Raw genomic sequence first — 72,089 nt, forward strand, 5'->3', positions numbered from 1 at the left:
GCCCTTTCTCGAATGTATTAGTTCAACTTCAGTGAATCGACCAGTACTTTTTCCCTTTTGAATATCACTCAAAAGATTAAACGACAATAAATAAAGACAAAAATATATTAGTGAAATACTTTTCAAATGGAGATTGAGAAGTACACAACGAATCGAGGGAAAGAAGGTATAGTTGTTCATGGATTTAAGTATAGGCTTGACAAATCATATAGTGCCATACATCTTTGGAGATGTATAAAAGCCAAATGCCCGATGCAAGACAGATTTAACGGATTTTATGATATTGGATGGACGTAATGAGCATAACCATGAAAAGGAGAAGAAAGAAAGATACAGAGACACAACATCAGACAAGCTTGCAAGAGAAAAGCTGAAGACAGCATAACAGAACGGCCACACAAGCTAATAGTACATGAAGTTGGGAAAACAGAGAACGCTAGTTTAGTCCCAGAAAATGTTGGCCTGATAAGACAAGCTGTTTATAGAGTAAGGTATGTTCAATAAAAGTATTATAATATGATCATGATTACTAAAAATGAAGAAAACAACAAAAGTGTTGTTCCATTGCTTATCTTATTATTAAACATATATAATGATTTTGTGTCATGTAAATTTATTCCATATCCTATGAGTTCCTAATATTATTTATTTGTTTATATTTTCAGGAGAAAGACAACGCCAAAGCTTGGACTTGCTCAGGAATACAAATGTTCAGAGTCCGTTATAGGGAGATGGTTGAAAGTATTTTTCGGTCTCAGTTTTCTTTCACATGTTGAAATTGAGGAGTGCATGGCCTTTGATATTTGCTCAAATACACCTGAAGACCCACGTGCTACAAAATTTGCAGATTATATTGTGCATAACTATACAGAGGCAACCTCACGTTATCCTCCGATGATTTGGTCAGAACCAAGACTTGATGTTAAACGGACAACAAACGGATGCGAGTCTTTTCACAAGCAGTTTAGTGAAATGTTTTATAGCCATCATCCGAACATTTATGATTTTTTGGAGAAGGTCAAACTTATCCAGACATACAGCAGTCTTAAGATAAGAGCTTCTATGCGACCAATGCTTTTGACTATTAACGAAAAGTCAAATGTGCAGCAGATGCGTGAATTCCAGGAACAGTACAGAGCAGGTGATATCTCAAGACTTGAGTTCGTTAAACTTAGGCATACAAGTCTCAGCCGGTCATCAATTTATAACGATTGTGTACATAGAAGTTTTTAATAGGACATTATTTTTAACAATTGTAAAGTATTTTATATAAACTATGTGGTTTCAGTGAACAATAAACAAACACTATATCCTGCTCAAAATCCTACTTCCACCTCCCCGTGGTGAGCAGGGGACACTGACTAACTGAAGAGGTAATAAGTATTTTTCTCAGGTAAATGTCGCTGAATTTAAAAAATAAAAAGTCGCTCAATTTATATGTGTTTTGTCGCTGAAAAGATCATGTCGCTCAATTCATCATCTCCCAAGATTTTAAGTACAATTCTTCAGGTAAAATACAGGTGCAATTAAGGTGACCAATAAAGAACAGACTATAATGATTAAAACAACAATTTCATCTTTGTTTATTTAAACCTGTAATTAAATGTTTGCAAACCAGGATTAAACCAAAACGATTAAACACCCGACCACCCGTCTAATTACTCCACAGCAAGTAGCGAAAATATATTAAAGAGTTTTAATGCCAAAGAATGGTATTTTGTTTTATAAAATAAAGTCTGAAATAGTCTATATTTCTTCGATCAGATGCCCATTTTTATTTAATGAAACGCCTGACTAGCTCTAATTGAAAGAATAGAGTGTGATAATTCTAATACTATTATCCAGCTGAAATTCCCTGGAAAACAAAAATAACATTTTAACTCAAGTCCAAAGAAAGATAACTCTATCATCTTTAAACGCCAATTCATTGCACCAAATATCTAAAAAAAAACTTAATGTGTACGAACTTTGTCATTATCCTATTTACACTCATCAATTTATGGTATAAAAATGTATGCTTGAGAAAACAAACCTCAAGTGTGAAATATTAGATTGTTTGCACATCTAAGCGATAAATAACACTTTTGCAACTCTACACAAAACTACACAAAATATAACAGCTTGAGCAGAACAAGGCATGAAATAAGTAATTGATAAAAAATAGTAAAATTTATAATATCATAACATCAATATTTACACAAAAAACCATACTTCGCATGAGATGCAAAGGACTCATCAAATATCAAAAGTACACGTAGCTAATTCACATCTCTGACAAATGTATGTCTACATGTACAATAAAACAACAATCATAAGTCATTTTCTCCCATGACTGTAACATATTTACCTCAAATGTTTATATCAATTAACAATGTGATATGGCAAAGTAAAATTGTCAAATATCTATTTTCACACTTTAATTATTATATGAGTTTATAAAATCACACATTCATCTAGTTCAAGTTATTAATATCAATTTTAACTTCTATTTGAATATGGAAATAATTTTATATGATTTTAGCTACTTTATCAAGTTTACTATAATTTTACACATTCACACTAGAAGTCTCAATCTTCCGAAATTAAGGTATATAATGTTAGTAAATAAATGTTAATAAATAAATGTTAACATAAGAATAACTGACCTCTGAAAACTTCAAATCAACACAACCTACAAAATTTGAGATAAGATATATGCATACCGACTAAAAAGAACTCACTAACACAATAGAAGTTTCCTTCCAAAACTCCACTACATAAGGTCAGTGTCATGATTGACCTAGGGTCACTCTAATTAGCATACTATAAATAAGTAAAACACATGCACTGTAAAATCAAAACATACAGGTATTTCTAAAGGGAAATCAAAGTACTGAAATACTAAGTACTGGTCTATGATCATCTGAAGTAAAACAAGTCAATAAATATCATATAGCGCATCAATTATATATACAATAATCATGTACACATATATTAATATAAAAAAACCCAATGTACCACATAGACCCCCAGCTGTAAAATGCCGTCCCGGCATCCATCAGGAATGTGAATCTGAACTCATATTAAATATGGTTTTACCTGCATGTGACTACATATCCTGCGGTAAAGGAGTGTCAAGCGAAGAAATAATACAATTTACCTTTCTCTCCCACTCATTGTTAAATACCTTGCAAACCGACATTGGCATGTCATAGTCGCCAGACCTGAACGAAGATGGTGGTCTACGTTCCCTGGTGATCTACGCACTAATTACCCGAACGGGCGTTTCAGTCTGTTCTTCATCGTCAGAAACTTCAACTTCATCTCTTACATGTATTGCAGGATCGTCTATGTCACTCAGTAAAGTGCCATCTGACATATGGGCGTCCCCATCCGCTGCTTCATTTTTTGAGTCCTTAGTCTCAGCTTCAGCTTCAGGATCAAGTATTTCATCAAAAGGGTGTGTTGTTTACTTTTTCCTTTTGATGTACTACTAGGACTTCAGCTTCTGAGTTATCTGAACTTGAGCTCATACTTAATTCCATTTCATTTGTCTTGTTGTGTAGAACTTGGCAAGGAATTGCAAGCAGTTGTCGTCTTATAGTCTTTTTAGGAATACAAACTGGTTGGTCTACGATATACCCCAATGGGAGTAGAAGGTTTCGGTGCATAGTTTTGATCTTTCCTTGTCCATCTTCTCTTCTGACTTTATAAACTGGAATGGTAGGATTAGGCTGCCTCAGTACTACATATGGTTCATGTTCCCATTTATCAGCTAGTTTATGGGTTCCTTCAACAGCTAATATCTTGACCAAACATCGGTCCGCTAGTTTTAACACTGCGCCTCCAATTCAGGTGTCGTAGCCTTCTTTTTGCTTCACCCTAGCTTTCAATCTCTGTTTGAGGTCGGCAATACATTTGGGATTTGGTTGTTGTTCATCTGTCCTTAAACCAAGAATAACATCGATGGCTAATCTAGGGCTCCTTCCGAACATAAGCAGAAATGGTGTCTGTCACGTAGATTCATGGCGTGTACAATAGGGCCAATGAATGTTTTCCAATTGCTCATTTGGTGGTTTTCCAATGATCCAAGCATAGTTAGTAATGCCCCGTTAAATCTTTCTGCCATACCGTTTCCTTGTGGGTGGTAACAAGTAGTTCTTGATTTTTGCATTCCCATGAGTTCTTTAATAATCTTTCCCTCAAACTGTGCGCCTTGGTCTGAATGTAACCGATGAGGAATTCCATAGTGGACAATAAAGTTATTAAAGAAAGCTTCGGCAGTGGTTCTACCTATTTCATTTCGAGTTCGTATTGCCTGTGCATTATCTAGAGTAATGGTATGTAACTGATAAGTACCGGTCTATGATCATCTGAAGTAAAGCAAGTCAATAGATATCATATAGCGCATCAAATATACATACAATAATCATGTACACATAATATGAAAAACCAAATGTACAACAATGATATATAGTCACTGCTGTGAACATGCATGCATGTACATCGTTCGTGAATGCACTAATTTTGAACCGCGTCACTGTCTCATCACTTGAATCCATTGTTGGTTTTAGTATCCTTAGAAATCTCCTTAGTTTTCTACTTTGTAATTTATTTTTGCGTTAACTGTAGTACAAAAATGAGAGGCTTCAAATAAGCTCGTATAAGCATTAGTGATTTTTATATTTTATTTTTTAACATAACAGATTGAACACGCATACAACTTAGTTTATTTCTTTCACAAATAAAGATTCATTTTATTTTTAGATTTCCTTAAAAACAAAGATGAAAACATTTGTTTTAATATTAAAAATTGAAACATTTTAAGTTTACTAAAGGGAGATAATTTCATTTCTTCTAGTAGGCGCTACAGACCCTCATTTACCCTCATCCTTTAAGTTAAGTCCTTAGCAATTTGTTTTTTTTTACCTAGAAAACTCCTTCATTTTTTTATATCAATAATTGAATTACACACATGTTGATAAATATCCATTAATGTTACTAAATATCAACTGATATCAATAAATGGGTATAAATTCCACAATGGCTTGTCATAACCATAAGACTAGTTATATATATATATATAGGATAGCTTGGTAAACATTTGTTGCTCTAATTCTGGACTCCAACATTGTCCATCTGTCAGTTACATTAATGGCAATAATTTTAAGATGGTTAAGGCCATAAACTCCATAGTAATTAGGAGCCTTCCTCTAGTAGTTTATATGCACGACGATGACGCGGATGCCGCCGACAATAACGCGGCTGTCAGCACCATACCAATATAAATGTACGATTGCAATTGTTTGCGGTGACACTATTATATATATATATGTCTGTAAAATTCCCAACGATGTTAGTACTGTCAAATTTTTGCGATGCATATTTTTGGTCGTTCCCTCCGCGGGACTCGAACTCGTACCGCTGTGACATCTATGGCAACACTGCCAGCACAAAGTCCAGCGCCCTAGACCACTCGGCTAGCTAGGCTATATGAAAATATAGCTTTCGCTGGCCGGGTCATTCCTCCTCGTATGATTAATCTAGGGCTGTAACTTAGTACACGATGTGTGGTAGTACGGGACAGTTCATTTTAGATGTTATTATGTAGGAGAGAGGATCAAATAAATGATACATGTCACAACAAATCAATATTATACAAACTTCTCACAATGACGACTTTATTCGCTACACTGCTCCATCGGATCAAATTGATACAGGGAAGATATATAAACGTATAGAAAGGTCTGAAAAATTCCCAACGGTGTTAGAACTGTCAAATTTGCGGTGCAAATTTTTGGTCGTTTCCTCCGCGGGACTCGAACTCGTACCGCTGTGACATCTATGGCAACACCGAGCTGGTCGAGTGGTCTAGGGCGCTGGACTTTGTGCAGGCGGTGTTGCCATAGATGTCACAGCGGTACGAGTTCGAGGGAACGACCAAAAATTTGCATCGCAAATTTGACAGTTCTAACATCTTGAGTAGTGTGTGATTTTTTTTTATAATTTACATCTATAAGGTCTTTGTTTTACATTAATCCTAGTTAAACAGTTCTCTAGCAAAAGAGAATAAAACTGCATAATGGAAAAATTTCTCTTACAGTCATGTACTCAATAGAAAACATTCGAAATTCTTATGCAACAACATTACAATACCGGTATATCAAGGATTTTAAGGCTACATCCATCGATACTGGCTCACAGTTAACACTTCAAAATCAATATTTCAACTAAATCATGTATCAAACAATTTTATCAACTTCGAAATAATTATATACATTTGTAGCCTGAAAAAGGTTTCCTTGGACAAAAACTGTATACTACAGTACCTTTTTTGCAGCTGTATAAAATATATCCAGAGGCACTGCCAGTATTATTTGGTTTCAGAACCAACGTAACGTGTATGTACATTCAGCACTTCAAAACACTGTAATTAACTTTTTCTTTAGAATCTCTATTTCATTAAATCCTGTAAATCTGTAATTTAACAAAACTTAATTATTTTTACGTGCGTAGTATTAATGTCTAGATACTTAATAAAACCTTCATCCTCTGCTTTTCTAGAAACACCCGCCGAGTTGCTCATAAAAAGTCAAGTCCGGGGTACACAAACGAGGAAAGGAAAACTATGACCCGTTGAATAAATCAGTTTTCATGGTGCAGATGGATACATCATAATGACCCATGAGTTCATGATGACGACCATAGAACTTCTGTAGTGATGACTTCAATCTTGTAGCAACTTAACCCTGTTCCATAAGCATATTTGTTAGAGTTCTAGCGCGATACTAAAAGTGTGCGTAGTTTCGGCAAGCTCTGGCATAACGTATGAGTTGTGATATGAACACTCCATACGCAGGTGTTGAAGGGATGTTGCCACAGATGAAAGGAAAGTTGACAATTCTGAATGAAACAACGATATCCTAGCTTTATAACGCATGAAATGAAAGGTGTAACGGATACACGGAAAGTGCTATTTTTTTCAACTTATAAGTTATATTGTTATTTAATTATTTACGGGTGTCTAAGTGTCGCAGTTGAAAATAGATTTCTGAACAGGATATTGATAAACCGTTTATACATGTATGCAATGTATACCGAATTATTTGAAACAAGGTAATGTGTATGATTGTATAAAAAATACATTGTATGTTTTCTCGGCAACCAGATCATGCACAGAGTTTCGTTCGGAATTACGACGACGTTTAATATTTGTAACCTTGCACTTATAAAAAATATAGTACTTAAACTTTATATAGAAGAAGATGTGTTTTTATGGAAAGTATTATTTTACATGCACATCACTTATCTTTAACTAAAACGAAGCCTCGTTATCTATCATTAATCTATAATTTTAAATAAACTCATTATGTATAATATACAATTACTTTAACACCGACAAAATGAGAAATATGAAAAAAATACTAAAACTGAAAAAAAAACAGGCGCAAAATCGATTGTTTACTTATCATCTGTCGTGACATATAATATTTATTTCAATAAGACACTGAATGTAAAGTCTATTTTTATCCTACAGGTATTTAATGATCGATAAATTTCAGGTAGAAAAATTTCTTATTGGTCAAAGGATTTTAAACACAAAAGATCATAAGCCGTGAAACAGGACGTATAATTGGGAAATATTTCAAAATGGCAGTTGAGAAACTTTATTATGTCGTTTTGACACTTTTCATTTCAGGTAAGTCGGTAAACTTCAGGACGCGACGTCCTTTTGGGTAAAACTTTTAAAATCTCTCTGCAGTGGCATGTCCCCGTCCATTTTTAAGTTCAAACGGTAGTTTGTTTACATGACGTAGTTTAGGGAATACTCTGTATATATACGTGTAGATTTATAAAGATTGAATTGGGTTTTGCTACATGTAAATTGCTTTGACAATAAAGAATAGTTTGTCTGTTATATCAAATGCTTCGAAAATCTAATAGACCACACCTCGAAACCTACCGGAATTCGGACTGTCGAGGTCAAAGTTCAATTATAACTTATCGAACAAAAGAACCATCCATATTTACTCTATACGTGTGTGAATGATGATAATGGAATAGATAGGGACTAGTCATTTACTCTCATTAAGGGGTGGGAGGAAATTTCCATTTTTTTTTGTTTTTGTCTTTTTTTTTTTTTTTTTTGTTCATTTTTACCACCCCTCCGTGTAAATCAAGACCCCTGTCGGAGTTGAATAAAATTTCACCCTCACCTTTTTGATCTTTTAATGGGTTCATTAACAGTATTATAAAATACTCGAACAAATGTTAGCCCCCTATCATACATCTAAAGTTTTTCAACCTAAAAATGTCTAGACCCCCTATAAAGGACCAGTCCATTATTTATTTACAACAATATAACCCATTTTTACTTCGTTTGCCTTTTATTAAACTAGATTTTTAATGGGGTGGAAGTTCAGCATTCTGGCAGATTTTTCTGTAATGGTTTCTTTCATTTCACAAAAAAAAAATGCTTTTCAAAATCTATTAGTATAAAATAGTAAGAGTAAAGCTTAATATACTAATATGATCTATTCATTCTTCATCTTCCTTGTTTAAGTGTCACCCATACCAAACAGGGAGATTATGAGTGTCGAACAAAAAGTGTATGTTTGATTATTAATTGATTGGTGTTTAACGCCCAAACAGCAGTATTAAAGTTATATCCAGACGATGAACTTGGTAAAATGAGTCTGAAATGATGATGAAATGAAAAATGGGACGGGACACGAGGATGGGCAATTTAGCCTCCAGTAACGAAGCCAAGTCTCCTTCTCTTGTCGAATACCACTGCAATGTTCTTTAACGTGCTAGGGATGTGGCATTTTCCCCAACACATTGTACCAAATATGGTTTTCAGTCGGGTTTTCCGTAATACGACCTGATAACTCAGCCTATAGCATGCTACGGATACTCCATTCCATCACCTGGGGCACACAACACAGTTGCTCTGTGGGCAGAACGCCCTATCCCACAGCCAGGGTTAAGTGCTAAAAGAGATATTTTAATTTCAACAAGCTTAGCGCTGCGGTAGGCTTATTCTTTTGATATCTGGGTCTGCAAGGGACAAAAAAGTTTGAATATGCGTATTTTTTTGGTTTGTATATGATATTTTATACTTCAGTGTTCATGTAACAACTTTAAGTGTTCATTATTGCCGTATATGCAAGTATATATCACGTGAAGTCAATTATATCTTGAAAGGAAATTTTCTTGTACACTGGCAATCTAATTTAAATTCCAAAGACTTGTTTATTTACTCCGTCTGAGATTATGCGGCATTAAATTTCTAAACACGTGTAGTTCTTTCAAATCAAATGCAATTCCATATCTTTTGTTTATCGAATTGATGACCAATTAGGTTAATATCTAGTAACTTATCCACCCGTCCCGATTAACATGCAATAATAATGATATACACTTTGTCCTGGCGGACATTTTCTATTGACAATGAGCAGTATGGGAAGTTATATTGCATAACACACAGAACAAGACAAAATAAGTATTTATTGCTCTGCAGCTCAGTTAAAAGACTGGTTATAGGTGATGCATGTACAACACAGTAAAAACATGTATTTCATATGCTGTTTTAATATTTAAAAAATAGAAAAAATACATTTTTAAGCTACTAAGGAAAGTAAATAGAATGCTTAATTTTAGTGACTTGTCACGGAAACATTTGTCTATTTGACCGGCAATTTCAGTGTAAACAATTTTATCTCAATCATTTAATATCAGAAATAACACGGTTGCTGATTGGATAAAAAATTTCAGTTATCATCTCATATACCAAATTTTGTAATTACTATGACGTCATCTGACTTTCTTAAATGATTTTCTCGTTGAATTTTGGTATACGAATTAAATTATAAGGAATGACTGTTATATTTTTTTTTCGGTCTATTTGAAATAACCTCAATGCCCGTGGTGCACACTTTCAAATAACCTGCTACGCAGGTTATTTAGAGGGGACCACGTGACTTAGGTTATTTCTCCAGAGACCAAAAAAAATAAAACAGTCATTATATAAACCTAATTCTAATTTTTCTATATTTCGTTATGTTGTTGACTAGTCTTTTGGCACGTGCAGCTTGAAATTGAAGAAGTTTTATTGCTAGACTGGTTCCCGATCGCAATATTCAGTATGTTACACTCGTGAGAGTGTCTTGCTAGTACCTGGAACGTAGTCCCGGGAACCAGGATATTTCATTGCAAACCCTTTTTCAGAATATGTGTTATAAAGTATTAAATTGAATGTACGCCCTGTAATTGGTGAATTAAAAGTGTGTGTGTGTGTGTGTGTGTGTGTGTGTGTGGTAATGAACACTCATTTATCTATTAAGAAACAGTCCATTAAGAGACTAGGTAGTTCCTATGATATGGATGACACATGGTACATTTTATCCACCAGAATTTGTTGTTCCAATGTAATGTTTACATCATTTATATATAAATGTCCAACAGAAAAAATGTTTTTTTTGAAGTCGAAAATGGATGGCCCAGAAAATGATTTTACACTTCTCTATGAAAGCAACAAAATTTTGCACAAAAAGAAAGATTTTTCGCCATTTTTCAATACATTTCAATGCTTTCTATGCAGTTAATTTCTCTTTAACCGTTGCAGTTAATCAAAAACCTACATTCAACTTAGAGAAAGGATACATTTGCGATACGGAAAAGGTTGATTTTTTTTAAAAACCAAATTTGTCATGTCCTACCCACTGCCTGGGTTTTTGCGTGGACGTCCTCTTAATAATAAATGCTTACTTAACCACCGAAAAATGTTGCTTTGACATCACTGCTGATCTGGTTTATAAGTGTATTAAACACCCGATTTAAACGAGTACAGGCATGAGTTTTGATAGTCACAGTGGACGAAATACCCGTCTAAATCGAGCATGAGTTTTTAAGATTCTATCTAGACTCAAGCTTTATTGTATTGATAATGTTATAAAATGCTCTGTAATAACAAAGAATAAGATATATCCATATCGAACGCAAGTTATTTCTTAGGCTGATTAAGGGTGGAGTGTTTTCTGTGCTAGACAATTTATATTCCTGCCGTACTGTATACGGAAAATCGATAAACTCCTGTGTATGAATAAAAGCAAAACTCAGAGAACTAAAAATCATTGCTACATTTGTATAGTTAAAGGTAGTTAATAGCTCAGCAGAGAATGAAAAGTTTCAAATAAATTGCAGACTTAATAGATTTAAAAAAATGATACCTCAACATCATAGGCCTTGAATAGTCCATGTTCAGATCGTTTCGAATCAACTGCACTTGTTGCATGTACATGTAATAAACGAATGAGTGCCTACTTTGCTTCGTAAAATGTTTCCAACTACATCAATTTAATAGAGTTAGTCGCCTATTTACTATTTTCATCAATGTTATCATGATGCATTGTTTGCGTTTACCCATAATTACCTGCTCCCGTTTCTATTTGACAGATTTGAACTTTCATATTTAAAACAGAAATATCTGGATAATTATTTTCAATTCAAAGCGCGACAACTCAAATGCATTGAGGATACATTTTAACCAGGATGCATTTTTTTAAATATAATACCGCTGACATGACTAAGCAAAAAATAGGCCTTTCTGTAAGCTGGAATAAATACTTTTGTTATGTGAATGTTAGGCAGGGTTATATTTTCAAGAGGTTTTCCACGTTTAAACCATGCAGTGAGATCCTATGAAATTGGCGGAACAGGGTAAATGTAGTGTTACTCATGAACAGTGCTTCTCTGTATCTAAAATGTGGTGACTCAGTACGCTTTAAGTTCCCTAACGAATCATTTAAACTATAAACAGATCGGAGTTATTTCCCTTTATTTTAAATTTTGTAGTACTTCCTATTCAATTTATTTCCTTATCATTTCAGTCCTGACTTTGTAACCTCAAATGGATGAAAATGTTTAAAAACAAAATATGTCACGTGTCACCCACTACCTGGCTGTTCCATGGACACTCCCTTAATTTTTTGCTATATTTTTTACACATTAAAGCAATTCTGATATCTTACATGAATGGAACTTGTACATTATACACCTTCTATCATCTGGAAATAAACATAATTTATATCTAAAACGACAAAATAAACAAAACAAATAAATGATAACGAAAACGCCACAACACTATCAATGAAAATATAGTTATAAAAAAACAAAATTTAGAAAAAAAATTCTTATTTTCTTTTTGTTCCACAGTGAAAGATTGTTTATGTTCATGCTACTACCGGTATGGTTATCATACTTGTTATTACGACTACTACTACTACTACTATTACAACAGCACTTACTGGTAAGATGAATTTCAAAGATTTGTTCTATTTTAACTAGAGTTGTTTTGATTGTTTTATTTTTGTTTTTGTTTTTTGTTTTTTTGTTATTTGTTGTTGTTGTTTCTTTTTTTGGTTGTTGTTGTTTTTTATGTTGTTGTTTTTGTTGTTTGCTGCTTCTATATATTCATCTCTCAATCGCTTCATAAGCATGTTCTTACTTCTGGATCATTGGACGAGTTAATTGCATTTCACTTGTATTGTGTATAGATTCTTTGGTGTAAATATTGAAAATAGTTAAAACGTTGTTTTAATGAATTGAAACCAGCATCGTAATAATATGGTGCCATTATTTTATGTTTTTTTTTTAATTTTCAGGAGTACCGCACGTATAGTTGGATCGGCAGTTGGTGGAGGTATTAGTTTGATTGTCGGTATTATTGTATTGATAGTAATTTGTAGAATTTGTAGAGCTCGCCGACCGTCCGGTGGAACTGTGATGGGAGGACAATCTGTTACTACAGTCAGCAGTAAGTTTCAAATAAGTAAAAAAAACCATTTTAAATGTATTTCTGTCTTTCTGTCTGTCGATGGTAAAGGAAAACTATTGACCAAACTTTACGACAAACGTGATGACTTTTCATACAGAATTGTCAACTTTCCTTTCATCTGTGGCAACATCCCTTCAGCACCTGCGTATGGAGTGTTCATATCACAACTCGTACGTTATGCCAGAGCTTGCCGAAACTACGCAGAATTTTTGTATCGAACTAGAACTCTAACAAATAGGCTTCTGGAACAGGGTTATGTTGCAACAAGATTGAAGTCATCACTACAGAAGTTTTATGGTCGTCATCATGAACTCGTGGATCGTTATAGTGTATCCATCTGCACCATGAAAACTGATTTATTCAACGGGTCAAAGTTTCCCTTTCCTCGTTTGTGTACCCCGGACTTGACTTTTTATGAGCAACTCGGTTGGTGTTTGTAGAAAAGCAGAGGATGCTTACCCTACCGGTGCACCTGGTCCATGCTCCCAGTTTTTAGTGGAGTCCGAGTTGCTCATTTGCTTTTGTTACTTTGTATGTATGATTTTAGTTACTTTATGTTCTTTGTTGTGTATGTCTGTTTTCCATATCTGGTCTTTGTCCCAGATTACATTCTTTTGATTACAACTATAACCTTGGTTCCCTCGATTACTCTTTCTATAGATCCCTGCATACTTCAAATCAAACAAGAAAAGTTTAAAACGTATCATTGAACTAAAACATTTACAGCGAATAACATATTTAACTTCAGGGAATAGAGTTGGTCGTCCCATGACTGTAAATGATGAAATGTCCTACGAGTTACCTGGCTGGACAATTAGCAGGGATATTTAAACTTATTATCATTTTATAAGTTATACTTTGAAGTAATATAACGAGAATAGGTATGGTGAATATGTCAAAGAGACAACAACCCCACCGGGATGAAAATGTCAGCCCAGGGCTACCCATTGGTCTTCGATGAGTGGCGAGGAAAACCGCACACCCCAGGGCAGACTGCAGCTGGCTCAAAAACACCATTATACACGGGTACAACGAAAGAGTTGCCCTGTATATTCAGTAACGTAAAATAAACTAAAGATGAAAACGAAAAAAGACATACAGAGGCCAGAAATTCCTGACTTGAGACAGGCGCAAAAATGCGTCGTGGTTAAAGTACTTTGGCGTGATCACAACCCTCCTCCTTTAAAATCTAGCCACTGTGGGAAAAAGATCACACAATTAGACGCATCTAAAACCATTTCAAAAAGGTCTGAGTCCCTTGTTACAATAAAGATAAAGAAACTGAATATGAATTACATAAAATGTACAAACTAAGGGCTACTAGCAGTTAACTGACATACCAGTTCCAGACCGGTTTAAATCTACAAAGTGAGGTCTCCATCGTATGTAAAATCAATCCCAATTCTTCCCATGCGGGGTTTAGTATCACTATCACGGTACTTCATAAGTTACACCATAAGAACACAACCAATGTCATGCCCAAAACTGCTTTTAAATTTGGTATAATAATTTCATGGTGTGTCGGATAGAATTTTTAAGTCTTTAAGTCAATTTTCTTCTTATTTCAATTTCATAAAGGTAACTATGCCATTCACTGTATTTGATAATAAATGATCCTTGTTTTTTTATCGTTAGATCAACAACAACAACAAGCAGCAGGATACAATGTGGCTTATTATCCTCAGCAGCCAGGATATCAACCACAATACCAGCCTCAGTACACATATGGACAGCCCGGCCAACCACCAGTAGCCGGACAACCACCACTATCCGGACAACCGATGTCCGGGTTTACGAACTACGGCTTCAATCCACCATCATATGACCAAGTTGCTTCTCCAACAAAGAGTGCGGTTCCTCCTTCGGCGCCACAATGAAGTTTCGTGTATCAAATGCTCAGCAAAGTATCAAATGCCATCTATAACTATAAAATTAAACATATCCTTCATCAATGCAAATGAAATCAGCTTATTCTTACAACGATCCAGATGTCTCAGGCGGAAATGTTTTAAGTTACTACAGTCATTTTATGTCTTTTATTTCCCATTACGGTTAAGGTTATAACCATTTGGTTTTCTATGGAGGTCCTATCATAGGCGGATCCTAGGGTTGACCCAGGACCCTTCAAAAAGTCGGAAAGTTTGGTTGTTTATGAAGTAAAAACTGGATATTACTAAAGTAGCCCCCTCTGGAGTTTATGGATCCGCCGCCACCTTATCATTTAAGCAGGTCCGAATCAAAATATATAGTTAAATATCCAGCAGAGTCCTGACAGACAAAAAAAAACGATGGAATTAAGGATAAATTTAATGGAGTACTCCACATCAACACGTACTAAGTAAGCGATCGGAACTGCTCAGTCTTTTTTGTTAGTGTTGCGGAAACGGCCGAGTATAGTTCCGATTTAAAAATATGTCTTTAAAATGGTTGCACAACTAATGCCAAAAATATTCCAAATCTCCAATCATTATGGATTTTATTGTAGAGCATCATCATATCATTATTTATATATAGCATATATTTTATATAACGATGACCCGAAATTCTTCTGTTATTTTGTACCGTAACAGTTTCCTACTTAATTGATAAAAACAAAAGTAGTTTTGGCCCAAGACCACTCTTTCTTTATTTATAAGTTATAGCTTATTAGTTTTTAGTCAGCATTATACAGACTGAGTGCATAATTATTCACAATTCGTCTAATAATTGACATTTTTTTTATATTTTCTTCTTTCTTTATTGTATGTTTTACAAGTTTTTAAAGTATTAAAAGGGTAATGCGCTATACAAGTATAGTTGTTAAAAAAGGAAATTTTACCTCTTTAGGTAGATACCATTTTTAGTTTATGTGCATGTATTTTTGCAGTTTGCCTTACAAAATATTTTGATTTTATAAATCGTCATTTGAAATTAATTTATTATCGATTGGTAATACATGACACTGTATCTGTTATCATTTAGTTCAACAATGTGTGCATTACATTTTTATGTGTAGTATGTTTACTAACACCGATGTTTTCTTTTTATTTCTTATTTATATCCTGGCGGAGCAAAGACACTGAACATATTAACAAAACATACAGCATTACTATTTTATAATTAACAATTACACACCTGAAGAAAGTAATGCAAATAACTTTATTTGGTTGAAGTAGTTTTTTTCTTACTAAACCTTGTCATATGGTCAACATTTGTAGAGATAAAAGACAGTGTATAAAAATATCATGTACATGTATTTCCAGTTACGGGGAAAATGGTAGGGTGCTGAAGTACTTGTATGACTACTAAGGGTGTTTACATCCACTTCATTCTATTCATTCATATTGTATACTAATTTGAGTTCTTGTGTTCTGTTAATAATTATTACATTTTTGTTTACATGATTCTGTAGGTCGAGTGTTTTTTTCTCTAATTTTATTGTTATTGTTGCTATGCATATACTAAATAAAGAGTCTTTCATTATAACTTAAGCCATTGTTACTTAACAAGTGAGGAAAAAAAATTAATGAAACATTACATATTCAGTAGCAGTCTGTAAGAATCACGCAAAATCTGGAAATGTGATACATCCAAAAAAGGCTACATATTTTTATTTTGTTTTTTTTTTTGTAATTTCGAAAGTTGTTGTATGGGTCAACACTCTGAAATGCGCAATTATTCATTCAAATATGCCTGCTCTTATGAGATAATCATTGAAAATCAACTGTTCTGTGTATTTGAGTGTCATTTACAGAGTCATCTCCTTTAATTTTGAAATCTACAGTGCATTCTATATAATATTTATCTCCTAAGAACACGGATTATATGAAAAAAAGTGAATTTTAATTTCTGTTGACTATGGCCATTAAAATAAAATATAAAAAATAAAAATATGTAAGCTTTTTACTCATGAATCACATTTTGAATGATTCTTAGCAGAAGTGCTACTTAGCATATTAGCACTTATATATTTTGACAGGCTATAGATTTCGCTAAGCATTTGTACCTTAAAATGTTTGGAAAGGAGATGGGACATTACACTGGCTTAAATACAACTGAAAATGAGGGATCAAGACGTGTTGAAATAGTAATCAAGAGAACCAAGGTTCTAGCGATAATCAAAAGAATATAATCCAGGGACAAAGACCAGATATAGAAAAAAGAGATACACAACAACGAACATAAAGTAATTAAATCATACATACAAAGTAACAAAAGCAAATGAGCAACTCGGACTCCACTAAAACTGGAAGCATAGACCAGGTGCACCAATAGGGTAAGCCTCCTCTGCTTTTCTAGAAACACCCACCGAGTTGCTCATGAAACGTCAAGTCCGTGGTAGACGAAAGAAGAAAGGAAAACTGACACGTTCAACAAATCAGTTTTCATGGCACAGATGGATACACCGTAACGATCCACGAGTTAAATGAAGGAGTTAAATGCTAATTTGGAGACTCGAGTCTATATCAAAGTAACTTCACATATTATGTCAATTTTGTACTTTTTTGTCGTTTTCCAGTCGTATTTCTGGCAAGGAAATGGTTCCCATACACACGAAACAACTTATTTTACTGAATACATTCGTTTATCATATGTGAAAATATAGTGATGTTTCCTGGGAGTGAACATAGTTTTCTGCTTGTAATTATAATTGTCCGAAAAAGCACATACAAAGTTTGCAATTCTCAGCCACAAAATATTTATTTTCCTAATATTTATATATTTTACCATCATGTTTTGACTATTTTTTATCCTATTACAAATAAGTCGATATTTTTGGGCAACATTTATAGCTTAATAACACTACATTTTTTAACAAAATCGTTGACAGAAATGGTTTTTGCCAACAATAAAAATAGCGTTTTACACGAAAATATGACTACTTCCTGTCATAACTGGAACAATATGTCCAATCCACGTTAATCTTTGAGTAAATATAAGCATATTTGATATACCCTTCACAACTAAAATTCTGCAGAAGCATCTTTTGATAATTCCATGTAAACCAAAGCTAACTATGGTCGCCCTTGGACATATATGTTACTTCTCAATGCTAAAAGAAGTGCAAAAAGCTGGAGATTTGAAACATACATGTATATAAAAGAAGACATCATGACAAATTAAAGCTGCTATACTTTAATAAACATTAGTTATTGGACTAGCTACTCGTCCCGACATATCCCGACAAATCCAAACCTGTCAACTCTAGGCTGCTTTTATGAAACAAAATATAAACAATATTGTGTTACTGTGTTAACAGTAAAATTGGATTTGCTACAACTATGCAAACCCTAAAATAATTACCATCATTTTATAATTTTAGAACATATTTAAAAGACAATTCACAGGAAGTACAACTATACATACGAATGTGAAATCTTTGGACACCCAAGAAACAATCCTTTGAACCCATGTTAACGAAACAAATACATTGTATGACTAATTTTTGTACAGGATTTAAAATTTATCGATGTATAAAATCATTCACCATTCACTCACAGAACAAAGGACTTTAATGTTAGGTTTGTTAACGAATGGTCCCACAAATTTTGAAAAAGCGGTAATTAATCCTTATGATTCCAAGCCCAAACTATCTGTAATATTCATCGATTTTTTAATCTTCTTGTAGACTCTCATTCAGTGAAATTGACATATAAAATTGGCATTGCAAATTGCGGCCTTGAACCGACAACGTGATATGGTTGTCGATTTCAAAATTCGAAGTCAATAGGGCTACTGATAACTATAGTCTTTCAAAATTGTTTTGAATTATAGGATGCGATGCCGATAATGAATGGAATTATGCAGATAATACAATTGACGCCTTTTACCGGCAGAATAACCATTTTGAACCATTATCATGATAATTCACGAAAAGGCATATTACAGTATTCAATTTAGAATTATTATTGATTTTTTACGTGTTTTTTTTTTCTAAAATAATTAAAGAAAACTTTATCATAAATCAAGTATATAGCTGCTCAAGACCGAGTGATTTAATGCATATTTCAAATTATCCCCATCGGCCGCCATTTAAAAACAAGTTATCATTTAGATACATGTAGTAGTGTTTTACAGAATGTGTTCCTCGTGTAAGAATACTATAAAAAAATTCTGTAATTTCACTCTCAGGTTTTCTCCCGCCAAAACATCACAAAGCGGCACAACACAAATATCAATCCGCCGTACACGAAGTTTATGCTAAAAATAGCAACGAATAATGGATGAAATTTTAATAATATATTAATAGGATAATCAACTGGTTGTCGTGAATAACTAAAACATGATCACTTTTGAAAAGAACGCATTAAGATTTATCGAGTGTGCGGAAATTGTAGGCTATCTCATATTTTGGTTATTCACTCTTTCCAATTAATAAAATTGGACAGAATTGAAAATCGATATTTAGGCTTAAAACCATTAGCCAAATTATATATTTTGGATTCCCAGACAGTGGACATTTGGGGAACGCAAGAGGACTAAATTAAATTTGATCGCTTGCGACCACAACTTTAAATTTGTTTGAAAATCATTTTTATTTCATTTTCTGATATTTCTTTGATATCAATACGGATGAATCAATACCTGAACGCCTTGTGTTCAGTTTGGGTACATATGCTACATGTATAAACGTTGTATGGACGCAAAAGTAAATGATAATATACATTGTATGATTATACTTACTGTAATAAATTATCAATACATATTAATATCGATACGAACAAACAAGCTATGTTAACGTGAAAAACAGTAACACACAACATTTCACGTATTTCGTAAATGACTATTTCAGCTTATTACAACATTATACTAATTAAAAACATGAAACAATTTATAACATAACTTAATATCATAAACACGCGTTTTCTTCATCTTATGTAAAAAAATATATCAACAAGACCATTCTGTAATACATAAGGGCAAGTTGCGATTGAAATAAGAAAATCATTCAACTTACCAACAGATAACCTATAAACAGGTAAATAATTGATGTATACCTAATGTTACGTTACCCAGAAACAATTGCTTCAGTCAATAAATCACTGAAGCGAACTTATCAACATACTTACTAATTAATTATTAATAAATTACTGCTCTCTTTATTCTATACATTTAACATTTAGAGGTAGGTGATGCATTTTTTTTCTTTTGTTTGTTTTATTCTTTATTTTGTGAATGTGTTTATCATTGTAGATATTTGTCTATCAAGGAACAATAATATATTTTTAGACTCTAAAACAGTAAAAACATCTGGTAAAAACGAAATTAGGCCATATGTAACATATTTTAACTTCACGAGATATACAGATGAATAAAAACACCCAGTAAATAACAGATTGAAATATTCAATGTACAACATTTTCAACACTCAATATATTGACTAAAGTGATCAATCTGGTCCATGCTCCCAGTTTTAGTAGAGCCGAGTTGCTCAGTTACTTTTGTTACTTTGTATGTGATATTTTAGTTACTTTATTTTTTGTGTTGTGTTTGTCTGTTTTCCATGCCTGGTCTTTGTCCCTGGATTACATTCTTTTGATTTCCGCTAGAATATTGGTTCCCTTGATTACTCATCCACGTTATTGCTTGTTCAAGTGGCTTGAATTGTAGATAGTTTGATAGTTTTGTCTCAAAAAACCAAAAAAAAAAACGTACCGTGGTTCACATTGATTTAACCTTGGTTATGTTTTTTGTTTTATCTTTTGGTTTGTTTGTCTTAAGTTTTGTTCGTTTTTTGTTTGTTTGTTTTTGTATACTGCGTTGTTAACAGTTGCTACGTATAATTTATTGTTAATATATTTTTGTCTGTTACTGGTTTTATTTGCAGCAGTATTCAAATCAAATCTATTTGCTTCATAGAAATATGCAATGTATATCATACATTTTGTTAATTTGCTTCAACTTAAAGTATAAAGTACATCGATAGTAGTAATCAGGTGTTTATTTATTTTTTTTATCGTTTTCCGACTTTGTTTCCGAGTTAAAACCCAAAGGAACTTCATTGTAAGTGGGAATAACTGAAATGCACTTAAGATCTAAGACTTAATATATACACCGACTTCTGCCATTTAGTGACTTTTAAAAGTTGTCTTTTAAGTACGACTGCGCTGAAAAAATACGTAGGTTCCGAACAATAAAAACTGTAAAAATATACAGCTGTTTACCGGAAAACTCAAGACGTTTACTTATTAATATATAAATTAGAGGGCCAATTTCTTCTGCTATATCCATCTTTATTTTTCGATTTTTTCCGTGCGGCTGAATTATATTTTTTTATTTAGTTCATCCTTGATAAAAAAGTTGCAATCTCACATACGTCCAGCAGAGATATTAAAGACTTGATTAAGTGGTACATCTCGAATCATAGAACTTTTAAAGATAATATAAAAAAGCTTCTTAATATTATTTTTGCAGAACATGACAGCTGTAAACGTAAAGTTAACTAACAACCACACATCAAAGAATTGGAGCAGAAACGACATTCTGTTCTGGATCAATAGCACTCTTAATTCAAACTATCATAAGATTGAGGAATTGTGTAGCGGTAGGTTGCCATAGAACAAGGAAAGGAATAGGTTAAAGAATTATGAAGGTTGAATTTATTAGCATAGCGCATGCTGTATAATGAACATGTTTGTTAGCACAGTTTTTGTCTCAGTTAATATTAGAATCAGTGTGAATTATAGTTTAATGCGGATTTTGCTCTTACTAACTTTTAAAAATTTTGGAAGATATTTCTGACATTGGTATGGTAATTCAATATGCAGAACAAGCAACTTGAAAACCGTCATGAAATGATTAAGTTTACATTGTTAAATACATTTTTTCAGCCGTTTGTTGACACTTTTAATCATATTTGTATCATTGCATTTCTATAGGTGCTGCTTACTGTCAAGCAACGGACCTTCTTTTTCCTGGTAAGACGGTTTTTAGTTAAACCTCGCCTTAAAAATAAGTGTATCGGGTTCCGTCTAGTAGCAGCTGGCTCTAAATATAAGAGGTTATTGTTTCTAGTCAAGTCATATGTAAATACTTTAGATTAAGTAGTTGTCATATGTGATATAGCATAAGATTGGATTGTTCAAAGTAGTATATGTAAAATTAGTCTAAGTGAAGTCGAACATAGCCATACGGCCTCATATTTCTAAAATCAATTTATCAAAAATCCGACTCGACCTGTTGATCTACTACAAAGCACGCCTGTTTTATTTATCAAATATTCTCAGAAATGCAATCATTAAAAAAACAAAACCAAAACAAAAACCAAGATAAATCAAAACGAACGGAAAATAAACAATAAGCCTGCATTATACAAACACAGAAATCAGGTTAATTTAAAAATCTCTGTCGTCATCTTTTTCATCAATCTTTTCATTTAAATCATTTACTCTCTCGTTGAAGGTATAAACGGTGTATGAAATTAAAGAACCTCTAGATGAGGGGTCTGATATTCTTCACATTTAATTTACTACATACTGTTTTGAGTGAATTTTCCATATAAATTTGAATCGTAGAATTGTATATTACAGGAGCAATTCCATTACACAGAGTTAAATTCCAAACCAAGCTTGAACACGAATACATTGACAACTTTAAGATACTGCAAAATGCATTCAAGAAGACAGGAACGGATAAGGTTTGAAATGTTTAACACAACTAGTTTAAAACTCACTGTGATACAAGTATAGCTCATTTTTATGTACCATATTGTAGATATTTTTGTACTGGAAATCTGAATGTAGTTTTGAACATTTTTAAAATATTGCCTTACTTTACGCAGTATCATTACTTTGCTTTACGCCGTTTCGTTTCCGCCTGTATCACATTTCAGTTACAGGACATATAACAAATCGTAGTATTCGGTGTTAACACTTTTGAGATACAGAAACATAATTGTATAGGCTGTACATGGCATAAGTATTTTGCAAGAGTTATCTTTCTTGATTTTATTGATATAAGTTGGAGATGAATACATGGTATACTCAAAAATACAAATATGTATACAGAAAGAATTATTAGTTACATTATAATATTTTGGGTTGATTTTTTACGTAATGAATCACCTGTACCACTGACAGTGCTTGAATTTTATGTGGATTAGTAATAATTGTTGCAATTTTCATGAATTGTTTTGTAAATTTTGACATACATGTACTTCTTTAACGTCATATTATTGTAGATAATACCAGTTGAGAGACTCGTAAAGGGGAAATTTCAAGACAATTTTGAGTTTGTTCAATGGTTCAAATTGTACTTTGACGCAAATTCTGGGGGATCAAAAGCTCGACAGAGACCTCAATCCGTCATTGGGAAACGAACTAGACGGCCACGTAAGCCTTTTACAGTCTTTATCAACATTCCATGGACACTTATTGTGCCTTTCTCCTCTCTAATCTGTTTCTTTACTTACATGAATCGAAGTATTCTCAAAATCGTTTGTAAGCGTAATTAAGGGAACCAAGATTAAAAAAAATGTAATCCAGGGAAAACACCAGACATGAAAACACACACAGACACACACAACAAATAACATAAAATAACCAAAATAATACGTAGATAGCAACAAAAATAAAATAATTAACTCTATAAACTGGGAGCATGGACCTGGTGAAACGATAGGGTAATCGTCCCTTGCTTTTCTACAAACATCGCCGAGCTGCTCATAAAAAAGTCAAGTCCGGGGTAGACGACAAGAGGAAAGGAAAACTATGACACGTTGATCAAATCGGTTCTCATGGTGCAGAAGGATACACTGTAACGATCCACGATTTCATGATGACGACCATAAAACTTTTGAAGTGATGACCACTCTTGTTGCAACATAACCTTGTTCCAGAAGCCTAATTGTAAGAACTTTAAGGCAGAACAAACGTCTGCGTGCGTAGTTACGGCAAGTTCTGGCATAACGTATGAGTTATGCAATGAAAAACTCCATACGCAGGTACTGAATGGATGTTGCCACAGATGAAAGGAAAGTTGACAATAAGGAATGAAAAGTCACCGCGTTTGTCGCAGAGTTTGGTCAAAGGTTTCCTTTACCTTCGATCTCTAAGTGTAGGTCAAGATATGAGGTTGCTTCACAGCGTCTGTAGTATCCTTTATCTTAAGTTCTTTGGGGTAGATTCAATGAATAAACTCCCCAAAAGTAGAACTGTTTAACGGTAATACGTCATCTGTATAGCGGAAACTATGTTCCTTTATTTGGATTAGATCAGCTATAAAGTCAGCCTCATAAGAGTGAAGGAATAGGTCAGCGAGTAGAGAAGCATCGTTTGTTCCTATCGGAATGTCGACCGTTGTTAAAACGCGTCCACCACACTGGACACATATGTTCTCGATCGAAAATTCTAGCATTTTAAAAATATCATCTTTGGTATATGTGGGAGATGATTTGGAATCCTTTTTTTCCACAAAGTATGAAGAATCTCTTCCAAGCACAATAGCTCTGTATCTAAGTGTACTTCCTTTATTTTAGTAACAACGATGTATAATGTTTTTGAGTCGGGATTTTAACTGAGTATAGGGAAAAGAGGAATATAGAATAGAAAATTAATGGTTAGACAAAAAGTTAATTTTAAAAAGAAGATAGATTCATTATTCGACATATAGATATATTTACGATGTTTTTTTTAATTACCAATCTTATTATATGATTATTATACATTATACATCATTATATTATATTAAATTTTATTTTTCCTAGAACTGAAAATTAAAGGGACTATCGACACAATTAGTTCTATGTCACTGAGAGCGATTTGTGTTCTAATCGCCCAATACGAAAATATTCATTTGTGCCGAAATCGATGTTAGATACTTCACTTATAAAGCATCTAAAGCAAAATTAACCATTTGTCTTTACAGTCAAAAACTCATTAAAAAGCACTAAGTCTTCCAAAACATATCGAGTTGATTCTGCAATAAACGATATGACACATTTGAAAGAAGAAATCGAGGATTTACGACAGCAAGTAAGATTTGTCACGTTTTAATAATGAAGATGTCATGAGTTATATTTTAAGAATACTTGAAGTAACCATTAAAGAAATATTAATTATAACCTGTATAGTTTGACAAAAATCCTTAACTTAATGTAGAAAGAAGCAAAGTCCATTACTAAAATGATCAATTCATTAATCGTCTTTCTCTTTCTTTCTATGAAGTTTTTTTTACATCATTCACATGCAATACATAACTACATATTAACTGAAACTCGCATATATATCAAAAAACAGAAAGCAATAATGACTGAAGTAGTATCATCATGTACATGGTAAATATGTCTATGGTGCTATTACACCTGTGTGCCATAATGCAGTAATGCGTGTATTTAATGGAAAGAGTACTCAATAGTCACATTTAGTAATTATCTGTTTATAGATCATGGACGTTAAAATGGATAAAGAATCTCTTGAAAAGGAACGCGATTTTTACTTTGGGAAATTGAGGCAGATAGAAGTATTGTGCCAAACAGAAGAATATGAACAAGAACCAATGTCACAACACATAATGGATGTACTTTGTGCGCTTGAGGTATTAATGATAATATTTTCCTTTTTTATTTGAATGTTTGAACCCCGTTTAACCATTTTTTGTATATATATTATAACACGCACGTAGCTGTCCATCAAATAATCATGTAAAACTGAATTAAATTGAATCATTTAGTCCATGGGCTGGGAGGGTCTACCGTGCACTCCCCACTCATCAACTTTATGGTGATTTTTAGGTACCATTATACCTCCCATTACCGAATTAATTTGTCGCCAAAGAATATTCTCGGATTCTTTCTCAGTATAAGCCTATATTTGTACCCCACTGGATAAAAATGTCAAGATTTTTGTGACTCAATTGTGTGAACGTCTAAGCTTTCCTGGGATAGCAAGTGTGAACAAACTAAACAAATTTAGGTACCATTGTGTAGCCCAATGTATCAACTTTACAATGGTACTAAGCTTCAGTTTATTTTATTTTTTTTTTTTGGCGTACCAGAAAATAATATTTTGGTTGATGAGTTTGGGGATGCACCGGGTTATCTCAGCCCAGGTACTAATTTGAAAAAGGTCCAAAATTCTAACTTTTGGTAAAAAGTAGGTTCAGGCATATTATGTATCTATGGACAATTATTTGTCAAAAGAAGTAGTGAAACATTGAAACAATGATATAACTTATCTCCATTCAATTTTTCCTGCTAAAAATGATTAGAAGTGACTTTTGGAGAATTTAAACATTTATTTTTGTAACAAAATAATAGAATTACAAGGAGGTGATATCTTGTCCCATACCACCATTTTTCATGATTATTAAAAAGCAGACCACCTAAGAATCCTGTAGTTGGTGATTTATCGATGTCAGACATTTGAACCAAATTGACCTGCAATATGTAGGATTTAATGGAAAAACTAGAATTCATATAAAAAATGAAACATATTTTCACCGTAACCATAGCAACGACCAATGTTGGGCCTAAAAATACAAAACATCACAATTTGAATGTATTTTTTTTAATATCTAATGGTGGAAATTTATCAAAGAGTAATCAAGGGAACCAAGGTTATAGCGGTAATCAAAAGAATGTAATCAAGGGACAAAGACCAGACATGGAAAACAGACATACACAACAAAGAGCACAAAGTAACTAAAATCATACATCCAAAGTAACAAAAGCAAATGAGCAACTCGGACTCCACTAAAACTGGGAGCACGGACTAGGTGCACCAGTAGGATAAACGTCCTCTGCTGTTCTAGAAACACCCGCCGAGTTGGTCATAAAAAGTCAAATCCGGGGTAGACCAACGAGGAAAGGAAAACTATGACACGTTGAATAAATCAGTTTTCATGGTGCAGATGGATACACCATAACGATCCACGAGTTCATGATGACGACAATAAAACTTCTGTAGTGATTACTTCAATCTTGTAGCAACATAACCCTGTTCCAGAAACCTATTTGTTAAAGTTCTAGCGCGATACAAAAAGTGTGCGTAGTTTTGGCAAGCTTTGGCATAACGTATGAGTTGTGAAATGAACACTCCATACGCAGGTGCCGAAGGGATGTTGCCACAGATGAAAGGATGAAAGGAAAGTTGACAATTCTAAATGAAAATTCATCACGTTTGTCGTAAAGTTTGGTCAATAGTTTTCCCATACCATCGATTTCTAAATGTAGGTCAAGATATGGGACTGACTTCACAGTGTCTGTAGTATCCTTTATCTCAAGTTCGTTTGCTCAAGTTCATTTCAAACTACATAATTATATCAATGAAGTATGTCTTAGGAAAAACAATTCACAATAAAGTACAAAGCAATCTGATTGGTTTAGATCTGGTTACCATAGCAACCAAAATTCTTAATTTTTGACAATTTGAAATGTACGAAAATAGGCCATGTTCAGACCCGTTTTGCTAACAAGAGCAAGAAGATATTAATTAAATATATGCATGGATATGTAGTAGGTGCTCTCCAATGAAAAATAGCAAAAATAAAAATATGTAGCATATCTTTCTTTTTTGCTCATCTGGACCCAAAATCATCCCCTGAAAGGACTTTTCTTCTTCTTAACATTTTTCATACAAACTTTGTCCAGACCATAACTTTTTTGTTTTTAGACCTAGACTTCTAATATTTAGTATGTTGGTATATCCTCTCAGGGTAGAATGTTGCATATCAGAGTGGGAGACTTTTGACCTTTAGCTTTAACCTCAAGGTCAAATAACATACAAAATTTGGCAAAATACGATACATAATTTTGTCTGTGCCATTATGTTTTGGTCTTTTTACTTAGATATATGATCGTTGGGATTTAAGTATATCACACCAAGGCAGGGAGTAATGTTTAGATAGGTGGCCTTTGACCTTGACCTTTGGCCCCGGGGACGAATAACATAAAAGTTATGGCAAAATACCATAAAAAAACTTTGTCTTCGCCATATTGTTTTTTTGTCTTTACCAAGATATCTGATTTTTGGTATGTAAGTAAATCACATTAAGGTAGAGTGTAATGTTCAAGATAAGATACCTTTTGACCTTGACCTTTGACCTTTGACTCCAAGGTCAAATGACATACACAATTTTGGCCAAATACCATACAAAATTTTGTCTGGGCTAAAACTTTCAACTTAGACGTCTGATATTTGGTATTGGATTATAAAACCTGAAGGCCAGGCATCACATACTAGGGTGGTTGACATTTGAAGTTGACTTTAGACCTCATGATCAAATAACATACCAAAGTTTGACGCCATTCATACAAAATTTATCCATACCATAATGCTTTTTGTCTTTTAACCTAGACTTCTAATATTTAGTATGTTGGTATATCCGCTCAAGGTGGAGTGTTGTGTACCAGAATAGATGAAATTTTACCTGAATTTAACCTGTCATCCTCATGGTCAAATCAGATACACATTTTGGCAAAATACCACCCAAAGTTTTGTCTGTGCCATAACTTTTTCGCCTTTTTACTAAGATATCTGACATTTGGTATGTGGGTATATCACGCCAAGGTTGAGTGTCATGTACCAAGGTGTGTGACTTTTGAACATGACCTTTGATCTAATGGTCAAATGACATACACAATTTTGGCTTAAGTTGATAACTGATTTCATGCAATATTTCACCTCACAGTATGTCGTAAATGTAAAGAATCACTTGCCCTTTATCACCTAATTGTGTGTAACTCCAGTAGCAGTACTCATCTTTAACATCTGTTATGGAATATGCGTTCTCTTAATTTCAAAGGAGAAGAACTCTGAACTTAAATAATTATACCCCACGCAATACAGTTGCGCAGGGTATAATGTGTTTGACCCGTTCGTCTTACCGTTAGTCCATCAAGTTTTCCGGATTTTTTTTAAACACTTGCCGGTATTGAAATATTTTTTTGGTTAATAAGTTCACCATGATAAGTTAAAGGTCAAGTTTACTTTTCGACAATTTTTACCGAAATTACAGGCTTTACAATTATCAAAACTCACACTGAATATTTGCAGATATTGACATGATTTTATTATAAATTAACCGTGATAAGTTACAATACAAGTTTGTGTTTGGTTTCACTCCTATGATTTTACCGAAATTACGGGCCTTGAACTTTGCAACATTTACAGAAATAATCATTTTAAGGACTTTTTTTCTAAACGCTTGCAAATAATGACATGATAAGTTCACAATGATATGTTACAGGTCAAGTTTACATTTTGTTCCTATAGATGATATTTAATTTAAATTAATTAAAACTTTAATTACTCAAAGTCTGACTTTTAAACTAACATTCTGAGTAACAGAATTTAGTTAGAAGAGGTTGGTTTTCTCATCGTATATTCAAGCTCATCTGGGACGAAGGTCTGTGTGAGCTATTGCCATCACTTTGTGTTCGTTGTAGTTGTCTGTTGTCATAGTTGACTTTTTCAAAAATCTTTTTTTAAATTTTATTTTGTTTCAATTTTTTCTAATGCCTATAAAATCATTTTCAAAAATCTTTTTTTAAATTTCATTTTTGTTGCAATCTTTTCTATACCTGATTTAACAATCTAATTCCTTTTTTATCTAGGTCCTTCTAAATGTATTTCTCTTATAAATCTACCTACATGTTTATGTCTGTGTTCCAGCATAGTTGAATATAGGGAAAATATATAAAGGAATATGCCAAAGAAGACAAAAAAACTTTTTTTTTGTAAAAACATCATGATTTAGTACGTTTGGTATCATACCTCATTAAATATAAAAGGCAGGATTATATAACTGAAGTCATAAACGGATATATCCAAACGAATTACATTTCATTGACTGTATTAAAGTTTACTTCTGATCTCATGTATGGTCAATAATAAGTAGAAAGATCATGTAAACTTGTTGACTATAAATTAAAGTAGTTCGCATTTTACAATTATGCAATTTATTCTTAAATGCCACGACAAGATGAAATGTATAATTTTAGGTTACCCATGTTTGGTTCTCACATAGTTTCTAGACAGCTACAGGTAATAGATATAGAGTAACAGGCCAGTAAACAAACATTTGTTATTTTTAGCACTCCTTGCCAAAGGCCAAGTAAGCTTATGCTATCACTTGGCGTCCCTCCTAATCGACACATTTTCGAAATTCTCCTCCTCTAGATAATTTTGCTCAAAATGAATGTTGGTATTTAGGATCCGTGAAAAAAACATAGCTTCCGTTACTAGAAATAGAACATAGGTGTTTAAAGGCATTCATTTAAAACTAACTAAAAAAACGTTGCCTTTAACTAATTCTGGCAGGGGATAATATTGTCCTGGATAAAGAGAAGACCTATGCCGAAAATCTGCAGTTGATGTTTACAACTGATGTAAAAAGAAGTTAAGTTTTTTTTTTGGCATTCCTCGTATGTACTACTTTGAAAATATTCTCCTCAATAACAATTGTTCTGTATGGTATTCCACACAAAATAAATGTTGGGATTCTTCATCCATGACAAAATCATACCCCTGTTACTTAAAATAGAACATAGGGGTTAGAAGGCAATTTTTTTGCAAAAACCTCAAAGATTGTTGCCCTTTTATGGATGGTTATATAGTTCAGCATCGTAAGATTGACCAATACCGACATTTTCTACTACTAATATAGAAGTTATTGCTCCTGAAACAATTCTTAATTGTTCCACATGTACATTTGCAATTTTGAAAATCTTCTCTAAAACCATTTAAGATCAGTTAATGGTAATAAAGCATATTAATTTTTTAGTGTATTGTGCTCGAAATTACTTGTGATTTTTAATCCCTTAAAATGTACATGGTTGCCTATACTGAAAATGGAACATAGGGGTCAGAAGAGTTTTTTTTTTTTTTTTTTAATAATTCAAAAACTGTTGCCTTCATCAAAATTCTGGTTCAGGTCATAAAATGCTATTAAAAGCATTTCCAGCATTTGACTATTCAGTTAATTTTAACTTAGCCTGTCTCAATGCCATTTTTTCTAATAAGCAAATGGTCAACCAGGTGAACGATTCAGGCTCTCTTAAGACTCTAGTTATCCATTTATAATGTTTCTATAATATATTACAAAATGTAATGTTGATTTTCCAATTGTTCTTATCTAAATGTCTGGCAAAAAATTCCGTGTTTGAGTAAGTTACAGTATTGTGACATTATGTTAAAGCAACAAAATTATAAAACATTTTAAAATATTCTGTAAACAAGAACCTACATGTTCATGCTTACAACAATAATCATGGAAACCAGGATTCTAGCGGAAATCAAAAGAATGTAATCCTGAGACATTTTGATAAGGAGATGTGCATTTAAATAAAACAGGAGTTAAAATGGAAATGGGATATAATGTCAAGAGTTGATCAACAAAAACAAGAAATTTTATTCTTGGGTCTGAATGAATTCTCTCAAAATACAGAAATTAATAAAAACAATTTAGTATCAGTCATATGACATCTGTCCTCATTAACACTCATCAAGTCAAAAGTTGATATGTTATTTGACCATGAGGTCAAAGGTCAAGTTCAAATGTCAACCAATCTAGTACAAGACGTCTTGCTTTGAGAAAACATAACCCCATTCAAATATCAGATGTCTACGTAAAAAGACAAAAGAATATTATAGCCCGGAAAAAATGTTGACCTTGGAGTCAAAAGCCAAGGTCAGGAGTCCTCCAATATAGAACATTACACTCTAACTTGATGTGATTTAATTAAATGTCAAACAGGTCAGATATCTAAGTAAAAAAACCAAAAAGTAATGGCACAGACAAAATTATGTGTCATATTTTGCCAAAATTTTAAAGTTATTTGACCTTGAGGTTAAAGGCCAAGGTCAAAGGTCACCAACTCTGGTACGTGACACTCTGCCCCGAGAGGATATACCAACATACCAAATATTAGAAGTCTAGGTCAAAAGACAAAAAAAGTTATGGTCTGGACAAAGTTTGTATCAAAAGCGTTAAGAAAAGAAAAGTCTTTATTAGGGTGATTTAAGGTCCAAATGAGCAAAAAACAAAGATATGCTCATATTTTTATTTTTGATATGTTTCAGAGGAGAGCATCTACTACACATCCATGCATACATTTAATTAATATCTTCTTGCTCTTGTTAGCAAAACAAGTCTGAACATAGCCTATTTTTGTATATTTCAAATTGTCAAAAATTAAGAATTTTGGTTGCTATGGTAACCAGATCTAATCCAACCAGATTGCTTTGTACTGTAAATTGTTTTCTATAAGACACTTCATTAATATAATTATTTAGTTTGGTAAATTTCCACCATTAAATATAAAAAAAATACATTCAAATTGTGACGTTTTTGTGATTATTGGGCCCTAAGGTGGTTGCTAAGGAATGGTTGTTGCTATGGTAACGGTGGAAACATTTTTCATTTTTTCATTTTATTGATTGTTTTTCTTATATATTCAACTGATTTAAAGTCAATTGGGATAAAATATCTATAGATCACTTTCAGTGAAAATTGCATGATTCTTAGGCGGACTGCTATTTAAATGAATAGATACTTTATAACATATCGTAGTAAGGTATATATCCAAATGAGGTTGTGCATCAGTTAAAATTCAAAGAGAAAAAAGGAAAATGATCATAATTTTCCGATTTTTGAGACTTGAAAATGCACTTCATCTTCAATAATATTATGAGCAAAATGAACTTGTGTATTTTGTGTGTGCCTTTTGAATTCATGAATGGTTTATTGATCATCATGTCTCTCCTTTGGCTGTATTATTTATGCAAAAAGCAAAATTACGGAATATTAATCCATCTTTACTTTTTATGATATGAAATTGCCTACTTTCGCAACACTCGAAACATTTTGTTTGCGAAAAAGAAAGCGTATCAAGATAAGTGGCTTTAAATTAGTGACATCGTATTAACCTTCTTTTTAAGGATGGGTTCGAACCACCAGAAGAGGACACTTTTGAAGAATATTGACAAAATATCTATTGTAAATATTTCAACTAGTGTATTCAACAGTACACACGAAATGATTCATATAAATTTGGGTTTTCACGTAACACAACCTAACAATGTTTAAGGTGGATTATATCTTATAATTCTAGTAGATAATTTTCCTAGTTTTTTTTCGCAAAAAATGTCCCTGACATACTTTAGGATTTCAATGTAAAAAAACATAGGTTACTGTCGCCGAACTTGATTTTGCGATAATTGAACCTTCTTAAAGCCAATATTTTACTACATTTTATATGGATTTTGTAGGGAATTTACAATATTTCGCAACAACTGGTAAATAAATGGCTTTTAACTTTATACAAATAACACTTAACTGACCATCTTCCATATTTCAAATCGAGAAATAGGGGTCATCGAACTTTTCCTTGCAATATTAAAAAAATACCCTATACATTTCAATAGAACATTTTCTTGTAATTACCTCCCCTTAGAAAGAATTTTCCATCCTATTATTTCGGCTTGAACGATGCTTTTTTATTTTACCACTCCTATTCTTATGTAAAAAATCATTTGAAATAATTTCAATATATTACTTTCATATCACTTCAAACACTATTATTTAATAGAAAATATATGTTTGAATGCTTTTACAAGATTACAGAAAAGTATGCTCCTTGTAATAGGTATGATCAACCTTAACATTAAAAGCTAGTAATCTCGTTAGAATTGTCTTTCAATTTTTACTTGTTGTATATCTATATCTTGTACTGAAAAAGTTCTAACATATGCGTTACACTTTCCTAATTCCCTACTGTGCATATCTTGTTTTACTTTCAAAGTGTTGTATCCAATGACTATAGACTCCATACAACGCTCGTATCTGCATGTTACTCCGATATACTTTTGTTCAATAAAGTTCATTGACTGGTGCTACACCCTAATACAGTTCTTAAGAGCTTTCATTCTTACCCTTAATTTGACATTGATGTGGTACTCGTTTAAATATCAGAATCAATAATTTTGTTTAAGAGGATTTTTCCTGTTCATCAGGCCTGCACGGGTAATCCAAACATTTTTTACATCATAAAACTCTTTTGAAGGACCATTCGTCGCTGTTTTATCAATAATATTAAACAAGAAGACGACGCAAATACTTGTCGTAAAATAAAGTAAAGTGAGGTATTGAAAAAAACAAAAGAAATGCCTTACTGTAAGTTCGAAAATTGATAAACACATTACTCATAACGAGTTTTGGCTTTAAGCTAGAAATCGAGAGCGATTTTTAATTGTAACAGTCAGGAGAAAAGAAGTCTTACATCAATAATGTTAAAACTTCTATCACTTACAGTATTTTTAACCTTATGCGTAATGCTCAATTATAACAAAATCAAAAAACAAATACAAAAAACAAACAAATAAAAAAAAACAAAAACAAAAACGGAACGATCTAAGCTTTCACTTCTGTTCCCAAGTATTTCTTCAAAATCATAAACCTAGAGGCGTTTGGAAAAGTGACAAATCACATCCTCGGAGAAACATCACAACAATAATAAAATAACAATCCAAAACACAAAACTATTATAATGTGGCATTTCAGAATCGATCTATTAACATAAAGAACATGTAGGACATATAACCTAAACAAATGTTCTTAATAACTAAGTACATGTATACACCTAACTTACAAGTTTGTTTTTTAGTGTTTCAAATACATTTGAGGTTGTTTAATTATATGAAAAAAGCAATCACATAATAAAATATCAAATTGTTATTTTGTTGTTTATTTTCATAATTCTATTGTAAACTCTCTTGTTTATTAATATTTAAATATTTTCAAGTTGCAAAGAAAAGCTAATGTATAAACACTGTTAAATCCAGTCAGGGAATAAGTAATTGGTGTATAGTGTTTTTAAACATATAAACAATAAATATTAGGTTATCATACACTGTAGTATACAATATACAAAAATATCGCAATCAACCTTTTTTCGAAAACCAGTATATTTAGCCGAGCCGCGTATTCGACAACTAAAATACGGGATTCTAGTACAATATGGACGAGATCAATATGTGTTGTCTACACTACATTTGATAGACAAAAAAAGTTCCTACGCCTATTTGTGACTATTTATTGACAATGGTAAGCAGTATTTTTCATTTGACTTATTTTTGGAGCATCCAATAAGAAAACATGCATGTCAGCTAGTAACTAACAAAATGTCCATTATGAAACTTCCTGCTAAACGCTATCCTTATATAATTTACAAAAATATCGAATATGACGAAAATAATGCAGTCCGATTGTCTAGATCACAAACTAAGGATAGTACAATTATACAAGCATACAGTACTTTATTTAAGACTGTGATGGTACCGTGTAAACAGATGGTGCTCGTCGAGTACACACTGGGCGCGATGTCTGTTGTCGTCTCCGTTGTGATGTACACCAATATCTACAGAAGCAACCGCATATTGACACTACTAAGCAAACTACAGCCGCTATGGCAGCTACCTCCTCTGTTGAACCCCTTTAAGTTGATTGCAAAAACTAATTAATCGATTAATTATACAAAAACTGTATGATGACAGCTCAGTCGTCTATAATCTATAAGAGTTGTTATTTATTAAAGCAGGTATTTTATTTTGAACAAAAAAATAATAAAAGGCGTTTGTTGCTATACAATGCACGACATTATACAAGGTGGTAAACCGCGGCAATTTCTTATAAGAATAATCTTAGATAACCATGTAAACGGGAGATAAACGAAAAAAATAGTCTGTACTTGATGTTTTTCCTTTGTATATCTGACTACAAAATTGATTTTTTTATATATAATCAGCATAATAAAGTTAAAACTCAATTGTGAGAATTTAAAGACGAAGCATAAAAACTTAGCAGAGAAACAACGAAGATCAATTTACAAAAAACATAACCTGAACCCCGAGCCACACATTTGAATGTGTTAATAATAACAATCACTAATAGAATAGTTATTCAAGGTTAAAATCAGTTAAAAGTTTGATCGTTACCTTTACAGCTTCGATAATTGTCGAAAGATAAGATTATATTAATCATTTTTTGACAAATCTTGAGTTGAATAAAAAAAAAAACATATAATGACTGCAGACATAACAATGCAATATTTTCATAAAACTGTTTTGCAGTGAGTAGAGAACATTTTTTTTTGTAACATCTTACCCTAATCAATAGTTATATAATAAAGTTCTTACCGTATATGAATAAATCTAGCTTCTGTTAAAATACCTATAAAGAAAGTAAGACCTATATGTAAAGCTGAAAACCTTTCAAATATCACAATTTTAGTTTTAAATGGATACAGTTGTTATACATTGTTAATCTGTGTTTGAAATATATATTATCATATCTAAATGATGATGAAGAAGATGGTGATGGCGATTATTAAAAAATGTTTAAAAAAAATACATGTTTAATGTTTATTCACTTACAGAGACACGGTTTTTTTTCTATATCCGTGAGATTTAAAAAAAAACCACAACTACTGTATCATATTTCACATAAATGCAAAAAAATATCAATTTAGTTTCTTGCAAAAATAATTTCTATGATAAATACTCTTATAAATGAAAATAAAACTACTTGCACTGCTCAATGAAAATCAATAATATTAGATATCCACGAGATACCATCTTTCTATGTTAAATACAGATTTCTCTTTTGTTTTAAGTTTTGCCACTTCTGGAGGAAATTTATATTTATTGACTTTTGATGACCTTTTTTTAAAAAGAGGAATTTCCAGAAGATTTTCCCCTATTTCTAACTGAACGTTTTACCGCCGTGTTTGTTTGCTTGTTAAAAGCAATAAAGTTTAAAATACTATGTCACGTAAAGATAGGGTTAAACATATACGTATTAACGTTAGTCCGAATGGTTGTTAATGGTTTTTATTTCCTATAAAAGAAAAATAAGCGATCCTTATTGCTAAAAGAGGTAGACCTAGAGTAAGGGATACAACTCATCAACAAATCATTGGAACGTTTGTACTCACCATTTCAACTGATTTCATTCTGTTTCAAATGGAAGCTTGATAGGCTTTGAATATGAAACAAACATATCACTGATTTCAAGAGTTATTTCCATTCCATTACCTTAGGTCTACCTCCTTAAGACGTGACCATGTCGTATTCAATAAGGTGAGTAAAAGGTCAAGAGGCCTAACAGTATCGCATGGTAATGTCCACTTGCTTATGTTGAAGACATAATCGATAAATTGACTGGGCTTTAAATGTGATATGCATTCAACGTTGATAATGCTCCTGCCTGTGGCATGGTGGTATTTTAGAATCAACCCATGAAGAAGAACATATTGTACTAACAATAAATATGGATAACATTTTACTGAGTTGAAGGACTATTATTTGGCAATAACCATTAAAAGAATACATTATATATATTGACGGCTGTGTTATTCTAATTAACAAGTGTTCCCACTGTTCATCACTGTTCTAATCAAACCCAAACAAATTGAGATGAAGGATACTATAGACACTGTGAATTCAGCCTCATATGTTGATCTACACTTAGAGATCGATGATAGAGGAAAACTATTCATCAAACTATATGACAAACGCGATGACTTTTCATTCCTTTCAGCTGTAGCAACATCCCTTCAGCACCTGCACATGGAGTTTTCATATCAAAACTCATACGCAATGCCAGAACTTGCCTTAACTACGCAGACGTTTTGTATCGCACTAGACTTTTTACAATTAGGCTTCTGGAACACGATTATATTGTTCCAAGATTAAAGTCATCACTACAGAAGTTTAATGCTCGTCGTCATGAACTCGTGGATCGTTACGGTGTATCCATCATGATAACCGATTTGTTCAACGTGTCGTGTTTGTTTTCCTATTTCGTCTACACCGGACTTGCTTTTTTATGAGCAACTCGGTGGATGTTTCTAGAAAAGCAAAGGACGCTTTCCCTACTGCTGCACCTAGTCCATGCTCCCATTTTGAGTGAAGTCTGAGTGGCTCATTTACTCTTGTGACTTTGTATGTATTATTATGGTAATTGTATATTCTTTGTTGCAAAAATGGACATCAAATCTGCATTTAGGCTTTTACAATATATTCCGGGCGATTTCAGCCAACTAGATTTCACTCTCAGAAACCAAAACGCTATTTGAGTGGAAAATTAGCATGATTTAATTTATATCATGTTTTGTAGAGAGTTTGTTTAAAGAAATATATAATTCCAAACGTAATTACAACACTACATTTTGATGTATTACTGACCGCTTGAAATTTAACCACCTTTCAAAACTCAAGTACTCAAATCAACCACCTGAACCTTTTTCATGATGATACTTTTATACTTTGCAAATTCACCTGAATTATAAAAGTAGAAATATTTCAAAAGCTATAAATCATATTCCCATATTTTTTCGCACAAAGTATGAGCAAATGACATTAACGTTGTTTTTATGTGAAATTTATAACTTTATTGAAGTCAATGCGTCCTTTATATTTCATCGTGTGTCGCATAAGAACATATACAGATATTATATTATATGGAGGAGGATTCGTAAGGGCTTGACTTTTGAAACAAGGATTATCAACGTTTCTTGTTTAGTTCTGCAACAAGGAAGGTGCTTTGAAAATTGAAAGTAAATGTACCTTTATTGAGTAGATGAAAAGCGTATGTTGATTGTCAATATCTGTTGGGCATAATTGTCACTCTTGTCTGAAATCCAGATCAAAGAAAGATCAATACCAGCACTACAATCATGAGTAAACAAATGTATGTTTCGTATCTTTACAATATTGTACTACTGATACTCACAAACCTTTCGAATGAAGCTTTAACCATATTAAAGATTACAGAATGGGATACACTTACCATGCATTGTATGTATATGGGGGAGGGGTTGGAATGGGAATGGACTTTCTCTGTAGAGCGCGGAGATTGTGAAATAAACTGAATTATGGGTATGTTAAGCCTTGGTTAATATCATCATTATTTAGCAAGATCTAGATGGCCTCTAAAATTGAGAAAGTGAATAAATCAGTTGGAAAGAAGTATATTCGTTAATTTTAAATCTTAAATATATTTCAAGGTTACAGCTTTCTTCCGATTTCTGTATAAAAAATGTCTGAAAGGGTTAATTATCGCAAACATAGGAGGTAGAGAACTACAACAAATATATCTGTCTTCATTTCCTAAGTCAAAAATCAATATCCAAGGGTGATTACTATTTGAAAGTACCCTTCCATCCCTATCCTCTGAACACATTGTTTTGACACAGACGATAGTATTTTACCCCGATCGCCTGAGTGCAGAGCTTAATTTCGCCTTTCTTGTCTCTATTTTCCAACGGAGGGAAATAAAAAGGTGTTCCATTCAGTGCCTTCAAACAGTCTAGATGTTCCTCATATTGACATATAAACGATGGATTGTGTCAGATTTTGACAGTAGTGTTTATTCTATTTGACGTTCAAATGTCGCTGGTTCAGCCCACATACAAAATAAATGTATAGGGTTTAATTATTATCACTAAATAAATAATAATAATAATAATAATTTATAATCAGCTAGCGAATGCTTGAAAATACTATAATTTCCATTTATCCTTTTGTCGCTTCAGAAGTGGTACATAATTTCAATATGACAAAACGACAGTGAAATGATGTTCATGAAAAGCATTAGTCAATTCACATATATAGTTTCAAAGAATGCATTTAATTTTGAAAATAAACATACGTATGACCACGGACTTCTCAGAACTGAGAAGACACCCAGAGTTTCAAAAAGAAAAATAAATAACGAAACTAAAAGTGATTTTCACGCGGACCTCTACGAAGATCCCTAGATTTTCTAAAAGTCAATCATAACCAGCTAATATTTTTTTTTCTAATTTCGTTTAGTTTTTAAGTCTTTTTTCACAAAAATCTTTTCAATGACCTTTTCAATTGTTTGCTCGTCTCAACATAAAGATTAGATATGATCCATTTTGGTGACAAATTTAGATTTTCATCCATACCCCCACATTGAATAATTTATTATTGTAGTGTTTTCGGCTATGCCTCTCTCATCGGCTACTGTTTTAACTGGCCAGTCGCAGAAAATCATGGATCAGTATCATGCGAAGCTTGCTGGTATTTGTGGCACATCTAATGCGCCAAAGAGTAATCAAGTGAACCAAGATTATAGCGGTAATCAAAAGAATATAATCCAGGGACAAAGACCAGACATGAAAAACAGACATATACAACACAGACCATAAAGTAAAGACCAAAGACCAAAATTACACCATCTGATTTTTCGGTATAATGAAAATAAACTGAACCTTGGATACGTGTATGCGTCGATCGCATACTGACTCTTTCTTAGAAACATCTGAAATCTATGAAGTGACTATTGAATTATCAACATCAGACTCGGAGCAAAATGATATGCCCTTGTATGTAATCTCAATATTAACAGTTTACGTTATTAATTTGATGAGATACATCAAGGTCTTCTTGGTAAAGTTGTTGACTTTTTTATAAATCAGAGACTAAATTAGATTTTTCAGAGACTCATTATTTGGACTCATTATTTACAAGCTACAACGTCGAGACAGAACAGAACATGGAGAAGGTCTAGCCACTTTCTAGCGCACAGAAGACAGGATTGTAAGACTCTACAAAATATTGTATATCAAATCACTATTGACAAAGTTAAATGGTTAGTCTATGCAATCTATATTCCACCATCTATGTCAAAGGATATATTTAGTACAAATATGAATATTTTACTTGACAAAGGCTCAAAATTTATTGAAAATTATATGGTTATTGGAGATTAAAATAATCATTCATTAGTTTCTGAAAAATCAAAGTCTCTTGATGATTTATGTGATATTTTTGGTCTCACAAATATTGTATATAAACCTATCTGTTTCATGAAGGGCTATGACTCTTCATTAGTTGATGTGAAACTTACAAATAGGAGTGATAAATGTTTTAAAACATTAACTTTCAATATAGGGATCAGTGATTATCACCATATGATATCTACATGTACTCTTATAAAAGGCAAAACTCCAATTTTTGGAAATGTCAAATTGCAAAACAGGTGTTTTAAAGATATGTTGGTGTTTACAAATATGTACGTGATCTTGATAACATTGAATTTTTGCACAATACTGATGCCAATACAAATGGCTGTATTATTCTATATACTGATTTTGAAGAGAAAGTACTAAATGTTATTAATGAACATGTACCAATATAGCAGAGGTATCCTTGCAAGGAATAGATATATGAATAGAGAATTGCAGAAAGCCATATGTACAAAACAAATGTTACAAAACAAATTTGAAAAATATAGATCTGGCAAGACATGGGAGAAGTATAGAAAACAACGAAATCTTGTCACTAAACTTAAAAGAAAATCTGTAAATACTTATTGTCAAGAAGGATGTGCTGGTGGTAAAAAATTAAAAGATCTTTACAGTACAGTTAAACCATTTATTATAAAAAAAAATCAAAATATAGGCAGCAAAAAATTGTATTAGTCGAAAACAACAAAATTATTAATGTTGACAAAGATGTTTGTGATACTTTTAATGCTTTTTTGTAAATGTTGCAAATAAAATTGTAAAGATGTTGTTTTTGATGAGAACAGTCACTCTAGCATACACAAATTTAAATCTTTGGGGTATCAGGATGCATGTCTTGAGTTCAAGTCAACAGACGCTGACACTATTACTTAAGTACTTTGTAAAATTTATATTAAGAAAGATACAGGAGTAGATAACATTTATCCAAGCTCCTACGTGCTGGGGCTCCTGTTCTTAATAAAAAATATTACATAATAATATTTAATAAATAATACTATTTGAAATAGAAATTTTCTCAATAGAGCATAAGTTTATTATCATATCGACTCTAAATGAAATGCAATTATTATTAATTTATAGATTTATTTATTACCAACACGTGGGAAAATGGCGGGAACTGCCCACCGTGACGTCAACTGAATCATGGCAAATGTGATTTACTATATTCGAAATGATTGGTTATTTGTTGATACAGCATGGACGAGTCTAAAATAAACTCGAAAGCAGACCTTTCTCGTTCATTTTAGCCCCACCCACAAGACATCTACACATACACAAACATTTTGAATATAGTAACTAAAACCTACTTCACTGATGACCGTCAAAGTAGCTAAGTAAAATGATTCACTATAGTTCTCAGTTACTATCATAAATCACACTGTACTTCGTGTCAGGGCATTGGAATAACACAATACCTTCCATTTCCTTTGAATATCGAGCTAATGGATATGGTGAATATGTCAAAGAGACAACAACCCCACCGGGTTGAACAATGTCCGCTCAAAGTATGCAAGTAAATTTTTGGCACAACGGTATTTTTGTCGCATGAGTAATTAGTTTATTTCGCCCTAGTGTGAATTGTTTTTGACGAAGCCCCTTACTGACTAGTATGTGAAGCTGCATCATTGTTGCTAGACTATTACCGGATTGAACTAACTTGTAATATGACGAGTGTCACTGGTGGAACGCGACATGTTTACCCTTCTAGAGCACCTGATATAACTCTTGTTTTCTTTTTTTTTACAATATGAGAGTTCATATTGCTAATGCTTTAGATTTTTTGTGTGTCCTTTTTTTTCCTTATCTTTTGTTTAATTATAGTATGTAGATTGTCTGTGATCATTATATGTTGAATATATTTGTTTTGAATGTATGAAATTCTATCTAATAAATACCAACATTCATTATGAAAATGCAATGTGCAATGGAACATAAAGGGTTACGATGGAGATTACATTCGTGTTGAGTGAGTAATATTCTGAGGTTAATGTCCCACAATAAATACATACAACGGGGAGTAGTTTAGAAGCCAAATGTATAGGAAAATCCTCCAACCCCCCACCCCCACCAAAAAAAGAAAGAAAAAAAACCGACAGATTGATAGTACAAACCGATTTATATTAATGTATTTATCGGAAACATTAGTTAAATTGCACAAGTTTGTCGCCTAAGAAAAATTTGTCATAGTACAAACAGCAATAAATAGCAACCGGACATGTCTGAGAAAACACGTAATAACTCAACCATTGAAACTCAATGATTTAATGATACGTTTTGGGATAAAGAAGAAATACTGGTTACAAGGGCATGTGCTTTTGTATTGTTGTTGATGTGTTTGTATTTGCTTAGGAGTAAAACATCAACTTGATGTGTACATTTCCTTTTTGACATATGCATTTATTTTACCATTGGTTTCTGTAATACAGATATTGTACAAATAATATCAATGATAATAATGATTGATTCTGCTTTGCTACATTAAGAGCCACCGACATTGGAAGTAATTCTGGAATGACAACTGACGAACAATTTTCTTGAAATTCTATGCACCAGGTTTATATCTGCCTTATTTTGACTACAAAAATGTGCACTCAATCAAAATATTAGGTGTAGACTCTGATGACAGTACCGTCCATTAATTGAAAATGGTAAATTAAACTCTTAGAAGTTCTTTGAAGAAAGCTGAACAGTCCGGGTTTCGTTTAATGTTCTTGATATTTGATTAATTCAAGAAATATTTGATAAGGAAATACTTCCAGTACCCATCGCATTTTTCTAAATTAAAGAAGAGCGAAAATAAATGTATCTTCCGAATTTTCCAGGACTCAAATGAAAACTGCATTTTCCTTTTTGAAAGTGGAAAGCTTCATTATTGATTACCAATTCATCATTTCCTGTCATATCTAATATAATTACTTGTACATTCAAAATAATTTGTCTAATGTAGCAATGTTATGTGTAATGTAGCTATCGCATAAACTTCTTTAGAATTATGATTCATCCATAAGTGAAACAACAAACACTCCCGAAAAAAAACTATAAATTCATAGCACTTTTTATTTGTTAGCCCTGTTATACTTTTCTAATAACCTATGTTTTGGAATGTTCAAATACACACTTGAAATTGATGTGATCAGAAATGTCTTTGGGCCGAATTGCCCAGCATTCGTAATGTTAACCTGAATACGTCTTTTTCGTAAACATTTGAGCGTCATCATACTGTTGACTGGTTTGGTCATCCCTATCTTGGAAAAAGTAATGATTTGTTTTGTATTTAGTCATCGAATCTAACGCACGTTTCCTGAATTAGTTTGATTATCAATTGCGTTTACCAAGAGTACGAAAATCAAATTGTAATGTAATTTGTAAGCTCCTGCGCTAAGGTGCGGTCAGGACATTGGTACTTTTTCTGGACTTAAGTATAATGGACAAAGTTTATAAAACAACCGTTTAAAATACAAAAAAAAAACATCAAATATATTGTAAATTTCAATATGCTGTACACGTGTTTCAAGGAATAACGTCTCATCAGCAGCATTAACACTAGTTATGTTATAACCTCAAAGATCTTGTGTTTCAAAGAAAAACATTTTAATAATCACGAAAAGCATTCAAACGTACATTTTTTTACAATTTAGAAGGTATAAAAATCTTTATAACGACAAACGTTGAACGCAAAAATACCTAACCAGTAACTTGAAAAAGTTTTTTTTTTTTTTTTAAATCACTATGTGAAGTCAATGGACTGGTTTGGCGGCATAGTCTTGTAACGGTTAAAACATTTAGAAAGGGAAGAACAAGCATATAACAACACATTTTAGAATTTGTTTATTTCTAAAACTACAGAGTTACGCAAATGTGTAAAACCAGAGCAAAAGAAGTAGTTATATAAAAGAAAAAAAATAAAGGTATTTATCAGAAAAGGAGAAAATAAATGATACATCTTCAAAAATTGTTACGTCATTATCAAATGCATTTGTATTTGACTTCTAAATATTTATATATGCCGCCACACGGATCCCCAAACAATCTATGGTCGGCCTTTACTAAACATCTAATTTGGTTATTACACATTCCTTTGACTATTCTGTCAGACACAGAGGATTTGCAGTGCGTCGTCCGAATTGCCGGATGTGGACATGTGTGCCCATCTTGTGTTCTCCCATATATAGCGCTGGATACTTGGATTCTCGAATTACCTGGGCAGGTAATATATGCTGATGCGTCTTCACAAACAATAACATCAGATATGACTAAAAAAATACGATTTTTTACTTTCTTTAAAATATTAAATGATTGGAATTATTTTACATATAAAGAAAGTTAAAAGAGGTCATTACACATTATAAACAAGTACTATATTAAAAAAAAAAAGATAGCCGATGCGTTAAAATTGGTTCTTTTTACTTATAGTGTTGTACATTTCATTCGGGAAATAACATATGTCACGCATTTTCAATTTTCGATACAGTTTTTCGAACGCCAATAAATTATCAGTATTTGGCCAATCGGAAAACAGAATTGCGATCAGGAGAAAATACAAACAAAAAAAAAAAAAAAAAAAAAGCAGTTGAATAAAGGAAATAATGAGTCTACAAAAGTGAACGAACGCTCATATCATGCGCTTAAACAAACGCTCCTGTCGTGCGCTTAAACGAACGCAAAACGATGTGTAAACGTCCGATAAACAATGCACAACGCTAAAATGGGTTACGTGAACGTTTCATGGCGTGTAGCTTTAACAGGTTATGAATATGCCTCTTAACCTTACCCAGTAAAAATACATGACTTCTAAATACCTATATAAATGTGTATAATGCATTTGAAATTTTCATTTGAAAAAAAATTGAGTCTTGCAGTCCAACCTGTAAAATAACTTAGACTTACCTGATCCAAAAGACTCGACCAGAATGATGCATACTAGGAACCATTTCATTTTGAATTATTTATGAGTTTGGAAAAGAAGTCGGTATTTTTAACGCAAATACTTGTGGGTAATCATTTTTATAGCCCAAGTATGTAGTGCGTCAGTAATAAGTACATTTATTCCTTTCCGCTCTTTTGTGAAATTTTTTGAGATAGCCCCATTTTAAAGCACAGTCACGCTGCTTGCAGATAGACACAAATTGTGCTCTCCTAATTTAAGATTAACACTGCCAGAACCAGTAAAGCGGAACCAGGGCCAACCCCGAACAAGTCCGGGCTCAGCACGACAAGAGTTAAGTGTAATAATATCGATAAATTACATAGTATGTCTACTTCGAGTTTTATTTGCTAATCAAACATACCGATTGTTTTTGGAAAATAATTGGATTTTATTGTTTAGATATTGCGTTAGAATTTAAATGCCACATATAACGAAAGATGTATACTAGTTCAGCGGACGGCTAAGGAGTTTTGGAATTTTAATTGGCCTAAAGGGTAAACGGCTATGTTATATGTCAATGGAAAGATAAATCAATGTAGTTTTTGAATGTCATTCTTTTCTTACTGGAAAGTTATAGAGTTTTCAGCTATTTTGCATTAATTAGAGGAAGGGTCAAATATCTATTGACCCCATTACACTTCGATAAGTAATTTAAATAAAATTGTGCGTATCGGAAAACAGGTAACATGTAAAGATCACATTTATAGAATTTCGAAAATTTAATAAAGAACTTTTCCCAACAAAAGTTGACTATTTAATCACTTAACAAAAATGCCACTAAATTTGTTGCATTTTAGTGTATTTTCAATGATTTAGAGATAAGACACGGTAAAATATTACAATGTATATCTCATCCTCCTAAGACAGGGTTTTGAGTCCACCCTCGCTCCCTCAAACTCCTGACATCACTCATTCATATTTAGCGGGCATCGTCCACCCAATTCCGATTGGTTGCTTCTCCGGGTGCGACGCACCAATGAAAAGTGATTTGACATAAAATGTCTTTGGAAAGGTAAACAATGAGACGAGTAACTGATAGTTGTAAGATGTCACAAATGATTCAATATGACCAAAAATGATATCTGTAGATTCTGTTTAAAGTCTTTAGCGAAAAATGACGTTATGTGTATGTAGCCATTTTGTAAGTTATATCGAAGAGCTTCTATTACGAGTGATTTGATTGGATTTTGGATCCGGGTTAAATTAAGGTAACTCACTAGATGGCGCTGGACGATACCCGCTAAATATGAATGAGTTATGTCAGGGGTTTGAGTAAGCACGTCCTTATAGATTGTTTAGAATACCACCAAGCACGTTTGAAACTTATATATCCACAAATTGGGTTCCACAATCTTTCGGAACTAAACCTTCTTAAGGCTAGAAACCACTAATTCCACTTCCCATAGGCTTCTATGCTAATTTCATATTATTCAATGGCTTCTCTGGACTTTACCTTAACTTTAACCTGCAGAAGACTATATATCAGCATGATTCTACATATGTCAGCTCACAATCCTCAGAATGGCATGTGGGGTTAGCAGTCTTGCAGTGCAGTACTGGTCACCGGAAGTGAAGTGTCTATAAATAGCATCGGAAATCCCAGTGTTTTCACAAGATAGGGGTATATTTAGAAATCATTATGGAGATTAGGCTTCACATCACAAGAAGCAAAATGCACCTATAAAATGTACAGAAATGTTTTTCCTTTCAGAATCTGTTTAAATTTTTTAAATGAGATGAGAACTTTTTTCACAGCACTATGAGAAACAGGGGTAATTTCTGCGTAGGACTATTTTTGCGTACGTTCCAAATGTTCATATGTTGAATTGGTGGTCTGTAACCTAAAGAGTCACTTTCTGTCTTAGAAAAAATAAATAACTATACAAGTATCTTCCTATACACATACTGAATGCATTTGCAAAGTTTCAGTGAAATGTGACCAGCACTTTTTTAAATATTTGATTTTTAAATATAGGGTAACCAAGTCGAGCGAGCAAAAAAGTGACGATATTCTACCATACTTAAATGCATTAAATATTTGCAAAGAACTTTTTCTGACTTTTCAAATAGAAAAAATCAATCACAACTTGTTTTTTAACAATATTAATAAAGAGATAGCCGTTAAAAGTAGTCATTTTCTGAAAAATTGGTCTATTTTTAAAAAGTTATGTCTGACATGCCTCCCCCTTTTTCTTGATCAGATGTCTAAAACCCTAAATCTTTAAATTTTCACAAAAGGTGTTATCTTTGACTTTAAATTTATAAATACAGTGTTTTCACAATAAAACATGACAAGTAAAGGGCACCTAAAGCAAAAAAAGTACTCAAAAATGGATTTTCCATGTTGCCATAGGGAAATGCTTATATGTCCTTAACCGCAGTAATGAAAGTGAGTTTTTTTCTCATTTCTAATCAAATTTTTGCTCAAATTTACACAAAACTTGATTTCAAGTGCTGATTACCACCATATTTAGGTAAATATAGCCCTCAAAGTTAAATATTTGATATTTTTACTAAATTTTTCACACTTTTCACAAGATAGGACATAAAATTCAGCCAAAAAGACCAATTTTCCATAATTTGGACCTATAACTTAACAAATGCATATTTTGAAGGATTTTTGTAGTGTATTCCTCTCATAGCAAAGTTTACAAGATCTTCAAGTAGTTTAAAGCTATTTCAAGAAACTTTTCATTTTGCCATGGCCTCAGCTTAAGGCTAGAAACCACTAATTCCACTTCCCATAAGCTTCTATGCTAATTTCACACTATTCAATGGCTTCTCTGGACTTTACCTTAACTTTAACCTGCAGAGGACTATATATCAGCATGATTCTACATATGTCAGCTCACAATCCTCAGAATGGCATGTGGGGTTAGCAGACTTGCAGTGCAGTACTGGTCACCGGAAGTGAAGTGTCTATAAATAGCATCGGAAATCCCAGTGTATATTTAGAAATCATTATGGAGATTAGGCTTTACATCACAAGAAGCAAAATGCACCTATAAAATGTACAGAAATGTTTTTCCTTTCAGAATCTGTTTAAATTTTTTAAATGAGACGAGAACTCTTTTCACAGCACTATGAGAAACAGGGGTAATTTCTGCGTAGGACTATTTTTGCGTACGTTCCAAATGTTCATTGGTTGAATTGGTGGTCTGTAACCTTAAAACACCAAAATCAGTTCAGTCACAAGTCTGGTCAGCATTAGCGCAATTTATTTCAGTCATTGGTTATCATAATAAAATATAGCATACTTTTGTTTAAATTACGGTAATCGTCATTAAATAACTTAAAGCCCTATATATTTTTCTTTTCATATCAAGTTGGATAATCCACACCCTATATATCAAGTGTAGGTTTAGAGATTTCAGCCGAGCAGTTTCAGGTGGTCGTGTGACACACTTATAAATATGTAGGGTCAATATCTAACGTAATAAAACCATAACCAACATATGCATACAGTACCCTTTATCTAAAATAATATCATCTTTCATTTTTCAATAAAAAAACAATAACATAAAATTGAATCCAAAAAAAAATTAATCACCTGATATTGGGTTCCACAATGCAATATATTTATACACATAGTCTCTCATTTTATTTATTTATTCTTTACTATTATTATTTATTATTATTATTAGTATTTTACTTTTGTTAATCATGTACACATATGCTTATGAAACATATCTACCGCGCCGATAGCTCCAGCCGTGTGTAGTATAATGTCGCGTGCGTTCTTCTTTAACAAAAAACTCCGGTTTATACAAAGTCATAAAGCTAAACTCCAAAATAGAAAAAAAAAATTTATTCTATTTTCCTTATTTCACTATCTTTTATCTTACTACTTTGGCTTATAAATATAATTATCAACTGATTACCAAAGGGTCATAAACAATAATTTAGAGCTTTAGTGGTTATCGACGAGACGTAATTTAAAAGGTGTGATTATTATAAAACAACAGGAGATGAGTGACAATTATCCAAAGTCTTAAGTGGCACACGCTTAAATGATTAAACGATTTATTACCGACAATTGGGACTCATTGTGTAAATGTTGATGCGGGTCATTTTGATGGTTACGGAAACATTGACCATGCATCCACTGAAACTTAAATTGACTCAAAGTATGGCTTGTTTTTTTATCCAAGTCAATGGAGGTACTATGTGATTTTTTTCAATTTGGAGCACTCCCATCGACCGTCAAAATGCCGAAACGTAATATTTCAACTTCAGCACCTCCTGCCAAGAAACAAAGTACTATTCCAAATTCAATGCTGCATGGAAGTCAAAGTAAAAGTGGTGCCAAACCAGTAATGACTATTTGAAATGAAATCATTTTGATGCATATTTATGCAATGGTAGGTATTGTAGTGACAATTTTAAATGAAAATTATTTAATTAATAGTAGCTGTAAAGTAATGACACTTTTAAATTGAAAGTTATTTATGTTTATCATGTTCTTGTCATGTAAATATTGTCATTAATAAATAAAATCATAGTGTTAAAGTGTTAAACCATCAAAAGGGTTATTCCAACTTTTTAAATTGTAAGGTTATATCGCCAAACTCAACAACTCTGAGTTAACACATTCACTTAAATGTAAGGGTATTTCGCCAAACTCAACAACTCTGACAACACATTCACTTAGATGTAAGGGTATTTCGCCAAACTTAACAACTCTGAGTTAACACACTCCCTTAGATGTAAGGGTATTTCGCCAAACTCAACAACTCTGAGTTAACACATTCACTTAAATGTAAGGGTATTTCGCCAAACTCAACAACTCTGACAACACATTCACTTAGATGTAAGGGTATTTCGCCAAACGCAACAACTCTGACAACACATTCACTTAGATGTAAGGGTATTTCGCCAAACTTAACAACTCTGAGTTAACACACTCCCTTAGATGTAAGGGTATTTCGCCAAACTCAACAACTCTGAGTTAACACATTCACTTAAATGTAAGGGTATTTCGCCAAACTCAACAACTCTGAAAACACATTCACTTAGATGTAAGGGTATTTCGCCAAACTCAACAACTCTGACAACACATTCACTTAGATGTAAGGGTATTTCGCCAAACTTAACAACTCTGAGTTAACACACTCCCTTAGATGTAAGGGTATTTCGCCAAACTCAACAACTCTGAGTTAACACATTCACTTAAATGTAAGGGTATTTCGCCAAACTCAACAACTCTGACAACACATTCACTTAGATGTAAGGGTATTTCGCCAAACTCAACAACTCTGACAACACATTCACTTAGATGTAAGGGTATTTCGCCAAACTTAACAACTCTGAGTTAACACACTCCCTTAGATGTAAGGGTATTTCGCCAAACTCAACAACTCTGAGTTAACACATTCACTTAAATGTAAGGGTATTTCGCCAAACTCAACAACTCTGACAACACATTCACTTAGATGTAAGGGTATTTCGCCAAACGCAACAACTCTGACAACACATTCACTTAGATGTAAGGGTATTTCGCCAAACGCAACAACTCTGACAACACATTCACTTAGATGTAAGGGTATTTCGCCAAACTTAACAACTCTGAGTTAACACACTCCCTTAGATGTAAGGGTATTTCGCCAAACTCAACAACTCTGAGTTAACACATTTACTTAGATGTAAGAATACTTTTCGCCAAACTCAACAACTCTGAGTTAATACATTCACTTAAATGTAAGGGTATATCGCCAAACTCAACAACTCTGACTTAACACGTTCACTTAGATGCCACCGTGCATCTTCAAATGTATTAACTTTGATTTAACACTATCACTGAGATGTAAACGTGCATTGCTAGTCTCTGATATAAGATTTTAAAACCCTCATAATCCCAATTATGTGATTGCCAAAATATTGTACGGAAGCATTTATTTTACTTGGGCTAGTCTTCATACCTGATATGACACTTGTACTATTTTGACTCTAAAAACAAATTTGTTCTGGTGAATAATAAGATATTTTTTTATGTTTTATAGGTCATCGGTTTTTACGGTGTTCTAAATTGAATTCCTAATTGGATGGTACTTATTCGATTGATTTTATCATTTGATTGTTCTTGTTTTTTTTTATTCTTTTGTTAAGATTTACATTTATTGAGAACTTGTGTTCATTTTCTTTATTGTTAAAAATATATGTGGAATGATTACACACTATTATTTCCATCTATATTAATGGTAGGGTGTTTAGTAGTTAAACGTTCATATTATTAGACATATTGACAATGGTGTAGCCGACTGGAGTCAAGATTTCAGCGACATACAGACCTCTTTGTTAATTGAATATGTGAAAACTGATCAGAAAAGAATAAAGTTAAATATGAGAAAAAGGTTGTTGAGAATAGAAAAGCTTTTACTGTCCTTTTTTTTAAAAAAAATAAAAATAAATGCAGAGCCTTTCATATTTTTACAAGTTTAAGGGAAGAGATGTCTGCAGCACATTTATGTTACTTGTTTAGAAAAGAAGGAAGTAAGTTTGGACACCCTGAATGTTATAATTCATGACCACATTTACGAGATTGACTAGGGTATGAAAAAGTTCCAGAAGTCGGGGAGTCCCGATTGATCGTCATGATCCTGGGTCATTTCCCTTAGCAGGCGTGTTTTGTCTTCCTTTGCTAAACCATTGCGTTTTGAAAATTGTAAGGACTAAAATTTACAAAAAAGGAATATATCCGAAGTTAAAGATACTTAAAAAGTTACTGATAGTTGGTAATGATTAATGAGATAAAAGGAGTGCTTTTTTAATTGTTCTGATTACGACATGTCAATATTTAATATGTCTGATAGGTGTTTTCTGGCTATTCCAACAATTTAAAAATGTATATTCTGGATATTCCTACAAGCAGAGAACAATGAATGTTGTTTTAGTAGTTTTGTTGTTTTAGTAATTATTGCCTAATTAATTCTACAGGTAAAGTTGGGATTCAACGTTGGATTAAACATTTTATTAGCAAAATTATGTGTTTTAGAGAAATGTTGGGCTATTTTTGCCAAACTTATAACTTTTTTCACGGTAATAAATAAAAAAAAAAGAAAAGATAGACTTAAAATGTTGAAATATTGGAAAAAAGATAGACTGAAAATTAAATTCAGTTAATTAAACAAATTAAAAAAAATCTTTAAAAGTTTATAAGTTTTGTTAATATATATACATTTAAAACAGATTCTGAAAATATTTATATACATTAATTTGTAAGCAATAAATGAGATTGGACAGAGACTACTACGGGACAGCAATTTGTACTCGCCGACGACAACACCAACGGACGCATACTACTCTTCAGTACTCGACAGAACCTTACCCATCTTGCCGCAGGAGACAGTTTATGGTGATGGCACATTTTATGCTTGCCCTACTCTTTTTTACTAGTCTACACTTTCCATGCCATGGTTGACGGTGTAATGTTTCCACTCGTGTACAGTCTACTACCAGGAAAAGATCAACTCGTTTACAAAAGACTACTGACCATACTACTAGACGCTTGCCAGAACTTCAACATCGGACTCCAACCAACCACACTCTTTCTTGACTACGAAGCAGCTATCAGAAATGCAGCAACCCCAGTTTTTTCGTTTGTTATATCTTAGTAGAATGTTTCAGAATTCATAAAAACTAATGTATCAGAGAGAACTGAAGCAAAAACAAATTAATCATTAATATAGATAATTTGAATTTTCCAATATCATTGTTAATAATTATGTTTTAATAAATGTAAATTATTATGACTTTAAATTTATCTGGCAATAAACTTTAATGTACTGCCGTTATTGCCATCCGATACAGTTGAAGACGTTTGGTTCCCTGCCCTAGAGGACATCGACGACACCGACATCAACATACCAGCACTTTCCTTTACTCACTACGTTACCAGTTACTGGATAGAGGAAAACGTGACCTGTAGAACCACCATGCAACAGAGGGACCAAGGACTACCAACCATCTTGAGGGCTGGCACGGGAAACTAAAGAAACTGGTGAAAGCTCCGCATCCCAACATCTTTGACATGGTGAAACTACTAAAGCACGAAGAAGCCGTCCATGCCTGCACCTTGCTCCAGTACCAAGCCAATGGTAAATGTGTCCCAAGGAAACACAAATCGAAACGGCAATGCAAAAATGAGATCGACTTCAGAGTGATCACTAAAGACTCGTTTACAGAACCAGGAACTCACACCAGAACAGTTGAATATTATGTACTTATAAATTGTGTATTATCAATGACATATTGTTATCATGAATATTAAATATTCAATAAAATTATGAAAAAAATTTTGATTTTTTATTTGTTAAAAAAGAAAACTTTAAATGACTTAAACACTTGCAAGTCTAAAATTCATGAATTTTCACACGAAACCTTTACAGATCCAAAATAAAGTTTCGTACATACAGCAAAAATGGGACAGGTAATTCCAACATATTTAGAATTCCAATTAAAGTTTTGTTTTTACAGTATACACAAACTTAATCCCTTGTTTATACTACTGTTTTGGCTTTTCCTACATGGATTTTATAATTTTTACCTATAAATTTTAGAATGTTGGAATAGCCAGAATAAACCGCCTGATATTCTTGATATTGAAAAATATGTAAAGATGTAATTAAAGGTATTATTGATACACATGATCAATTTATTTCTACTGGTATACAAAATTTTCTTGGATGCAGAATACCAGTTTAATCTGGTATCAGTGTTAGATTTCTTAGAAATAATCTATTAGATAATTATAATTAAATTATTTATGATTTTTTTTTATAATTCTGTGTTCTTATTTGTTTTGATGAACAGATGGAAATGGGTCAAGCAGATCAAGCAAATCATAAACCTGTGCTTCATCATACAGGGGCAAATGAATTTGTGGAAGATATTCTTAAATATCTTCTTAAGGTTCAATATTAAGCCCTTTTCAAGAGTCTTATTGATACATTTATATCTCGTCAAAATTACATTTCAGGGAAAGATTCTGATATTCGACAAGTCATTTAACTAAAGACATTAGTTTCTCTCCAGACAAATTGTTAAATGATTGGGTTTCAAAATATTTGTTTTGGGGGGAGAAATTGATTTGACTTATCCTAGTATATTGATGATTTGGTCGATATTTTAATAGTAAAAGGTCGGGGTAGTTCGAAAAGATTTGAAAAGGACTTACCGTCAATTTCCGATTTGTCCCGAAGATCGTAAGAAAGTTGGTTTTTAGTGGAATGGTTCTTTATTTGTAAATAGGGAATTATGTATGGGGTTGAGAAGAAGTGTGCAAGTATGTCAAAGAGTCACAACCTTTATTGATTATATGTTTGGAAACTTATTATCTAATTAATTAACAACTCTTATTGTTAATTATTAAGATGACTGTCATGGCTCAGTGTCTATTGATCTGTTCATGAAGCTCATGCTCATGCTCAAGCTTTGGGATATTTACTTGTACATTGTGGTATTGAAGGATCTATCAGCAAAGCTGTCTCTACTACTAAACATGAGGAATTTTTTGAATCACTTTTGATCCAGAACAGATAACCTTAGAAGTTATTCCTGAAATAGTGAAAGAAGTATCGTTGTTGGTAGAGAGTTGGTTGAGGCAAAAAAACAAAAACAAAAAAAAAAAACGTTCCATTTGTCTCTGGATTACATTCTTTTTATTACCGCTATAACCTTGGTTCCCTTGATTATTCTTGCAGTCCATTTCAGGAAAGTTACATTAAATACCTGGTTGTGTTCATCACAGTAGTTAGCTGTGTTCATCACAGTAGTTAGCCGTTTTCTGAACTGGTTGAGGAGCACCTTTTCTGCGAATTGCGGTGGTAAAGGTCATGGGATTCAAAGGTATATTCCAAAGAAAGTTAAGAAGGACTAAGTTTGGTGGAGAGAAATCTACTTTGAACAATGATATTTCTATGATGTCTGTAAAAAAATGGTGGTCTTTTCCAGATTCAGTTGTTCTTGTGATGCTTGTATAGAAGGTTTAGGTGGTATTTGCTTTGATTAATCTTTTTTCGTGGTGTTCTCCAGATGATTTTGCTCTTTTAGAAATGCATATAAATATTCTTGAGTTGTTAGCTTTAGTTATTTTTTCTTAGTCTGTGGAATAAGAAGTTTACGGGAAAAAGTATTGTCGTTTATTGTGACAATGACTCATCAGGCAAAGTTTAACTTTATACAAGAAATGCTTTCACGCAGAAATGCTTGAGAGGAATCTGCCTTATTGCTGCTACATGTCAGTTCATATTGAGATTAAATCGAATCTCTAATCAGATAATTTGTCTCGTTCGTATACACATGAGAAATGTAAATCATTGTTTAATAATGAAATTAAAGATCAGGTGGTTTACGGAATATATTTAATGAGCTTTTCTTTTTCAAACGTGATTGGTGATAATATCTTTATTATTTTACCGTTTTGTAGTATTTGTGAATTTTTACAGAGCTGCTTTTATTTACAGATAATATCTGGTTTGCTTACGCTGATGTTACATATAAGAATTTGAGGACACCATAGGAGTTAGGTTTTACGCTTTGTATTTTGTTTAGTTCAGTACATTTGTCCTCTATTATTGAACTGATATCATTATATGCGCAATTTTTGAGTAAAAGTTCTAAATTGGTAGAATCCGTGTGATCAGTTGTTTCGAGATAATATTCAAATACTTTCGGGGGAGCGACTTTAAAATTTCAATATACGTTGGACAGAAACTATTCAGTTTTATGAGAGATATTAGGTTATTTAGTCAGTGAAGATTTATGGGTCTGTCCGGTTAAGGCTTATGAACATGTGTATTTATAGTCCCAGCATCTGGTTCTTTTTCTACAAATTTTACTTTTGTATATAGGCTGTGAAATGTATGGCTTCTAATCTTCCTAGATTAGTAGATTACAAATTATCTAACTAAAAGATTGTTTCTCTTATTTCAGAACCGAAGTAATTGTGCAGGCAGGAAAAAATGATATTCAAGTATTCATAGAAGTTTTCTTGTTGATAATAAGTCTAATACTACATTACATGCTCCAAGAGATGGAGTTTATTTGAATTTCGCTGGTACTGCCAAGTTATGTCTCAAATTTAATTTGTCTTGTTAAGTTGTAATTGTGTATTTTGTATGTTTAACTGGGTTTTGTATTGAGTACACTTTTTCTACTGCCATTTTCTCTTTCTCTTTGCAGGGAGTGGTGACCCACAATACGGCGATCTTTCGTTTGTCAATTTATTCTCTTTTTTTTACACATTTACTTTCTTTATTACTTTTATGTGTTTTGAAGTTTAGGACGTTCCTGTATGGAGACAGAGAAAATGAAAGTTGAAGATGATTACTTTTTGGGATTTCTGTCATTTAATATCTTTTTGTATTTTTCTCCTCCGTTTTTGTTCAAAAACACATTAAGTTGGTGTGTGCAACGATATAAGTTGTAAGTACATAAACTTATAGCTTTTAAAGGAACAACTTTTATACTATATTTATTTTATAACAAATGATTTTAAATAATTTGCACAAAAAAGACAACAGATTTTTTTTTTACTAATGATTAAGTACATTAGATTTTGAAAGCTTATGTCGATATTAAACACATTTGTATTTGATTTCCAAATATTTAAAAGTTCCTTCACATGGATCTCCAAACTCTCCGTTGTTGGCCTTCACTAAACAGCGGCTCCGTGTATTGCACATGCTTTTTACTTTACTGTCTGAACTTGAAGATTTGCAGTGCGTTGTTTTGATTGCATGATGTGGACATATCTGACCATCTTGAGTTCTACCATAAATTGCACTAGTAACCTTAATTCTAGATCTTCCTGGACAGGTAATATATGCTGATGAATGTTCACAGATAATTACATCTGACAAAACTGAAAATTAACCGTTTAAACAGTTTAAATATGCTTGAATGTGTAAAATAGAATAATGGCAAATAATGCGTTTCCAACTTTTATTTTACATTGTTATGTTGATTAAGTTAAAATCAAGCTAAGACTTAAAGAGAAATGCTTATAATTGAATAACTCCATAACTTCATCATTTTAGCAAGATTTAGAATTTAAACTATGAATTGTAGGTAACATAACGACTGTAATTACAAAACAATTAAACAGTCGCTTTTTCAATATTGCTTTTCATTACTTATGCAATGAATTCAACCGAGAATTTTATGTACACAATCATCTAAAATAATGCACGAGATAGTAATTCAGTATTTCTTGTCAACTTTTTTAAATGAATAAATGCATACAGTATATTACACTTGCATTCACTATTGAACGACCAATAAAGTAGTAAGAGAGGGGTAAGAAAAGTTGGGAATATGTTCTGATTTTGAAGTGACCCGTAGTGAAAAAATAGCAAAAATAGTTTTCAATAGAAATCAGAACAAGTATTTTGATTACTTTCATGACTTTCTAAAACTAAGATTAAACGCACATTTACAATTGTTTTATGACTGATAAAGACATAAAAATGCCCCAGGAATCGCTTTATCTCCCTATGAGAAATAAATTGTGTCTACAATAACCGTAATAATTGTTGTGTCAGTTTTTGTCGACCTTAACAGAAAAGAATTGTTTATTTAGACAATTATTGGTTTAGTTAACGCTGAGTTGGTCGAAACATATCTACATCTTCGGGTTGAGTTTGACAAAAAATGTCACGTCAACACTTATTGCGTTTTTAGTACAAAAAGGTGTCGAAGTTGTACATTATTTCGTCTAACTGTAAAACTTTACCAAAAGCATTATAGATAAGTTTGTTATTGTATACAACTAATATTTTGATTATGATCTTCCTACTTATTTGATTTTAATACTGCTGATCAAGGTTACTCCTTGAAACACGTGTACGGCATATCGAAATTTACAATAAATAAAACTGGTACTTTTCGTATTCCAGATATCAAAGTTGCCATTTGAATAGTCTCTTGATCTTTTTATCCGTTTGTGCTTTATCTTAAGATAAAAGTATTATCTGTTTTCATGAAACTTTTTTAAATCCAAATTGTGCACACCTAAAAGCTGTGATGTCTTGTCCTTTTACATAACCTAATAGGAAGTCTAAAATGATAAAAAAAAACAAAAAAAAAACATATGTGTATAAAACTATAGATATTATTTATCTTACCTGGTGTAAGGACTTGTACGATTAAGATGCAAACATATATAAACATCATTGTTACTTTGTGAAGGTAATATAGATGTCTTGAAATTTATGTGTCTTTTATACAAGTTTTTTTTTAATGTTCATGTATGTATATCCTGCTTCATTCAATGATGAATTAGTTTTATTTCCTTTTGTTCTATAAAACCAATCCTTTTTCTAGGAAAACCAAGAATTTGGGGGTTTTGACATCATCTATGCTGATACTTGTGGTTTCTGTTTCCTGTACCAGTTTGTGAAATAGAAAAGCGCGTTATGATATTTAATATGCTTTTTATATTTAAGGATTTTCCCATCCGCTGTTCACATCATTACCATAATGAGGGAAACTATCTTATACCGAAATGCATACCGATATTTTTTCGTAATCAAATTATTTTCCCCAACCAATAATATATTAATTTAAGTGTTTATATCCCTGACTGGGTTCTGCCTAAGGCGACTTAATCCCCGTATCATAAAATCTGACTGGTTTCCGCTAGAAAGCTACATCTCCTACATGCATTGTTTTTGTCTTACATGTAAATATCAGTATCAACTAACTTTAGAGTCTTACGTGTGATTAATCTTTCAAATTCATACACATATGGTAAGCATGTTATCATCGAAGCGGTTCCATATGCATGAAAATGTAACCAAACATCTAGCTTAATATAGACATATCTATAAAAGTATGTTGCTTTTCAGTAAGTATAACATCCTCACATTTCAAGATCTCTATTTCTTTGAAATTCTTTAAAAGATAGACATATACCTTATTTATTCATACTTGGTATCAGTCATTCTTTATTGTACATGTTGGTGTATTGGAAAATTGATTTTACAAACTGCAAACTGATAGAACTCATATTTTATTTCTCTACCTGATTTTAAAAATATAATTATTTACTCAAATCTGCAGTTTCCAAATATGTAAGAATAAAAGTCGATTTGCCAAAGATTGTACTGAGGTAAATGGTGGATTAAGAATAGCACCAGGAATCATTTCATTGTCATCTGCCTGTTCTTTTTGATTTATCTCTACAAAAAAAGAAAAAAATGCAAAACAAAAAACAACCATGCAAATGCAAATCTGTTTATGTCTAAGAAATTGATGCAGATTGTTATATGTTACAATGTTGATAGTATTAAAACAATAAGAAAATTGGTAATATTCACAATTAAGTTAATTTGAGTGTAAAGGCAATTCATAATTTAGGTTAAACACTTTCTGAGGGTGTTTCTAGAAAAGCAGAGGACACTTGCCCTACCGATGCACCTGGTCCATGGAAAGTTTGAGTTGCTCATTTATTTTTGTTACTTTTTATGTATTTACTTTATTTTCTTTGTTGTGTTTGTCTGTTTCCCATGTCTGGTTTTTGTACCTGGGTTATATTTTTTTTATTTCCGCTAGAATCTTGGTTACCTTGATTACACTTTCAATCAGCAAGCAAAGGTTTTTCTGGACTCAAACATCAATTTTTACAAAATGGACAAATTTCATCCATAAATGTACATCATCCGTCTCATATGAGTGTAACAATATTTTTTTTCATGTTAGATAAATCATGTTGTCTTTTTTAACATTTATTTTTCACTTGCTCTAAAAGGTATACAGTAAATATGTGACGTGAATCTGAACAGATAATATACTTTTATCTTATGGTTGCGTTTATAACCTTGGTTCCGTTGATTACTCTCTTTCCACTATACATACCAGACCTGCTCCAATTCCATTGTACATACCAGACTCATACCTAGCACCCACTGATGCCTCACAGGTTCTTTAAGAGGTTATGATTCTTCCTTTAATGTTAAGCGGCGTAATTTCTGTTCTGGTAATTTTGATTTTTCTTGTCGATTGTCTCGCTCAATATCTGTCTTTAAGGTATATGATATAAGGAGAATATGTATGGTGTATATATGATAAAGAGACAACAAACTTCAAGTCATTTTGTTTTGAAAAATTATATAATTTAGCAGAAATGTTTTTCAATGTATGGTTATTATCCAATTTCTTTTGTTACTGTTAAAACCACTTCTGCTTTCATCTTTGCTCCACAATGCTATCACCACCTCTTTCAATTGTCTTAACAGGTGTCCTTGTTTGTAATTTCTTTCATATCCTGCATTCCTGCCCGATTATCCATCAGCCTTGCTGACCTTCTGTGATTCCATACACATTTTTATGGTTTGGCTTTCTTCCAGCTCTATTTTTCCATACAATAACATGTTGCCCATGTGGAATGTGAAATAAAAGTTTTCACAACTTTGTTTAGCTAGTTGTAATTTACCGCATTTACCGCATTTCCATGATTTTAGGTAAATTATACTTCGGAAGGTTTTTTTTGTGGTAAATTCAGAGAATATACTTTTGCACACATTTTCATGAATTTTACAGAAACTTCTGCTTAACATGGCAATAAATAAGTGGTTTCAGATTTGTAAACATGCGAATGAAGCCAAAACCCCCACCTTTGTCTATATATAGATTGGTTTCGACAAAGAAAATAAAAGACAATCGAATGGACATTTCTGAAAAATTATGTGATGTTAACATTATTTGATTATGAAAATTAAGGCGAAATGTATTTTGAAAAAGTAATACCTTAGACATTGCAAATTTGTTAATTGTGATTGTTTTAAAAACTAAAGATACACTTAGTTAAGTATTTGAATGGTGAGTTGTTAGTTTAACACATGTATAACGGCTGAAATGAATAAGTGCATTACTAAACACTTTGAACGGTATTTGTTATAATGACAGTACGTTTGCTTATACATGTTCTTATTCGTCCATATCTTCCGAAAAACAAATGTGTTCATGTTTACCTATAGGATAATTAATACTTTGTACTTGCATTGAAATATAATTTGGTTAATACAGATGACATGCAGTGTTAATCAACGTTCCGCTGATCCAAAATTAAGGAAATTTTTTAACAAGCTAATCTCATTTATAATTTTAATTGTATATTTCATCTTTAAAACTATGCGAAACGCATCTTATGACAATCGAAGAAAAACATATATTTAAGCAGCTTGCTTGTCTAAATTAAAATTCGCGACCATTGCTCAAGATGATCCGCATGTTTTCCGCATGAATCACTGTTGTCATAAAATCCTTATATTGTGCAGATTTGTTTAAAAAAATCTAACAACATATAATTAATAAAGTACGCTTTTCTTCATAGTAATCTTGTCACTTTCGCTTCCGGTATTGTCTGTGTCCATGCAGTAGCAATTTCCACGAATTTCAATGAAAACTTCTTTTGATAGGTACCTATGATAATTTTCTGTATTGAAATTGTGCAGAACCTTTTCAACAGTTTTACAAGTCATCTTTGAATAAGACCGAATAAAGAATATAGCGTATATATATATTTTGTTTTACATTTCTGTCGTTTTAGATAAGAATAAGATAAGAAAACTTTATTTAGATTCGGCATGTGAATAATACACACACAAACTCTAACGAGCCTTTGACCGAATATGAAACAATAACATAACATAATTTTGCTGTGGCAACACTTTGGAACAGCCTTCCCAACCATTTCAGAAAAGAAAACAGCTTTTCTCATTTCAATTTCTGGTCTGCATCATCCTTATTTTAGCTATACGTTTTGTTTAGTTCTACTGGAATAAAAGTACTTCTGCTTTAGATTTAGTTTCTGCATGTGTGTATATTTTAATGCTTAGTTCTCTGCTATATCATTATGTTTTAATATTTGCATGCTATGCTCATTTTGTGCTTGATTGTATATATTGCTTTGTGTGTATGTGTCCTTACCTTGTTTTATGTTATGTTATTGTTTCATATTCGGTCAAAAGCTCCTTAGAGTTTGTGTGTGTATTATTCACATGCCGAATCTAAATAAAGTTTTCTTATCTTATTCTTATCTAAAACGACAGAAATGTAAAACAATTATATATATACGCTATATTCTTTATTAGGTTTTATTCAAAGATGACTTGTAAAACTGTTAAAAAGGTTCTGCACAATTTCAAGACAGAAAATTATCATAGGTACCTATCAAAAGAAGTTTTCATTGAAATTCGTGGAAATTGCTACTGCATGGACACCGACAATATCGGAAGCGAAAGTGACAAGATTACTATGAAGAAAAGCGTACTTTATTAATTATATGTTGTTAGATTTTTTTTAAACAAATCTGCACAATATAAGGATTTTATGACAACAGTGATTCATGCGGAAAACATGCGGATCATCTTGAGCAATGGTCGCGAATTTTAATTTAGACAAGCAAGCTGCTTAAATATATGTTTTTCTTCGATTGTCATAAGATGCATTTCGCATAGTTTTAAAGATGAAATATACAATTAAAATTATAAATGAGATTAGCTTGTTAAAAAATTTCCTTAATTTTGGATCAGCGGAATGTTGATTAACACTGCATGTCATCTGTATTAACCAAATTATATTTCAATGCAAGTACAAAGTATTAATTATCCTATAGGTAAACATGAACACATTTGTTTTTCGGAAGATATGGACGAATAAGAACATGTATAAGCAAACGTACTGTCATTATAACAAATACCGTTCAAAGTGTTTAGTAATGCACTTATTCATTTCAGCCGTTATACATGTGTTAAACTAACAACTCACCATTCAAATACTTAACTAAGTGTATCTTTAGTTTTTAGAACAATCACAATTAACAAATTTGCAATGTCTAAGGTATTACCTTTTCAAAATACATTTCGCCTTAATTTTCATAATCAAATAATGTTAACATCACATAATTTTCCAGAAATGTCCATTCGATTGTCTTTTATTTTCTTTGTCGAAACCAATCTATATATAGACAAAGGTGGGGGTTTTGGCTTAATTCGCATGTTTACAAATCTCGAACCAGTTATTTATTGGCATGTTAAGCAGCAGTTTCTGTAAAATTCATGAAAATGTGTCCAAAAGTATATTCTCTGAATTTACCAAAAAAAAACCTTCCGACGTATAATTTACCTAAAATCATGGAAATGCGGTAAATGCGGTAAATTACAACTAGCTAAAAAAACGTTGTGTATGGAATCAAAGAAGGTCAGCAAGGCTTATGGATAGTCGGGCAGAAATGCAGGATATGAAAGAAATTACAAACTAGGACACCTGTTAAGACAATTGAAAGAGGTGTCTATTCAGTATTGTAGATTTTTAATATTTTAACATCCTATTTCAATTGAAACGTTGCTTTTAAATACCAAAAATTGGACATACTTTGAAATAAACAATACTTATTTCGTTTCGTTTTTGTTATTTCATGCTCACTGTTGTATGTGTCTATTGGCCGTGTCTGGTCTTATCCTTGGTTTACATTCTTTTAATTTCTGCTCGATTCTTGGTTTCCTTGATTATTCTGTGAAATGAAGAAAGAATGGAAAATGTAATGAATTCAAAATGAGGAGAAACATACGAGTAGAGTATAAGTAAACAAGTATACTTTCCCCGAACGCACCATAATTCAATGAATTTTATTGACAAAAGATTGAAACATTCATACGTAATTTTGTAGAACTTCTAGTGTCTACACCAGACGATGACAATTTCTATCTCCAACTTCGTATTAAAACGATTTCTATATATTTTAAATGAATCCTACAGATTATGAAATGAGCGACATATATTCAAATAAAGGTTTTACTGTTGTTCATATTTTTTGTGGAATAATGCAACAAAAATAGCTTTTAAAAAGTTACATTTTTGGCCATACAGTAAGTGATCGTAAATACATGTGGTGTACGTGTAGATGCATGTACTTCTACAGATGTTAGATCCTGAACAGATGACACCAATATAGACATCAATAAAGCTGAATACGGCTTTGAATTTTGACCAGACTGAAATAAGTCTAATAACTTTATTATCTACAAAATTTCATGAATAGACAATCAGAAGGGGGGACTATGCAATTTTTATATTCTCAAATATTTTGCTTTTAGATGGACCACAGCTGAAACAGCTTTGCAGACGGGGACATGAAAATACTGGTGTCCGTCCGTCCGTGTGTTTGCCTGTCCAATCACACTTGTGGACACAACTCCTTGGACACCGCTGAACGAATTATATTCAAACTTTTGGGACTGCTTGAGTGTCGGGCAGGAATGCAGGATATGAAAGAATTACAAACAACGACACCTGTTAAGACAATTGAAGGAGGTGGTGATACCATTGTGTAGCAAAAATCAGAATTGGTTTTAAAAGTAACAAAAGAAATTGGATAATAACCATAAAGTGAAAAACATTACTGCTAAATTATATATTAAAAAAAATGACTTGAAGTTTGTTGTTGTCTCTTTGTCATATATATACACCATACATGTTCTCCTTATATCATATACCTTAAAGACAGATATTGAGCGAGAAAATCAACAAGAAAAATCAAAATTACCAGAATAGAAATTACGCCGCTTAAAATCAAAGGAAGAATCACAACCTCTTAAGGAGCCTGTGAGGCATCAGATGAGTCTGGTATGTACAATGAAAATGAAGCAAGTCTGGAATGTATGGTGGAAAGAGAGTAACCAAGGTAACCAAGGTTATAGTATATTATGTGTTCAGATTCACGTCACACATGTTAAAAAAAAGACAAAATGATTCATCTAACATGAAAAAAAATATTGTTAAATTCATATTGGAAGGATGACGTTCATTTATTTGTGAAATTGGTCCTTTTTGTAAAAATCGATGTTTGAGTCCAGACAAACCTTTCTTGCAGATTGAAAGTGTAATTAAGGTAACCAAGATTCTAGCAGAAATCAAAAGAATATAATCCAGGGACAAAGACAAGACATGGAAAACAAACACAACAAAGAACATAAAGTAACTAAAATAATACATACAAAGTAACAAAAATAAATGAAAACTCGGACCAGGTGCACCGGTAGGGTAAGCATCCTCTGCTTTTCTAGAAACACCCGCAGAAAGTGCTAAACCTAAATTATGAATTGCCTTTACACTCAAATTAGGGTCAATATAACTTAATTGTGAATATTACCAACTTCCTTGATTTTTTTAATACTATCAACATTTTAACATAAAACAATCTGCATTAATTGCTTAGACTTAAACAGATGTACATTTGCATGGTTGTTCTATCAGTTTGCTGTTTGTAAAATCATTCTTCCAATACAACAACATGTACAATAAACAATGACTGATACCAAGTATGAATAAATAAACTATATATCTATCTTTTAAAGAATTTCAATGAAAAATAGATATCTTGAAATATGATGATATGTCGTTATAATCACTCAAAAGCAACATACATTTATAGATATGTCTATATTAAGCTAGATGTTTGGTTACATTCTCATGCATATTGAACCGCTTCGGTGGTAACATGCTTACCATATGGGTATGAATTTGAAAGGTTGATCACACTTAAGACTCTACAGTTAGTATATAGTGATATTACATGTAAGCCAAAAACAATGTATGTAGGAGATGTAGGATTCTAGCGGAAACCAGTCAGATTCTATGATATGGGATTAAGTCGCCGGAAGCAGTACACAGTCAGGTACATAAACACTTAAATAAATATTTTATTGAGTGGTGAAAATAATTTGATAATGAAAAATTAGTTGACCTGATTATGGTAATGATGTAGACGGCAGTTGGGAAAATCCTTACATATGAAAAACAGATTTTAATATCATAACGCACTTTCCTATCTCACCAACTGGCACAGGAAACAGAAACCATAAGCATCAGCAGAGATGATGTCAAAACCCCCAAATTCTTGGTTTTCCTAGAAAAAGGATTGGTTTTATAGAACAAACGGAAATAAAACTAATTCATCATTGAATGAAGCAGGATATACATACATGAACATTAAAACAAACTTGTATAAAAGACATACAAATTTCAATGGCACCTATATTACCTTTACAACGTAGCAATGATGTTTGCATCTTAATCGTACAAGTCCTTACACTAGGGAAGATAAATAATATCTGTAGTTTTATACACATACACGTATATGTTTTGTTTTTTTTTTTTCATTTTAGACTTCCTATTAGGTTAGGTAAAAGGACAAGAAATCACAGCTTGCAGGTGTGTACTATTTGGATTTATAAGCGTGATATGAAAACAGATACTACTTTCATCTTAAGATAAAGCACAAACGGGTAAAAAGATCAAGAGACTATTCAAATGGCAACTTTTATGTCTGTAACTTATCAATAATGCTTTTGGTAAAGTTTTAAATATGAATCATGCAAATAAAAAGATAGGCAATTAGACGAAATGATGTCCAGCAAAACGCAATATGTATTGACGTGAATTTTCTTGTCAAACTCAACCCGAAGATGTAGATATGATTCGACCAACTCAGCGTTAAAGAAGCCAATAATTGTCTAAATAAACAGTTCATTTTTATTCAGGTCGACAAAAACTGACACAACAATTATTACGGTTGTTGTAGACACAATTGATTTTTCATAGGGAGATAAAGCGATTCTTTAGGCATTTTATGTCTGTATCAGTCATAAAACAACTGTACATGTGTGTTTAATCTTAGACTTAAAAAGTCATGAAAGTAGTCAAAATACTTGTTTTGATTTCTATTGAAAAACATTTTCGCAATTTTTTCACTATGGGTCACTTCAAAATCAGAACATATTCCCAACTTTTCTTACCCCTCTCTTACAACTTCATTGGTGGTTCAGTAGTAAATGCAAGTGTAATATACTGTATGCATTTATTCAATTTGCAAGTTGACAAGAAATATTGAATTGTGTACTTAAAATTCTTGGTTAAATTCATTACAATTTCAAAGTAATGAAAATCAATATTGAAAACGCCATTGTTTTATTGTTTGTTTATTACAGTCGTTATGTTACCTACTATTCATAGCTTAAATTCTAAAGATGGTACCTTTGTTATCTATCTTGCTAAAATGATGAAGTTATTGAGTTATCTAATTACATATAATCGTTTCTCTTCAACACTTAGCTTAATTTTGACTTAATCAAAAGAACAACCTAAAATAAAAATTGGAAAGAAGTACAAATCTAGACAAAAGTATATTTACAGTATAACTAGTACACAAAGAAAACAAGCATGTAGTGCACGTGCTCATTACTATTTGTTCATATAATGTTAAGCCACAATGTTTAAAATATTTTTAGCTTTTGAATTGATATGTATACGTAATATCAACGCATTATTTTCCATTATTCTATTTTACACATTCAAGCATATTTAAACTGTTTAAATTGTTAGTTTTCAGTTTTGTCAGATGTAATTATCTGTGAACATTCATCAGCATATATAACCTGTCCAGGAAGATCTAGAATTAAAGTTACTAGTGCAATTTATGGTAGAACTCAAGATGGTCAGATATGTCCGCATCGTGCAATCAAAACAACTCACTGCGAATCTTCAAGTTCAGACAGTAAAGTAAAAAGCATGTGCAATAAACGGAGCCGCTGTTTAGTGGAGGCCAACAATGGACAGTTTGGATATCCATGTGAAGGAACTTTTAAATATTTGGAAATCAAATACAAATGTGTTTAATATCGGCATAAGCTTTCAAAATCTAATCTACTTAATCATCAGTAAAAAAATTTGTTGTCTTTTTTTCTTTTTTTCTGCAAATCATTAATCATTTGTTATAAAATAAATATAGCATAAAAGTTGTTCCTTTAAAAGCTATATGTTTATGTACTTAAAGCGTATTTCGTGGCATGCACCAACCAAAATATATTGCATGAAATCAGTCATTAATTTAAACCAAAATTGTGCATGCCATTTGACCATATGGTCAAAGGTCATGTTCAAAAGTCACACACCTTGGAACATGACACTCAACCTTGGCGTGAAGCACCCACATACCAAATGTCAGATATCTTAGTAAAAAGGCAAAAAAGTCATGGCACAGGCAAATCTTTAGGTGGTATTTTGCCAAAATGTGTATCTTATTTGACCATGAGGTTGACAGATTAAGGTAAAATTTCATCTATTCTGGTAAGCAACACTCCACCTTGAGAGGATATACCCAAAATTGTGTATCTCATTTGTCCTTGGAGACAAAGGTGAAGGTCAAAAGTTATCCTATCTCGAACATTACATTCTACCTTAATATGATTTACTTACATACCAAAAATCAAATATCTTGGTAAAAAGACAAAAAACAATAAGGCCAAGACAAAGTTTTTATGGTATTTTGCCAAAACTTTTATGTTATTTATACTCAGGGTCAAGGTCAAAGGTCACCTACTTAAAACATTACTCCTTGCCTTGGTGTGATATACTTAAATGCCAAAGATTAAATATCTAAGTAAAAAGACCAAAAAATAATGGCGCAGACAAAATTATGTATCGTATTTTGCCAAACTTTGTATGTTATTTGACCTTGAGGGTAAAGGTCAAGATCAAATTTCTCCCACTCTTTTTATGCGACAATCTATCTCAGAGGATATACCAACATACCAAATATTAGAAGTCTATGTCAAAAGACAAAAAAAGTTATGGTCTGGACAAAGTTTGTATGAAAAACTTTAAGAAGAAGAAAAGTCCTTACAGGGGGTGATTTTGGGTCGTGGCGTCAGTTTCAAAAAAAGTCGTAAGTGTAAAAGTGATAGCAAGTTATGACGTAACAATGCTATTTTCTGTTATGACGTCAGTACTTACGCTTTACGCTTACGACTTTTTGTGAAATTGTTGCCAGATGGGCGAAAAACGAAGATATGCTACATATTTTTTTTTATTTTCGATATGTTTCAGTGGAGAGCATCTACTACACATCCATGCATACATTTGGATAATATCCTCTTGCTCTTGTTAGCAAAACGGGTCTGAATATTGCCTATTTTCGTACATTTCAAATTGTCAAAAATTAAAAATTTTGGTTGTTATGGTAAACCAGATCTAAACCAATCAGAGTGCTTTGTACTTGATTGTAAATTGTTTATCCTAAGACATACTTCATTAATATAATTATTTAGTTTGGTAAATTTTCACCATTAGATATAAAAAAAATACATTCAAATTGTGACATTTTTGTGTTTTAGGCCCAAAATTGGTTGTTGCTAAGGAATGGTCGTTGCTATGGTTACGGTGAAAACATTTTTCATTTTTTTATATTAATTCTTGTTTTTCCATTAAATCCTACATATTGCAAGTCAATTTTGATTCAAATATCTGACATCGATAAATCACCCACTGCATGATTCTTAGGTGGACTGCTACTTAAATGTTTTCCTATTCACCTATCATAATACATTTTTTTAAATACGACAATTGGTTTAAAAATATGATGTTGTTTTTACCTTGTTGATAGTTCCAATTTAGGGAAAGTGTTTGTAAGGTTATATTTTAACTATGATTATCAGCATTGTTTGAAGAAATCATGGTACAAATGTAAATACTTTAAACATGCATATTTTGAACTTTTAAGTGTTTATATCTTTAATGTAAATGTATGTACATATAAATGTAATAATGTGAAAGGACTTATTATAAATTATAAATTATATCTTTGCTTTCGTGATTCTTTTTATATGTTATGGTGTGAAGTACACAGTGTGATATATTGTATTGCAACAAATCAGCACACTGTCTGTTTTTAAGCCTGATCAAAGGCCTTCCATTGCATGGCTATGGTAGAAATAGTATAAAATTTAATTTTTTCCAACAGTTTTTATAAGATGCAGATGGTACGGTAGCCAATCGAAGGCTCCTTACACTAATAAAGCCGAAACGTTCCCTTCCATTATTCTCAAAAATGATAGCTGGCAAATTACAACGATTACCTTAACCTAATTTTATTGTAATCGATCAAATATTGTACAACTGTATCAGCCTAGCTAGGTTTAAGTTGTATCAGCCTAGCTAGGTTTCAAAAAAGAGGACGCTAACTCTACCGTTGCATCATGTTCTACTCCAAGTTTGTAGGGATCCCGGAGTTCGGAGTCCAGGTTCCCCATTTACTTCTCAGCCTCTGTGTGTATTCTCTGTTTAATCTGTCTCATTCATAAAGTGTTTTCTGTTTTTTTTTTTTTTTTTTTTTTACCCGGGTTATGAATTTCTGGATCATATATTTTATAAAATTGAACATTTTAAGTACATGTATGAGGAAAATTAACATTTGATCTATCGAACAGACAAGCTATGCTAGATTTAAATGTGCTTGTATACTGGGGTCTGTTGTTCAAATTGTTATTAAAGAGTAATCAAAGAAACCAAGGTTAAAGCGGTAATCAAAAGAACGCAATCCAGGGACAAAGAACAGACACGGAAAACAGACATACACAACAAAGAACATAAAGCAACCAAATCATACATACAAAGTAACAAAGTAAATGAGCAACTCGGACTCCACTAAAAACTGGGAGCATGGACCAGGTGCACCGGGAGGGTAAGCGTCCTCTGCTTTTCTAGAAGCACCCACCGAGTTGCTCATAAAAAGTCATTTTCAGGGTAGACAAACGAGAAAAGGAAAACTATGACCCTTTGAATAAATCAGTTTTCATGGTGCTGATGGATACATCATAACGATCCACGAGTTCATGATGACGACCATAAAACTTCTGTACTGATGACTTCAATCTTGTAGCAACATAAACCTGTTCCAGAAGCCTATTTGTTAGAGTTCTAGCGCGATACAAAAAGTCACGTAGTTACGGCAAGCTCTGACATACCGTATGAGTTGTGATATGAACACTCCATACGTAGGGATGTTGCCACAGATGAAAGTAAAGTTGACATTTCTGAATGAAAAGTCATCATGTTTGTCGTAAAGTTTGGTCAATAGTTTTCCTTTACCATCGTTTCTAAGTGTAGGTCAAGATATGAGGCTGACTTCACAGTGTCTGTAGTATCCTTTATCTCAAGTTTTTTTGGGTAGATGCGATGTATCAAATCCCCGAAATTAGGATTGTTTAAAGATGATACGTCATCTATATAGCGTAAACTGAGATTGAAGGATCTAGCCAAACGATATTTTTTCTTTCTGATCAAATCAGCTATAAAGTCAGCCTCATAAGAGTGAAGGAATAGGTCAGCAAGTAAAGGAGCACAATTTGTCCCCATTGGAATGCCGACCGTTTGTTGAAAAACACGTCCACCACACTGGACAAATATGTTGTCGATTAAAAATTCCAGCATTTTGTAAACATCTTCCTCTGTATATTTGGAAGATGATTTGGAATTATTTCTTACAAAGTATGAGGAATCTATATATTTGTATCTAAGGTGTGCCATCTTTTTTGGAAAAAACAACGATGTATAATGTTTTTAAGTCGGGATTTTAACTGAGTATGGGGAATAGAAGTATACATTGTTGAAATATCATAGGTTTTAATTCTATTATATTCAGATAATAGTCTTGAACTGATTGTCTCCAAAAGATCTTTCGAATTTTTCAGGATCCACATTAAAATTATCGAGTAATTAATTTTAATGAGTCATTAAAACTTAATTGAGTGATTAGTAAATCA

The 72,089-nt window shown here is 32.5% G+C and overlaps 3 protein-coding genes and 1 long non-coding RNA gene across 5 annotated transcripts; 2 read left to right on the forward strand and 2 right to left on the reverse strand.

The window, feature by feature from the left end:
• Nucleotides 1–7,541: 7,541 nt before the first annotated feature.
• Nucleotides 7,542–16,282, forward strand: LOC148628349 (uncharacterized). Its single transcript, XM_088586081.1, has 4 exons — nt 7,542–7,678; nt 12,196–12,289; nt 12,645–12,796; nt 14,453–16,282. Exons 1-4 carry the CDS (start codon nt 7,630–7,632, stop codon nt 14,692–14,694), a joined length of 537 nt encoding a protein of 178 aa, XP_088442207.1. The 5' UTR covers nt 7,542–7,629; the 3' UTR covers nt 14,695–16,282.
• A 4,932-nt stretch (nt 16,283–21,214) lies between these two features.
• LOC148628350 (microtubule-associated protein RP/EB family member 3-like) lies at nt 21,215–33,635 on the forward strand. The gene is made up of 7 exons (XM_088586082.1): nt 21,215–21,341; nt 21,676–21,714; nt 22,327–22,433; nt 22,977–23,127; nt 24,662–24,768; nt 25,178–25,330; nt 32,674–33,635. Exons 1-7 carry the CDS (start codon nt 21,215–21,217, stop codon nt 32,716–32,718), a joined length of 729 nt encoding a protein of 242 aa, XP_088442208.1. The 3' UTR covers nt 32,719–33,635.
• A 1,175-nt stretch (nt 33,636–34,810) lies between these two features.
• Nucleotides 34,811–36,420, reverse strand: LOC148628351 (uncharacterized). Of its 2 annotated transcripts, none has more exons than XR_015923124.1 (3): nt 36,321–36,420; nt 35,929–35,962; nt 34,811–35,225 (listed from the first exon to the last, which is right to left on the reverse strand). It is a non-coding gene; the product is annotated as an uncharacterized LOC148628351 (long non-coding RNA). The 2 variants fall into 2 exon arrangements; XR_015923125.1 differs by having other exon boundaries at nt 34,811–35,150; nt 36,321–36,416.
• Nucleotides 36,421–56,949: 20,529 nt separating this feature from the next.
• Nucleotides 56,950–58,749, reverse strand: LOC148628352 (L-rhamnose-binding lectin ELEL-1-like). Its single transcript, XM_088564725.1, has 2 exons — nt 58,614–58,749; nt 56,950–57,352 (listed from the first exon to the last, which is right to left on the reverse strand). The coding sequence occupies exons 1-2, from the start codon at nt 58,660–58,662 to the stop codon at nt 57,066–57,068; spliced, it is 336 nt and encodes a 111-aa protein (XP_088420851.1). The 5' UTR covers nt 58,663–58,749; the 3' UTR covers nt 56,950–57,065.
• Between the last annotated feature and the right edge of the window lie 13,340 nt (nt 58,750–72,089).

Source organism: Perna viridis, chromosome 1 (genome assembly GCF_037379345.1).
Source record: "Perna viridis isolate PV_CMFRI_1.1 ecotype Kerala chromosome 1, ASM3737934v1, whole genome shotgun sequence".
NCBI classification, from domain to species: Eukaryota; Metazoa; Mollusca; class Bivalvia; order Mytilida; family Mytilidae; genus Perna; species Perna viridis.

Excerpts from the sequence above, each read along its gene's own strand:
- LOC148628349 (XM_088586081.1), top strand. The coding sequence starts at position 7,630 with ATGGCAGTTGAGAAACTTTATTATGTCGTTTTGACACTTTTCATTTCA. Across the intron at positions 12,290-12,644 it reads TATTACAACAGCACTTACTG|GAGTACCGCACGTATAGTTG; the intron begins GTAAGATGAATT and ends TTTAATTTTCAG. Across the intron at positions 12,797-14,452 it reads ATCTGTTACTACAGTCAGCA|ATCAACAACAACAACAAGCA; the intron begins GTAAGTTTCAAA and ends TTTTATCGTTAG.
- LOC148628350 (XM_088586082.1), top strand. The coding sequence starts at position 21,215 with ATGACAGCTGTAAACGTAAAGTTAACTAACAACCACACATCAAAGAAT. Across the intron at positions 21,342-21,675 it reads GATTGAGGAATTGTGTAGCG|GTGCTGCTTACTGTCAAGCA; the intron begins GTAGGTTGCCAT and ends GCATTTCTATAG. Across the intron at positions 22,434-22,976 it reads AGAAGACAGGAACGGATAAG|ATAATACCAGTTGAGAGACT; the intron begins GTTTGAAATGTT and ends ATATTATTGTAG.
- LOC148628352 (XM_088564725.1), bottom strand. The coding sequence starts at position 58,662 with ATGATGTTTATATATGTTTGCATCTTAATCGTACAAGTCCTTACACCA. Across the intron at positions 57,353-58,613 it reads CGTACAAGTCCTTACACCAG|TTTTGTCAGATGTAATTATC; the intron begins GTAAGATAAATA and ends GTTAATTTTCAG.